Here is a 72,089-nt window from a genome sequence, read left to right as displayed (position 1 = left end):
CCAATTCTTATGGAACAAGCCACAAGGGCCCACTGACTTGAAATTCAAGCCTTCAAGGGATATGCCGTTCATTTGAAAGAATTTACAGGATACAATGAAAAATATAGAATGGGAAGATTGGATATTTGAAGAGAAAAAAAGATAAATGAACAAATTAATGACTACTGAAGAGGAAAAAGAGAAATAAGTAAAATAAATAAAGTAAATAGATAAAATAAATAAAAGTAGAAGGAATTGAGTAAAATACAATCTTTTGGAGGATTTTTTGAAATTGTTCAAGGAATTAGCGAGCATTTACTTTTTACTTTTGTTTTGCCATTCTCTCGCCTACCAGTTTCTCAAGGTCACGCCGTGACCTGGCCCGAAAAACATCCCGAGATCCTTTACGAGCTTCTCTTCGAAAACAGAAGGGTTTTCTCCCTATCTCAAATTAGAATCTAAGTGGTACACTAGTGCCGAATACCAATTGTATTTTATTATATCCTTAGGCATTCCTTAATGGCTGCTTTTGTTTTGTAATTTGTTTTTTAATATTTGTGAACTGTTCCGAGCGATTCTGTAAAACATGAACTTATTTTGTGTACAAGACCAACCTTGAAATTTTAGTTTATTGAGCGACCAGTTTCCAGTACTGGACCTGTTCAAGTGCATGTTTAATCCAATCCTGTGCTGCGTTGTGTATACAGTGGAAATGTCCTGGAACATACACATGCATACACACATATACATATAATATATGGACACATATATTTATATATATCATACAAAAATAGATGTGTGTTCAAAATACTTTCCACTGTGTACACAATACAGTACGGGATTAAACATATTTTCAAGCAGAGCCAGTATATATATATATATATATATATATATATATATATATATATATATAAATTATATATATATATATATATATATATATATATATATATATATATATTATCATGTATATATATATAATGTATATAATCTCACATAATTCTAGCTAACCCAGACCACAAGCAATCACCCTAACCCTGACTTCCCTCCTTACTTAATTATTTCAAGACAAAATAATTCTTGGAAAAAGATAAGCATTGGTGTCCCAAACTTCTTAAAGGCAAAACTTACTCACTTCAATCATTTGAAGTTATCAATGTTACACAATACGGACGATATAATACGATCAGTTAAAACTTCACCTCAAGGGGACATTTTTCTGTTGTTAGCGATATTCACGCCATACAAGTAACTCTGCTTCACCAGAGGAGAGTCAACTAAAACTGACAACTGTTTGTCATGGTGTTATTAACACCAAACCCACCTAACATGGAATCAGTAAATCTCAACTTAAGTGGACAATGAAACTGATGCATTGGTTTCAAATAAGTGCATCTGCAATGTCTTCGTTTAAATACCTGTTTTGGGGTCAGCTGTAGATCCACCAGATTTGAAAAAAAAACTTTCGTTATTTCTTGAAGTTTCTTGACAGTGGCTCGTCCAGAAAGCGCTACTGGAAGCTAAAAGAGTATGGACTCTATGGAGCTCCAACGTTAGGCTGCAAGTTCCAGATCTAAGCCTCTAACGGGGATTCCAGAAAGGTGATTGGTGCGGCCCCCCAAAATAATTCCAGAACTGAAATCGGCCTAAGACATATTTTCACCGATTTTCTGGAAATGTTTTCACGGTAAAACCTTAACTATTCTTTACCGAAACCACGAGCGGGTTTTTGTTTTCTCAGGGAGCCAAGGAGTCTTATCAAGAGCTGAAGAATGGTCATCGTCTACAGCAGAGCCATCTGTTGGCTCTTGAAGAATGGTCATCGTCTACAGCAGAGCCATCTGTTGGGGAATATGGAAAGCGTCACTAGTGTCATATTGGATATCTGACTGACACAGATTAAAGAAGCTATAATGTACAATATACATTTCTATTAATAGGGTTTTAAATTAAGTTTTCTGTTTACCACTGTGAGGAAAAATACAAAACGCTCCTCTCTCTCTCTCTCTCTCTCTCTCTCTCCTCTCTCCTTCTCTCTCTCTCGTCTCTCTCGCTCTCTCTCTCTCTCTATATATATATCGGATATATATCTATCGTATATATATATATATATATATATATATATATATATATGTTATATATATATATATATATCTATATATATATATATATCATGAATATATATATACTATATATATATATCATATATATATATATATATATATATTATATAATATATATATATATATAAATAGTATATATATATACACATACATACTTAATGGAACTAATCGACACACGAACACGCGTTTCATAGGAATACTTTTCTGACTCACATCGGGATCGAACCCAGGCCTCTCAAAAGACCTGTGTGGGTCAGTTGGTAGTTTCCTTTGATTTCATTTGAGATAAGAACTGGGCGCGATTCCGATGTGAGTCAGAAAGTATATATTTATACATATATAAATATATATGTATATATTATGCCTTCCTTCAACCTGTCACTGACCAACCACTATCACCTAACTATTATGTATTTTAATAACTTTCTTAAGTCACAACAAAAGCTCAATAGAATTTTCTGAAAAAGGATGGTGATAGCAATATATCAACAGAGAGAGAGAGAGAGAGAGAGAGAGAGAGAGAGAGAGAGTTTCAGACCACACGCGAAGCGGACCGTTTCATCCTCACCTGAGGTAACCTTTGGTAATGAGGGCAAAGTACTACGTTCCAGCTACGTGGTGAATATTAAGCAGCTTCTAAATGAAGGTCACGTGACGTTCTTACTTTCGAGTGCTGCGGATAGATTGGATTATAAAATTTAGGCCAAAGGCCAAGCGCTTGGACCTATCAGGTCATTCAAAGCTGAGAGGGATACTGAAAGTAAGAAGGTCTGAAAGGTGTAACAAGAGGGAAACCTTTCGTATTTTCACTGTGAAATAATTGTTAAGTGAAGGGGTAAAGAGAATATGAACGGAGGTGCAGTAAAACGAATGAAAGGGGTTGCAGCTAGGGCTCCAAGAATCTTTACGTAATGCCTACGGTACCTAATTTCCAAACAGGTTTATTCTTTCTATTTTTTTTTTTTTACTTATTTCGTCCAGGATGCAAGCAGAGACTCGTCCACTGGTAAAAGAGGTTCCGAGTCGACACCAAAATAGCTGATTGCGTCCTTGACGCACGCACGCAAGGCGTATAATGACGCAAAAGTAGACAGAGAATATAATTTACACACACACATATATAAATATATAAGGGTGGAAGTCAGTCCACCGAAATATATCCTTAGTTTTAAACCAGAGTGTTTTAAAGGGCCTTATATACTTGAGACGTAGCCTGTCTTAACAAAAGAATTCATATTCATACATACATACATACATACATACATACATACATACATCACCTATCGTCTTCCCAATATTTCTGATAATGCCACCTACTGAAAGCCTTGATTTCCCAAGAAGAAATCAATGCTTAAAAAAAAAAAAACCCTCTTTCTCAGATGGGTATCAAACCCAGACGATTTTGAAAAGAATGGGGGTTAGAGCTGAACCCATTGCAGGGCAGAGAGAGAGAGAGAGAGAGAGAGAGAGAGAGAGAGAGAGAGAGAGAGAGAGAGAGAGGTCCTCCTTTCCACTTACTCCCTAGGGCAGGAGAGGCGGTTAACATGGCCACTTCTGTGAGTCAGGGCCATACATTTCGTGCTATAGTTGGACGGACCACCTTTGCAGGAGTTTTAAGAGTGGTCCCAGAGGATGGAAATCTATTTAGATGAACAAGGTCAACCACGCAAGGACGGGACTGTAAAGATGATCCCTAAAAGATCTCTTCACATGCATTGCTTTTTTTCTTTTTTTTGTTCTCTCGTTGCTCAACATTTCAAAACACTGGAATGAATAAATGAAAATTGAATTCAAGAATGACTTCAGTAACTCACATGATTGGCTGTTTATGGAATATTGCATTCTCAAATAATTTTCATTTATCATGGTATGCGTACTCATTATGCATTTATTCATGAAGAGTATATTAGCTTTATAAAGCGAAAAATCTGAAAAATGAATATATCAAAATAAGTTACTAACCTCCACCTTAGACCTGATCTGCAACACACCTGTTAACATAACCTGAAGACTTAATGAGACTAGGTGCTCAACTCCCCAATAAATACTGATTCGTTCATTTGCATATTAATGAGATCTTTAAAATCTGCTTCAAGTTTAGCTATCTTTTTTTTCGCGTCCGCCTGTCTGTTTAGCAAATAAACGACCTGAATTGCGCTTTGCCAAAGTCAACATTAGATAGATAGTTGAGGATATTTCTTAGCTAGCGACCCTAAAGGGTTTTTAACCCGGTATGTATCCTCCTTTGCGGTTCATTTAGTACAAGGCCGTTGGGAATGACCGTGAATACATAAACAAAAGACTGCAATTATCATAAAGATAACGACACCCAAGAAATATTAGTCCTACATAACGAGCCTCGAAAACCCTTGGGATCACGATCAACGAAAGATCCGAAGTCTATTGATCACAACATATATAGTTATTAGTTATCAAAATTACAAGTTCTTGAATATGGTCCAACAAAAGTACATAAAAACGCGCGTATAAATCTTTAGAATAAAAATATCTAAACTAGAACACCTGAGACCATGTCATATGATATTTTTAGCATTCTAATTTTTACAAATAAAACCTGGCGTTGGGTTATATTAATTGAAAGATTTTAATGTCAGTACTAGACTAACTGAGGAGTTCCAAACTAGCCTCTTAGACCATATATGTTTACTTTTCATACCAATATTTTTACTCGCTTCTTCATGGACATCTATTTCTTTTAAATGCCGATCAACACTTACGGGCTGCTCTATGAGCAAGTGCTCGTGCTGGCATAACGCCAGCTCAATCAAAAACAATAACAGCAATGGCTACCTGAGCGCTTCTGATATTTTGAATGGCCTTATGATAGGTCTAAGGTGGATATGGTCCTACATATTAACTTTTTTTTTTTAAGACCAGGTTATACAATATGGTCCGAGGACGTTGATTAGTTGATAGGAAAATGTCGCAATTAGAATAAGGGCTTGGAGCGAAATTGCCAAAAAAAGCAAATTAATCATAGAAAATAACGAAAACAGTTTATTGGGTTTTGTTAGTGATAATTTGGAACGTAATAAAAATGGTAAGCAATTTTTTTATTTTTACTTTTTAGAGCGATATTTGGGACATTGGAACACTGCCAAGGCCAGGTTTTAGGTTGATATATTATTGTTATTATTATTATTATTATTATTATTATTATTATTATTATTATTATTATTATTATTATTTATTATTATTGGGAAAATACCAGTCCCTATAAAATCATAAAGGATAGCCTGTAAAACTCTACGGGATTTCGACATAATTTCATCTCCCTCTAAATATCATGAAACTATAACTGAGATAATCTTAATGGAAATATACGGGTGAATAATTTATGTAATGATGAAAGCACTTATACACACACACACACAGACATATATATATATATATATATATATATATATATATATATGTGTGTGTGTGTGTGTGTGTGTGTGTACTATATATACATATATACTATATATATAATATACATATATACACACACACACACATATATATATATATATATATATATATATATATATATATGTATATATATATATATATATATATATATATAGATATATATATGTGTGTGTGTGTGTGTGTGTGTGTGTGTGTGTGCAATATAAAAACACCGTATCGTGCTTCTAAGAAATCAATAGAAGGATCCACAGTAAAATCCTTGTTTATCAAGAAAAAATATATTTATGGAAATATATACAAAGCTTAAAGCTTTCGTCCATCCTCCTGTGAACTTGATCACTAAGTAAATGAGACATGGTATTGGTGAAGAATTCCAAATAAACATAAACAAACAGACAACAAAAATTTTAACAAGGTTAAAAATGCGAACAAGTCATTGGGTCGTAATCTTTTCCATAATTCGCTGTGATCTTCGAGGCGGGACAAAGCGCCGGTCTTCTTCCTGAATGACATCTTGAGGGTCGTTAGCCAAAAAGGTAGTTCGTAGATCAGACTCTGGAACAGGCGAAGGGTGGTTATCCACATTATCAGATTGAAGGAGGCTGTACACATTTCTGAAGTTCTAAATTCTGGCCCTTTTACAAATTTCTTCACTCAAAAGTAAATTGTTCTGTAATCCAGTATTCCCCTGAAAGGTGTCACTCAAAGTGATGAGAGCTCCTTCCACAATTCTCCTAGTGGTCCTATCCGCACTCTTATAAATAACTTTTCCTCCCTTGAAGTCGATGGCATAATCCGAATCCCAAGTATGCTTGGCAATGGCGATGTAAACGTTTATCTAAGACAAAATTTAATATAATTAAATTTCGTTTTACCTTTTCATTGTATGCATATGATATAAATTTAAAATCTTAAAACTTATCTATAGTTTTTGAAAATCATTATGGTTGAGTACTTGATTATTATATATAATATACATTATTTCTCTTGATGTCTCGGCTAATTAATTTAGAATTATATCTTTTAGTTATCTTGTTAAATTCTATAAAAATAAAACGTAGCTTAGAAAAATGGCCATTTTTTGCTCAGTTCCAATTGCCCGCCTGCAGTTAGTATTGTTTTTCTTATAGACAAAAAGGTAAATCCCTAAATTTGTTAATAGATAAGATGATAAGAGACCAGACAAAAAAGATACCCGTACGAGAGAGAGAGAGAGAGAGAGAGAGAGAGAGAGAGAGAGAGAGAGAGAGAGAGAGAGAGAGAGAGCAATTTATAACACCCAGACATTAAAAATCTATCAGAATGTTTCCTGCTATATTTTAATAAATCGAAATATCTCTTGTAAAATATTGAAAATCAAGGAAAAAGCGAGAGAGAGGAGAGTATATGAGCTGGGTATTCCAGTTTGAAGAAAATGTGGCCTTACCTGGCCTTGGCAGCAGCTGTTGCGGGACGTTGTTGTCTAGATTTTGTTCGAAATACAGAGAGAAGTCTAAACGCAAGGATAGCCATCTTGTTCATAGGCTGCCTATTCACTGGAATTGAACGAGAGAATTACGGCCTTGCGAAACACCATCTAGTACCAGAGAGAGCTGCAGGTGAACTTGGACAGGATAATTCTTCAGCTGCAACAGATGCGTGACCACTATGAAGAGATTCAGAAGGCGGCCGGAAGGAAGAACGCGCTTGTGTGATCCAGATAACTCAGGAGGTGTTGCAACAACAGGCCTGGCAAGAAAGGGCCCACTTGTTCGAAGCTGGGAAGTTGTTTCTGAGGAGAACGATCAAGTGAAGAAGGAGAAAGACTTGCAGATAAAGACCGAAGAAGCGGCGCGGATGGCGAGGCTCGTCCAGGAACGAAAAGACGCGACTGAAAAGCGCGAATCCAACAGGAAAGACGCCGAGGTCAGGTTCCAGCGCCTGCAGATGGAAGTGGAAGACCTCACGAAGGAATTGTGTGGACTCCATTGTGTGGACTCCATTCAGGTTGCAAAACTCAAGAGGAACGAGCTGAGGTGCCTTCTAGAGGAACGAAATCATCGCTTCAAGTCGCTGAATAGGAAGACCGTTGTCCAGGGCGAACGGAACGCCCAGTTGGAAGATGAGGTTCGACAGCTGCGAGAAGCGAAGGAGAAATTGGTTTGCCAGCTCAAGAACATCCAGGGGAATTACAGATGCCTGGAGAAGGACAACAGGAAAATGCAAGAGCAGCTGTCCATCTTCAAAGAATGGCGCAATCAAGTCTAAGCTGGACTCACGAAGAGGGATCAGATGTGAAAGATTTTGAGAATGTTGTTGTATGGAAAGTTTTTTTTTTTTTATTTAAATCAATAAAGTTTATTTACAAACTGCGATTTTCATTTACACAATCCTTTTTTGCAGTAAATTTTGTTATTTACATAATAATTCGAGTTTAACTCGAAATTTAAAGGACTTCTTCCATAAATCCATCTGTTACAGTTGATTTTAGTTTGAAATGGATTTTAGGAGTCGACAGGAATACTTTATCTTATCTTGGAGGAAACCAAAGGTTTCTATTTCATAAAGTTTTTAACTCTACTATATGGATGGTTTGATGTTTATAGGTAATAAGTTTGCTTTGTTAATAGTTGAAGGAAATTAAAGTTAGAAGGAAATAAGTATAAAATGTTTTCTAAGAGTTTTATTGATTCGTGAAAGGGAAAGGAAAATGGGAGGAATGTAGAAACGGTGAGGAAAATGAAAGGATTCGTGGAGTGCCAGTAGAAGAAGCAGAGGATACAGAGAAGATTCGTGGAGTGCCAAGAAAAGCAGTGGATTCAAAGAAGATTGATGAAGTGCCAGGAGAAGAATAGAATTCAGGAAAGATTCGTGAAGTACCAGGAGAAGCAGAAGATTCAGAGAGGATTCATGGAGTGCCAAGAGAGCCAAGAGAAGCAGAGGATTCAGAGAAGATTTGTGAAGTGCCAGGAAAAGAAGTAAGGGATTCAGAGAAGCTTCGGGCACGCCAGGAGAAGAAGCAGGGGATTCAGAGAAGTCCGAGAAGAATTGAAAGGATTCAGTGGCATATTCTGGTTCTAAGGCTAAGAAGAGGTGTTGCTCTCTGCAGGGACGGCGGGCGAGGCCCGCCACGGGTCCCGGGAACGGGCGGGCAAGACCCGCCGCGGGTCCCGGGTAACGGCGGCCAGGCCCGCGCGGGTCCCGGGACCCGGGCGGACGCCCGCTGCCCGGGTCCCGAGAACGGGCGGGCCAGGCCCGCCGCGGGAGGCCCGCGCGGGTCCCGACGGGCGGGACCCTCCCGGGACGGGAGGGCGCGGCCCGCCCAGGTGTCCCGAGGGCGGGCGGGTGCGGCCCGCCAGGTGTCCCGGGACGGGCGGGCGGGCGCGGCCCGCCAGGGTGTCCGGGACGGGCGGGCGCGGCCCGCCAGGTGTCCCGGGACGGGCGGGCGCGGCCCGCCAGGTGTCCCGGGACGGGCGGGCGCGGCCGCCAGGTGTCCCGGGACGGGACGGGCGGGCGCGGCCCCGCCAGGTGTCCCGGGACGGGCGGCGCGGCCCGCCAGGTGTCCCGGACGGCGGGCGAGGCCCGCCAGGTGTCCTGGGACGGGGTGCGGGCGAGGCCCGCCAGGTGTCCCTCTCCCTGTATACGGCCGGGCGAGGCCCGCCAGGTTGTCCCCCCGGGACGGCCGGCGCGAGGCCCGCCAGGTGTCCCGGGCAAGGGCGGGCGAGGCCCGCCCAGGTGTCCCGGGACGGGCGACGCGGCCCGCCAGGGGTGTCCCGGGACGGGCGGGCGGGCGAGGCCCGCCAAGGTGACCCGGAAGGCCTGGGACGGGCGGTTGGCGCGGCCTGCCAGGTGTCCGGGAACGGGCGGGCGCGGCCCCTAGGGTGTCCGGAACGGGCGGGCGAGGCCCGCCAAGGTGTCCGGGAACGGGCCGGGCCCGAGGCCCGCCAGGTGTCCCGGGACGGGCGGGCGGCGGCCGCCAGGTTAATCCCCGGGACGGTGGCGGGCGGAGGGGCCCGCCCAGGTTCCCGGGACGGGCGGGCGGGCCGCCAGTGTCCGGGGACGGGCGGGCGAGGCCGCCAGGTGTCCCGGGAGCGGCCGGGCGAGGCCCGCCAGTGACCCAGGACGGGCGGGCGGAGGCCCGCCAGGTGACCCGGGACGGGCGGGCGCGGCCCGGCCAGGTGTCCCGTTTCCGGGAGGGCGGGCAGCGGGCCCGCCAGGGTGTCCCGGGACGGGCGGGGCGAGGCCCGCCAGGTGCCGGGTACGGTGGCGTGGGCGAGGCCCGCCAGGTGTCCCGGACGGCGGGGGCGATCCGCCAGGTGTCCCGGGTACGGGCGGTGCGAGGCCCGCCAGGTGTCCCGGGACGGGCGGGTCGCGGCCCGCCAGGTGTCCCGGGACGGGCGGTCGCGGCCCCCCGCCGGTGTCCCGGGACGGCGGGCCGGGCCCGGCCCAGGGTGTCCCGACGGGCGGCGGCGGCCCGCCAGGTCCGTCCCGGGCAGCGGGCAAGGGCCCGCCGGTGTTGTCCCGGGACGGGCGGGCTAGGCCCGCCAGGGTGTTCCCGGGCGGAGGGCGGGCGGCGGCCCGCCAGGGGGGGTGTCCCCGGGACGGGCAGGCGCGGCCCGCCAGGGTTGTCCCGTGCCGGGCGGGCGAGGCCCCCAGGTGGCCGGGGAACGGGGGGCAGCGGGCCCGCCAGGTTGTCCCCGGGAACGGGCGGCCAGGCCCCCAGGTTGTCCCGGGACGGGCCGGGCGGGCCCGCCAGGGGTCCCGGGCCGGGCGGGCGCGGCCCCAGGTTGTCCCACCGGACGGGCCCGGTGCCGGGGCGGGCCGGCGCCCGAGGTTTGGTCCCCGGGAGGGGGGGCGGGAGGCCCGCCAGGGTCCCTGGACGGGCGAGCGCCCGCCAGGTGTCCGGACGGAGGGCGAGGCGCCCGCCAGGTGTCCGGGACGATTGCGGGAAAGGCCAGCCAGGTGTCCAGGGACGGGCGGGCTAGGCCCGCCAGGTGGTCCGGGACGGGCGGGCGCGGCCCGCCAGGTGTCCCGGGAACGGGCAGGCGCGGCCCGCCAGGTGTCACGTGGACGGGCCGGGCGAGGCCCGCCAGGTGTACCGGGACGGGGCGGGCGAGGCCCGCCAGGGTGTCCCGGGACCGGGCGGGCGCAGGCACGCCAGTGTCCAGGGACGGGCGGGCGAGGCCGCCAGGTCTGTCCCGGACAGTGGGGCGCGCTTAGTGCGCGGGGAGGCACGCCAGGTTGTCCCGGGACTGGGCGGGCGAGGCCCGCCAGGGGGTTCCCGGGACAGGCGGGCGAAGGCAAGCCAGGTGTCCCACGGGACGGGGGGGCGCGCCGGAGGACCCGCCAGTGTCCCGGGAGGGAGGAGGAGGACCCGGGAGGCCGGCCGCCAGGTGTCTCGGGACGGGCGGGGCGCAGCCCGCCAGGTGTCCCGGGAGGGCGGGCGGCGAGGCCCGCCAGGTGTCCCGGGACGGGCGGGCGAGGCCCGCAGGTGTCCCGGGACGGGCGGGCAGGCGCCCGGCCAGGTGTCCCGGGACGGGCGGGCGAGGCGCCAAGTGTCCCGGGCGGGCGGGGGAGAGGCCCGCCAAGGTGTCCCGGGACGGGCGGGCGAGGCCCGCCAGGTGTTCCCGGGACCGGGCGGGCCGAGGCCCGCCAGGTGTTCCCGGGACGGGCGGGCGAGGCCCGCCAGGTGTTCCCGGGACGGGCGGGCGAGGCCCGCCAGGTGTTCCCGGGACGGGCGGGCGAGGCCCGCCAGGTGTTCCCGGGACGGGCGGGCGACGGCCCCCAGGTGTTTCCCGGGACGCGGGCGGGGGGGCGAGTCCGCCAGGTGTCCCGGACGGGCGGGCGAGGTCCGCCACCCCCGGGCCAAGGTGTTCCCGGTGGGAAGGCGGGCGCCCGGGTTATCCCGGGTAGCCATTGGGTGTCCTGGGACAAGTGAGGGTGTCCCAGGACGAGTGGGCTTGTCCAGCTGGTTGTCCTGGTATGGGTGGGCGTGGCCCGCTGGGTGTCCAGGGACGGGCAGGGGTGTCCCGGAACGGGTGGGGGTTTCTCGCGGGGTATCCCTGAATGGTCTGGCGAGGCCCGCCGGGTGTCCCAGGACTGGTGGGCGTGGCCCGCTGGGTGTCCCGGGATGGGTGGGGTTGTTATAGGACTGGCTGGCGTGGCCCTCCGGGTGTCCATGGACAGGCAGGGGTGTCCCGGGACACCTGGTGGGCCACGCTCGCCTGTCCCGGGACATCTTGTGGGCCTTGCCTGCCAGTCCTGGGACACATGGTTGTCCCTGCCCGCTCATCCATGGACACCTGGCAGGCCTCCTCCGTCCGTCCCATGATACATTGAGGGCCTCGCCCGTCCGTCCCGTGGAACGTGCGAGCAAGGCCCGCCAGGTGTCTTGGGATTGGCCGGTGAGGCCCCTCAGGTGTCATGGCGGTGTCCTAGGATGGGTGGGTGAGGCCTGCAGTTGGTCGACTCGAAGCGACGTATTTGTTGTGAACGCGCCTTTGTTGTTTGTTATTACACTTATAAAAGTAACTACTTTTAGGTTACTCTCTCTCTCTCTATTTTCTTACTGTACGTCTAAAGTACCAGCATAAGATACATATAAATAGAAAATATACCACTAATGAGTTATACGTAGGGGTACCACTTCCAGTCAAGGATTCCACAGTTCCCCCCAATCCTCCCCATCCTCTTCAGCAATGTGACGCTCATTACCTCGATTACACGGTGGATTCGTCTGTCCACATCGCTGTAGGTTATTCCGAGACTTTCTGTCAATTAAGGCAACGAGGTAGGTTCTCAAGCAAACTACCTAAATTCTGTTATAAAACGATAATCATCGCTAGTGATGAACATCCGGTCTTGCGACGTACTCGCTGGAATAATAACTATGACAATATAGTGGTTATTATTTATTGACGATGGTGTAATACACCGCTCTGAAGCCTAGTGAGAAGAAGTGTTTTGGTACATGAAAGGGAAATTGCGGGTAAAAAAGAAGAAACAAAAATTAGATATAACATATGACGATTCGGTCGTAACGACCAATTAGGGCTGCGAAAAATATAGAATGTTGTGTGGTACGTATTGGAGTTCTTGCTGAAGCAAATATAGGTTTTGAAAATATTGCGAAATATTTAGTATCGCTATTTTGAGACAAAAAATAATAATTTGCGATGCAAGAACTGTTGGAAGAGTTGAGAAAAAGTATTAGAGTGTGATGGAAACTAGAGTGTGATAAACGTAATATACATTAAGAGTAGGTATGAAACTGAGGGTGTTTAGGGAAATGCAAGAAAACCTATGATAAATTTTGTAAAGTCTTTGTCCCTAAGAGTAACTGGATTTTCTCTTCTCATTTGGACGCGGAACTTTTGATGAAAACGGCGAAGGTATTTGTATTGTTTCTAATTTCATTTTTTTTTTACTTCAGTGCTAGGTAAATACACATTTAAGTTTTGGATGTTTACGCGCAAGTATTTTATAAAACCAAAGCTGAAAATTTGAATGCATGTACAGAACACGTGAATTAACCATAGTTGTGGTCTTTGTAAATACCTTTAAATATGCGCTGAGGAATTCCCTAAAATAATACAAGTAGAATTTAGGTTTACTTAGTGTATTCTATAAGATTAAATCTACAACATAAGTGCAATACTGAATTCAGAACTGAATTCTTGACGGGGAACTGTTTTCTAGATATTTTCTTTGCAAATATCTTTCTCGTTCAATGTTTCCTATTGTTTAATAAAATTGATTTAGACTTGCGCCGCTCAGTTATCGTGAAGATTCTCATTGGGAAGTTTTATTCATGTTAAATTTTACCTTGTAATTTCAAGTTACAGACCGTTTTAGCGGAAGTCATGCCAACCTGACATTTTGAAAAATATTTCATGTAATGTTTTCAGTGACTAGAGATGCCTTCTTACGGAGATCCTATTTAAATGAATTCAGTGTAAATCTCTGCTGTACAAGATGTCTTTTTACATACCTACCCACCTTCATATATATATATATATATATATATATATATATATATATATATATATATACACACACACACACACACATATATATAGTATATATATATATATATATATTATATATATATATATATATATATTCCGGAAAGTTTTTTTTTCAACTTGTTGAGGAAAAATATGTCACCAAAAGTAATTTCAACGAAAGGACGTCATATTGCCTTCAGCCGGTGACGCATAGTATTACGCTACTGATAAAATCCGTTATTATCAGCATCCAATCAGTATAGTTGGGACTCTACATCAGCATAACATAACACCTAGAATCAAGGGTAATTACGAGATTGTGCTAAGTTTTAGGAATGTAAATCCTTAACGTAAATCCTTAAATTATCTAAGTTATGAAAGGGCTTATTTAAACGTTGGTAATTGTATTATGCAGATATAAAAGGGTTTTGAAAAATTAGGGTAAAATTTCTGATATGATTTTGTCAAAAGAGCATGTCACCGATTTTTTGTCGAGTCATTGTGAAATATGTCCAAAGCATGGCTACGTTCGTCAAACGTTCGAATTGGCTAACATGGTAGAGGGGGTTTCTTATCGATTCTAATTACGAAAAAACCGAGTTTGACGGTGATTTGTAAGATCAGAATCGGTATAAACTTATAGCCTCACTGTTAGCCGAATCGGTAACGTCAATGTCGTCTTGATTTCGTGCCTGTCCGCTGGACGATGGTTCGATCCCATGAGGGGACGAGATTATTATCAACTAAAAATTCCCTTCCGGTACATATATGAAAATATATCAATTCCGAGGTAGAGCCAATTAGATATTAAAGGACATTTGTAATATTCTTTATTTTGGGAAGGTGAAAATTTGTATAAAAATGCTCATTAGGTATGTGTGAATATATGAGTGTATTATGTATATATGTAGTATGCATGCATTTACGTATCTAAAATCATTCCAGTTGGCACAAAAAATATTCTCACATGTACAATATTTTCAGTCCGCTCTTACACTCAAGAAAATCTCTTTGCCAATTGAGAAAACAGAAAAAAACACAACGTATTTACAAAATACAAATAGTAAAAATGAATAGAAGTAGGTCCCAAATATTAATTTCGCTAATTTCAGTCAGTTTGTATGATGTAATTAACTCGTTATGGAGATTTTATAATTTTTTTCTTATTATTTTTTGGGATCTTTCTGGTTTTTCAATATTCTCTACTTGTCAACTCATTACTAGACATTCTGATCGATAAAATACAAAACTGACAAATTGTTCCAACCTTTCTCATATCTTTTTGCCATAAGCTCGATATAAGAATTAAGAAATTCCTCTTCCATCGGCCCTCTCTCGTAAAAATAAAGATAATTAAAAAGCGCATAAAAATTATGAAGCACCTCGTATACAGATCCTACGGAATTGGAAACCATTTGATCCAATTTCTGGAGAAAAAATGGTGATTTTAACTTGACATTTTTCTAGCCACTCAACGCGTCATTTCTGAAGTTGTCCGAAAGCGTTCGCGAACATTCTCGCCGCACTTTATTCGTAGGAGATGTCGACGTTGAAGCCGTTGCCTTCGTCGAAGTATCGGACGACCTGGAGTCGTCCATCGGGTAGCAGGACTCTGTACTCACCCCGGACCTGAGTTAATTAATGAGGATTAGGGATAAAATTGAGGTTAAGGAAACCTTTTTAAATATGTCTAGTTTATGTCCATTTTTTTTTTTTTTTTGCTAAAAAGAAAACCTAGAGGTGTTTATGCTTTAAACTGTTAAAATGTATACCATCAAAACAACAGGAGGTCCTCGACGACTTGATTCCCACCCCGGTGAAAACCATTCAAAGCATATTAGCCACTCTCGCTCTCTCTTAAGACTCTCTCACCCAACTGGAATGAACTTATTATTAGCCACTCTCTCTCTCTCTCTCTCTCTCTCTCTCTCTCTCTCTCTCTCAACTGGGATGAACCCTTTCATTAGCCACTCTCTCCCTCTCTCCCAACTGGAATGATCTGATTCAATAACCACTCTCTCACCCAACTGGGATGAACCAACTCATTAGCCTCTCTCTCTCTCTCTCTCTCTCTCTCTCAAAAGACACTCACCACATTGCCATCTGAAGACTCCTTCTGGGAGAACTGATTTCCCGAGTCGGGATCGTCGACGCCCCACCCGAAATCGTAGGGCATTCCGCCCATCATTGCAGGGGGCGTGGTGGTGGTTCGCTTCGTTGTTGGGGACGGGGTGGGCGAGGGGCGGGGGTAAGGCGTAGGCGTGACTGGGGGAATCTTGAAAGAATAGAAAGAGAAAGAATTAAAAGGATTTAGCCTCGACCTCTTGAAATTGATTTGGTTTGTATTATTTTTAAACATTAAAGTTTCTGATTACATGGTTTATACTGTTTTTTGACACTGAGGACTATATATATATATATATATATATATATATATATATATATATATATTAATAATATAACTATTTTTAGTATTAGTATACATATAAAATATTTAGATAAGATATATACATATAAAATATTTATGTATGTATGTATGTAATGTATATATATATAGATATATATATATATATATATATATATATATATATATATGCACACATATTTAGATATTAGCCTATATACATATAAAATATGTATGTATAGTATGTATATATATATATATATATATAAAACATATATATAGGTATCATCCATATAGATTATAGCGTATAGATTATCGCAAGTCGAACATTAAAAATATGGAATGTTAGTCCATATATATAAAAGATTGCTTGCAGGAATGTGATCAGACTAGAGACGCTAAAGATGACGTATACAATAAGTATGTAGGCTAAGTTGACATGCCGTCACCTGTAGTCATTCAATTGTTTATAAACATTAGTCCAAGCTCCCTGCTTGAGACAACTACCGCCTACGTGATCTGTAGCGTGTCTCATTTGATTGTGTGTTCGTATGAAACTATGTCATTGTATGTATGTTCATATGTTCGAACTACTGTCTGTTCCTTCATAACTTGTAACAGAGATGGTAGACGAGCAGAACAGAGTTAGCTATCGTCATTAGAAGACTGTACCTCTTTACCTAAGCTTTTATCAGTAGGGAATAGGATTAGCCATCATCATTGGCAGAAGCGATCAAGCTATCGTTATTAGAAGACTTGTACAATCATATCTGATCTTCACCATGTAAAACTTCAGAAGAATATATAATTTTTTATACTTAGTGTTTTCTACAAGAACCTCACCGAACCATGAGTTTAAACACATTCGTCGTAAAGATAAGATACCGACTTCGTAAGTGATCTACAAAACCCCAGACACTCCATTGAAAATGGAAGTGCAATACCAACCGACTTAGCGTATAGATTATCGCAAGTCGAACATTACCTCATAGGGCGCCTTATCATACAAGGCACAAGCCCTAATATTGGTGGCCAGCGTACCAGAAGAAACTCTACAACGTCCTATGAAGAAAAAACCAGAATAATAAATCATGTATCATAAGAAGTCAACGACGACGGAAGCAGCAGATTCTTCAAGCAACATAGTATCATCGTTAGTGAGCGACTTCAGAAAACAATAAGAACTCTTCAACGACGACGAAAGCAACAGATTCTTCAAGCAACTTAGTATCATTGTTTAGTGAATAACTTCAAGAAACAAAACCGACGTGTCTTTTTCCTACGACAACGCAAGCTTCGTCTCTCATTAGAATCATTCAAGAAAACATCGTTAGTGAGCGTTTCCGGCACTGCAAGAAACAAACCGAAACGCGTCTGCAGCATCGGATCTTTCAAGGGCTCGAATCATCGAAACAACGCGCACGGGGGAAACTGAAGCCAAACCAGGTCGTCCGCTAAATAGAGAAGGAGGACCAAGGCCGTGTGTCGTTATCGGAACACCGCGACTTCCCACAAAAGCAAGCTAAGTACAATTTTTTGTTATTCATTTGGAGTAACTTTGAGTGTTTCCTTTGCAGGTCGAATTTCGTTATTCCTGTGGCTGAAGTTACGAGACATTCTTAATCTTACTTTTTTACAGAAATTATCTACATCATTGAGATTTCGCTACTGCGAGTTTTTTTTATCTTTGACGTGTCTGTTTCCAGAAGTTCTACTGAAATATCATAATCATATACTATGTTAATTTTATCATTTTGGGTGATTATTAATCCCTTACGTGACAAATCATATTAAACAGTGAATATGCGTTTACGCAGTGGACGTCTGTATTTATACAGATGCATGGATAGGGTCGTTTAGCACCGTAGTGATTAGAAAACACACAAAAACAAGTGGAACACCCGTACAAATCTAGATAAATTAGAGGTAACACTATTTCGGGTCATGACAATAAATGCTCCTTTGCAAGTCCCGATCGCAGTTTTAGCCTTGAGTTTTTTGAGTTATATAAAAATATCGAACCTCAATGACTCAACTTAACTTTAAAAATATGGCTGGATTGCAAGGAATAACATGTCTGTAAAAAAACTTTCATCAGGCTAATGCGCTGACCAGGATCCCTCACATTTCAAATTTTAGCAAAAGAATGAAGTACAAACAGTTAATATTGAATACAGTAGAGATAACTTGTCTTATTAGTAATCGCTCAGTTCCTAATAGTTCATATTCATTCTTGCTTTATACGTAACCAGCAACATAATGCTAAAAACACACAATACGTTGCCGATGGTAATAAAGAGAAGGATCCTAATTATTACAAAAAGAAATAGAAACAGTAGCCCGTTCAGAATCAAACAAGCAAACTCGGTGACTGTGTCACCTAGTCAAGCGGTCAAGGTTAGTTAAATCTGCCGAGTTTTCAAAGCGAAGCAAATTCCACACAATAAGCGACTCTAGGCAGAGTGGGGAAAAGCGATGTTGTTCATACATACCGATATCTTTTTTGAACTAAAAAGGATTTTTCCTATGCATCACACGACAGTATCAAGTAATCAGAGCAGGTTCTAGTAATTTTAATACATTAAGTTATAATAAATACTGGTGGATTAAGCCCGACTGTACGCGCCGTAAAAATTAGAATATCTTATTTATTCCTTTAGTACAATTAATTACCAGTATTTTACGGACTCACCGTCTGTTGTTCGAACTTCCCTAATGAGAAGTCCGGATAAGCGAGCGTTTACAGATACCTCTATAGTTATAAAAACGTTGATCTGTATGTAGTGTAATTGTAAGATCCATCTAGGGGTATACAAAATATTATCTTACATCCTGCAAAATAAGGCGTGTTTATCAAAGGAAATCTATAAACCTTCAAACATATTAAAATCCGTTTGAACAAAAATGAGACAGTTAATCAAATAATAACTTATATAAAGGAACTATACATTTGTCTCATAAATCGTAACATTGTTCAAATGACCCAACAGAATTCTCCCACAACCACAGTCGCACTTTGCACGCAAAATCTCGAGAAGCATGCACCCTCGAATGTCTTAGTGCGTGTAAAAAGACTTTGCTGGGAAATGAAATTTTAATCCTTCCGACACTCTGAAATATAACGATTTCCGCGAACAAAGCCCTAAAAGTATACATATCGTGGATACGGAAGTTATAAATATCGCATTTTTTATTGTTGCTAATTTTTAATCACGCCCAACCAGTCGTGGATGAATCTCTCTGATAATCTATCTAAAGTAATATCCGTAAAGTCATTCAAGCAGAGGTGATTCAGCAGAATTTTTTTTTATCTTCTACCTGAATACCAGGAAGTTTCTCCACTAGCGAGTGATCTCTGGGAGAAAAACGGATGTCATTGAAAACAAAACACGGTCTAAGGACAAACATAAAGCTATTTACGTACCTTCGTATAGACTCTCACTGCAATTTCAAAATAGAGATAAATGACGAAGTTGAAAAATGTTAGTAATGGGAGCCATTAGGAACTAACAAATAAGACCCATATAATTTTTCCCTCAAACGTCATGCCATAAAAGATCGGACTTGGGCGTATCTGCGCAGATTACGGTCGCTTAAACAAGGAAACGACTTCCGATAGTTCCAGTGCGATGTACCGACGACATCTTATCTCTGTTAGGTTAGAATAAATTTTTTTTTTCACCAACTTGGACTTACTTAAATGCTTTTACCAGATACCATTACCTAAGTGATTGTACCTCATACACCGTTTTCAGCACACCCAGGGGACATTATCAATTTTTTACGTATGCCTCCGGCTTACGTTGCGCCCCAAATTACAATATAGTGTTTGGAGAATTTAGGGGATAACCTACATGCCTATATGGATGATCTTGTAATCTTTTCTAATACCTAGAAGTACATTCACATAAAGTAGAGCTAGTGCTACAGAGACAAAGACAATAATCTCAGAGTAAAATATCTAAATGTGAGTTTTTTTAAAAACCGAACATGTTTATCTAGGTTTTATGTGTCTGGTCAAGGTCTTAAAAGTAGTCCATGGTAAGGTGTCGGCTATTCATAACTTTACGGTACTTATTAACGTAAAATAAAAGGGGGATACAGCACTTTTGCGCTGTAGTGGGTATTACAATCGTATGTAAATATGTAACTCTTCAATCATGACAGCTCCTTTAACAGATCTTACGAAGAAGAGCGTAGATTTATTATGGTCTAAAAAGCATCAACAGGCGTTCGATATCTTAAAAGCGGAATAATGCAGCTCACCTAACTTAAAAAATCCTTGATTTAAATAAGGAATTTTTTTTTTATTGCAACAGACGCCTCAGACCAAGGGGTAAGAGGGGTATTACTTCAGTCATATGATAAACAGTCTTCCCTATAGCTTTTTATTCACGTAAACTAAAGCCCTCTGAAAGTAAATATGCATGTAATAGGCAAGGAAGGGCTAGGTATCTTTAACACTAGTACATTTTAAGTTCAAATCTTATGGCTATCCTGATAAAGCCTTACTGAACATGAGTCCTTTACCGAGTTTTTCAAAGGCTTTAATCACAGTCCAAAAGGAACTCGGTGACAAATGATCATTCAGGTTATTGGAGCCAAGATAAGATATCTACCTGGGAAAGCAAAATATCATAGCTGACGCATTATCCCGCAATCCCGCACCATACAGCAAAGAACCATTAATTGGACTAAAAGATATAGAACATCCGTGCCTATTGTTAAAACCGTATCTAAACAAGAAAATTCCTTAACCCAAGAGATCGCGAGCATTGAATATCTGGGTCGGAGCGCAGAACTGTTACAAACTGAACAAAGCAAGAGTCAACAGTGATAAGCAAAACAATAAACACCAAACAATAAAACTACTTCGAAACGGAAACACAGGGTCAGTGGCTAGGCAAAAAAAAAAAAACAATAAAACACTTCGAGCAGAAACCCTAAAGCAAAAAGATATTTAAAAGTATGTGTATCAGAATAATGTAATCAAATGTAATATTATATGTAGGTCTTGTGACGAGGAAAACCCGAAGAACACAGCGGATGACTAACGACCAGGTATTAGTAATAATCTCTTTCATACCAATCGTCATAAACTGGTTGCTTCGTCATCCAGGGTTCCCTACTATGTACAGAAAGCAAAAATCCATGTTTTATTGGCCTCCTACCAAATGCTTACAGATATAAAAAGCACATAAACTGATTGTAACACGTGTCATGAAAACAAGGGACACACTAAGACACCTGTCAGTTAAGGGCCTATCCTGTGCCAAATCAATCCTTGAAACGAAAAATATAGTAGAATTATTAACAGAATTACGAGTCTGACAGAGGGAATAAAACACTTCTTAGTGTTAATAGTTCCTTGACACGTTATATAGAATAATAGCACTAAAAACAACACCGCAATTGAGTGCGTTACGAATATTTCTGAGTGCTAAATCAGTAAATATGGAATTCAACACATAATAATCTGTGACTCGGGTGGTGTAAATCAATAATAATCTCCTTAACACGTTGTGTGAATTCCTTTCCATTAAGAAAACCAATAATATATTTTATCACCCAGAGTCAATCGGTTTGGTAGAATAACTGATAATTAAATAGGAAGTGTCAATGTCTTACGAGTTACAACTCGTGATGTTGGATCCGAACTGGATTATAGCGGTTCTCGCGGTTTTAAATACGTTTATCATTTATATCTTGATCTATAGAATTGATGCCGCAAGTAGCCTTATACGGTACGCCGCTAGAACACTTTTCCACATTCAAGCCAACCATTAATTTATCAAATAAATATATAAAAAAAAATATATAAATAAATAAATAAAAAAAAAATAAAATAAATATGGATACAAGTGGAGTCAATATAATACACTCCGTAAGAAGTCGGAAGGGTTACAAATTATAATAAAAAGGAATCACGATAAAATCAATAAGCAAAAACGTAACCATAGATAATTAAATATCCAAATATATATGCGTAAAGATTTGAACTCTAACTTAACGCTTTAGTATGACAAATAAGCTAAAAGTTCACAACACATATCCAAAATCTACTGACATATTGTCTGTCCCGGTGATTTATATTCGTAGTCAATGAAAAAAAAAAATATTAAATAAATAAATAAATAAATAAATAATAATAATAAATAATAAATAAAATAAAAAAAATAAAGAGAGATTTTAAAGTCAGGAAGTCAGAAGTGAAAATTTTATCTATGAAATAATCCTATATGAATCTTATACAGGCTAATAATATATAGAATTTGTATGGAAAACCTTTTTCATATAGTTTGAATAAGGAATATTTAATTTAACATAATTACAATTATGCAGATTTCCAGCATGAACTCATATATGTTCAAATTTGGTGGTACTGTTTTTTTCAGACATTCTTCTCATGTGGGTCGAGTATTAAAAAACAAAAATTTATCCTAAAGTCGTATCTCTTTACAGCAAGTAACGTAAACTCTTAGCTGGCTGAGAGCAATCTCCTGCCAAGTGACGACGTCATCATTGCCGTATCAGCATTGTTCCTTTTAACCTCAATAATCTGCTTACAGGTTTCATCTGTGTGTCGCCTCTCTGCTTGCAAAAGCAGATTGACCTGGAGAAAGGAATATGCTTAGCCCGAACTTCTCATGGGCAAGGCAGACGTTAGGTACAAGTGTCTATCGGTGTGTGCAATGCAACTTTAGCTAAGGAGTTGCAATCATTTTAAAATTAATAACAAAATAAGCAAATAGAATTTCTTTAACAACAAAATGAATTAATTTTTTCTGAACCTCATAGACATTTAGAAGTATCAAGATATGTATTATATGAAATATTTACTTGCAACATTAGCCTATTACAATTTCAAGTAAAACATTCATGGAAAATGTACATTTTGTTCTTGGAAAACCCAAAGTTTATTTAGAAATTAGTTATATAGTGGGTTTTTTTTCGTTGCATCTCCTACCTATTAATAAAGTTTTTAAAAAAATTAACCTCAGAGGATGCGCACGAGAAAATTGAATATGAAACTTTTGTTAGGGCACATAGAATCATGATTAATATTCTCTTTGACTCTTATGCTGCCTGGCAATCTTACAATTAGCTCCATTTTTCAACTTCTTTGTCTAGTTAATTTACTACCAGGTAATATCGAATTTTCTTTGAGATTCGTAATGATATCTATTTATTTTTTATAATTAGGATATTTTTACAAGTCATCATAGACCTGGATAGGTTCACTCATTGTTAATGCCATGGATAAAAAAGTTTGTACAGCGGACTCTTTTGAATTCCGAAATATCAGCGAATTCATGTAGTCTGGTCTAAATGGCTCTCTTCCCTCCCTCCTGTATTTGGATGTCGTCTGAATTTACTTTGCCTTTGTGACAAGTATAATTTCACTTGCAGGCTGATTAATGGAACCGTTTACAGTAATCCTGCAGTACTAGAGTATTCACATCGCAACTCCAAAAAATCGTTGGGCGTCGCAGCGGACGACTCAGTCGAGTAACAACCGCCTACAATGTGAAAGGAATTTCATGGACTTCTTCGACCGACACCGTATCTCGTCGTTAATCTCGTTTTAATGCGGAACGCTCCGGCGGCTGTCGGAATCGACTACAAAAAGGGACATACTTCCGACAATTACGACCCGAAGGATATTCAACTCTAACTTGCTGGCGAAGGACTCGTGCTGGGGATGTTTTTTTTATTCATCGCGAACGTAATCGTGTAGCTTAGGATGCAGAAAATAAGTATGAGCGCAAAATGGAACGTTGGACCCGCCCAGGCAAATTTTCCCCTTCCAATTGGCTATAGGTGGTTGTCTGGAACTTGTGTAATGGACGAAAAAGTTGTTCGAAAGCTAGTTAAATGTGAAGTAGTATAACCTCGGTCATGTATCCTATATATAAATGGTCATATAACAGAATCGAAATATATCTTTGCGTGTACGCAGTAGGAATCTATTTAAAGTGCACATATATTAATCATAATTATATGAATCCATATATCATATGTATTAACAAATCAGGTAGCCTATAATCAATCTGTTACCTTTTATCTTAACAATATCTGCAGTTATTTATGAGTTAGTATATGAATTAAATGAATCAGATATATAACATTTAGCATAAAAATCAACGAATCAATCAGCATAAACCACTAATAATTTATCAATTCATATATGAAATTTTTTATCAGTTAAAATATGATTTTTATCATGGTTAATCTTCATTCTATGCAATTATCAGGAGTACATTAGTATTTTCTGTAGCATATGTATCTTTAATGAAACTGGCAGTTGAAAAAACTGTTATCCATTATATATATCATGTGATCACTATTATTTACCAATATCATTTGTTTTATATTTATTTTTTACTTGAATCAATCATGTACACAATGAATTTTTATTTACTTATATATATTATTCACATAGTGTCTGTATCCACACTCCTATAAGTCAAATGCAAGTCAAGTTGAGTAATATTCAGTTGGTTTGGGTTTTGGTAGCTGACCGAGCTAATGTAAGTGTTTACATAATAAAAATAAAAATGGAATGTTAGTCCATATATATAAAAGATTGCTTGCAGGAATGTGATCAGACTAGAGACGCTAAAGATGACGTATACAATAAGTATGTAGGCTAAGTTGACAATGCCGTCACCTGTAGTCATTCATTGTTTATAAACATTAGTCCAAGCTCCCTGCTTGAGACAACTACCGCCTACGTGATCTGTAGGTGTCTCATTTGATTGTGTGTTCGTATGAAACTATGTCATTGTATGTATGTTCATATGTCGAACTACTGTCTGTTCCTTCATAACTTGTAACAGAGATGGTAGACGAGCAGAACAGAGTTAGCTATCGTCATTAGAAGACCTGTACCTCTTTACCTAAGCTTTATCATGTAGAGGAATAGGATTAGCCATCATCATTGGCAGAAGCGATCAAGCTATCGTTATTAGAAGACTTGTACAATCATATCTGATCTTCACCATGTAAAAAACTTCAGAAGAATATATAATACTTAGTGTTTCTACAAAAACCTCACCGAACCATGAGTTTAACACATCGTCGTAAAGATAATACCGACTTCGTAAGTGATCTACAAAACCCCAGACTCCATTGAAGATGGAAGTGCAATACCAACCGACTTAGCGTATAGATTATCGCAAGTCGAACATTACCTCATAGGGCGCCTTATCATACAAGGCACAAGCCCTAATATATATGTATCTATATATATACATATATTGAGTGTATGGATATATACTATAAACATATATAGGTATCTATATATATATATATATATATATATATATATATATATATATATATATATATAATATATATATATATATATAGTCATATCACATTTCCGTGATTCATATACATATATCAAGCTACAATGTCCTTTAATATCTAATTCGCTCTACCTCGGAATTAATAATATTTTTCATATATGCTTAACCGAAGGGGAATTTTTTCTCGATAATAGATTTGCCTGGACCAGGGCGCGAACCTATGGATCCTTTCAAACCAGGAACGTCAGTGAAGCTTTTCCTACTACACCACCGCGAGAGGTGTAGTAGGAAAAGCTTCACTGACGTTCCTGGGTTTGAAAAGGATCCATGGTTCGCGCCCTGGTCCAGGCAAATCTATTATTCGAGATTCCCCTTCGGTTAAGCATATATGAAAATATATTAATTCCGAGGTAGAGCGAATTAGATATTAAAGGACATTGTAGCTCGATATATATATATATATATATATATATATATATATATATATATAATATATATGCATATATGTACTCGTATCTATCTAGCTATCCATGTATATGTATATATACGTATATATATATATATATATATATATATATATATATATATATATATATAGACAGATAGATAGATAGACTGATAGACAGATATGTAGACAAACAGATAGAAAAATAAGTCGACAAATAACAGAAAAAACTTACCACTGTCACAGGTGCTGGATTCGACGGTCTGGGCACATTGTAAAGGCCTGAAGGTGGGGGGGGGAGGGGGGGGGAGGGGGTCTCGTAGTCGAGGGAGGGTGGTCGTAATAGTTGGGGGGAGGGGTGTGACGTATAACCCTGAAGGCTTCTCAGGAATCTGGAAAAGTAAGATGATGAAATTTAGTTAAATTTCATTGCAGTGGGTAGAGTGATGCATGATATGCCAACGCACAGTTAATAAGCGTCTTTCTTCGAGTCGTATTCGTGTAAAGACTTAGACAATAATTATGTATGTATATATATATATTATATATATATATATATATATATATATATATGTGTGTATATATATAGTACATACATGTATTACTATTTTTTCACAGTAAAATGTTTTGCTTTAGAGGGCTGTTATTGACCACAGTCGAATAACTGCAGGTACGTGATTAATGTAATATTACGACTAGAAATATATATATATATATATATATATATATATATATATATATATATATATATATATATATATATATATATATATACAGGTTGATCATAAAGTCCCAGTACCATTACAATTATTTATTGCTCAGAATGGTACTGGGACTTTATGGACACCCTGCATAGGAGAGAGAGAGAGAGAGAGAGAGCGAGAGACACACACACACACACACACACACACACTTCCCTCCACCTCAATGACTGGAGTCGGTTTGCCATGGGCGTCGACCCACACCAGATCATTATGAAAAGCGGAGAATGATGAACTAGGGCGTGGGTTTGACCTGACAGCAGATGAGTCAGTAGGCGTGGTGTGGGCGGCCGGTCTCAGGGTCAAGGTCGGCGGCGAACTTCCTTGAGTCTCCAACTCCTCCACATTTGAGTTGCAACTTGGCAAGTGAGAGTCTGCAGTTATGTAGTTTATACTGGACTTTGTCATCAATTTTTACTTACGTACTTCTAAATTTACTTATAATTTTTTACTAAGTCTTTTTTATATAACTGTTTTGTTTGACAAACGTTACTCATTAACGTACCGAATTACTTACAATTTCCTTTCACTCAATGTTTTTATTCATATCATCAATGATCACAAATGTATTATCATCATTCATGTCGATTTTCTTCCAATTTTAAAATTTGGAATATTTTTACATCCTCCGTATTCCCAGTGTCTCGATCTTCTCAGGGTTGAATTAACGCGTTAATGACCGTCTAACAAATGCGATAGTTTACATACACGTATTTCCGCTTTTCTTTTTTTATTTATTTACCCATGTATTCTTATGCCTCATTTATTTCATTATACTTTCCTTGTTTATTGATTGATCTTTCTCTTTGTTTATTTTGTGCCGTGTTGGTTGTTTTTTCTGTTTATTGCTTGATTATTCTGCTTGTTTAGTTTTTGCCTTGCAGGTGGGGTTTCTCTGTTTATTACTTGATCTTTCTGCTTGTTTAGGTTTTGATTTCCTGCTTGCTTTTTTTTCCTGTTTATTGCTAGATATTTCTCTACTTGTTTAGTTTTGGCATTTCTGCTTGCTTTTTCCCTGCTTATTGTTTTATCTTTCTGCTTGTTTAGTTTCGGCATTACTGCTTGTTTTTTTTCCTGTTCATTTCTTGATATTTTTCCTTGTTTATTCTGTGCCTTCGTTTATTCATAGCAGTTGACTCAAAAGAAAGTAAAATTGGCAGATGTTGAAATTGGTGACGTCACTCGAGGACGTCCATTTAATGTTTCAGGATGCTGACATCCACGACGTTCTTCCTTCTACGACTTTCTTCCTCCCGAAAATTTCTTCTCGCGACTTTCTTCCTCACGAAACTTTCTTCCTCTCATGACTGTGATCCTCCCAAGAATTTCTTCCTCCAACGACTTTCTTCCTACCACGACATTCTCCCTCTTATGACTTTCTTTCTCTCACGACATTCTTCCTCCTACGACTTTCTTCCTCTCAAAACTTTCTTCCCCTCACGACATTCTCCCTCCCAAGACTTTCATTCTCTAGCGACATTCTCCTTCCCAAGACTTTCTTCCTCTCACGACATTCTACATCTCACGACTTTCTCCCTCTCACGACTTTGTTACTCCCACGATTTTCTTACTACCACGACTTTCTTCCTCTCACGACTTTTTTCCTCCCATGACTCTCTTCTTCGAACAGCTTTCTTCCTCACACAACTTTCTTCCTGCTACCACTTTCTTCTTCAGGCGACTTTCTTCCTACCACAACTTTCTTCCTACGTGGAAGGATGCCTAGGTGCCACAGGGATTCGCCCTGATTCCTGAGACACGTCACATAAGCTGGCTAAAGATTTTTTCTTTATATAATTTTCGTCTACAAGCACTTGCTTGTATGTATGGAGTGCCTAAGTGCAAGAGGTCGTGCTGGCATAAGACCAGCTTAGCCTAGAAGAAGAAGAAGAAGAAATAGAAGAAGACATAATTCTCCTCTTCTGACACTTACCTCAATAAAAAAAATAAATTATTATTATTATTATTATTATTTATTATTATTAATTAATTATTATTATTAGAAGAAGAAGAAGAAGAAGAAGAAGAAGAAGAAGAAGAAGAAGGAGAAGGGGCCAGAGAAGAAATAGAAGAAAAAGACATAATTTTCCTCTTCTGATATTTAACTCAATAAAGAAATATAAATAGAATTATTATTATTATTATTATTATTATTATTATTATTATTATTATTATTTATTTTTTTCGAGAAGAAGAAGAAGAAGAAGAAGAAGAGGCCAGAGAAGAAATAGAAGAAAAAGACGTAATTTTCCTCTTCTGACACTTACCTTAATAAAAAGTTAATAAAATTATTATTATTATTATTATTATTATTATTATTATTATTATAATTATTATTATTATTATTATTATTATTATTATTATTATTATTATTATTATTATTATTATTATGGAATAGGCCTACAGGGGCCATTGACTTGAAATTCAGGCTTCCAACGAATACAGAATTCAGTGCAAAGAAGTTACAGAAAATACAGACAGGAGAGATCAGTTATTAGAAAGAAATATATATATATATGAATGAATAAATTAATACATAAATATGAAACATTAGCTATAAAATCTCTTCGTTGCTGCGTCACAATTTTGAAAGTGATTTAATAAAAGTCTCAAATGAGATATATGAATAAAGTCATGTTTTGAAATGTTTTGAACACTTATGGAGAGTGACTCGCCTCGTATAAATTTGACGGAATTTTCGGTGGGTCGTAGTTATAGCCCACTGGTGCTGCGGGAGGCGTCCTGTAGGTGTAGCCTTGAGCTGAGGCGGCTGTCGTGAGCCTCTCCAGTTTGGCTGGTACGCCCGTGACGACGCTGAGGCAGCTCACGCCCACGCTTACCAACACCGCCCACGCCTGCAAAGTGCAAAGGGAGTTGAGAGAACAGCTTTTTAAAAGGAAAAAGACTTTTTTTTATTTAATTGTTGCCAGTTTAATATTAAGGGTCTTCTAAAACGTAGTATGTTTCAATTGTGTGTGTGTGTGTGTGTGTGTGTGTGTGTGTTTTAAGTTTCATTAGTGCCAGTTCAATATTAATGGTATTCTAATTCGTAGAATGTTCATGTGTGTTTGTGTGTGTGTGTGTAAGATTGATGTTTACAAGCGTTTTAGGTGATGTTAGAGGCATGTAAATGAAAGAATTTGAATGTTAACTTGTATACATGTATATATACATATGCATAAATAAATATATATATATATATATATATATATATATATATGTGTGTGTGTGTGTGTGTGTGTGTGTGTGTGTGTGTATTAACTGCACTGGAAACCATAGTCATTAAAATTAAGGTGCAACTGACTTTATTGCGAACAGAATAGAATGTTCAACAGAACAGTCGCGAGTGTTACGGAAAAGCTTCAAGATATTAGCGAATATTTTGTGTATGAGTCTGATTTATTGTTTCCAAGAATTAATGCACAGAGTCTTCGCCATGACTTTATGCAATCACAAAACCTTAGTCAGACATAAATGAATATACTCTGCGTATGCGCCTGTAATGTCCATGAATCTTTTTTTTTTTTTTTAGTTTTCTGTAGAAGAAAACTACTGAGATTGCTTTGTCTGTCCGTCCGCATTTTTTCTGTCCACCTTCAGATCTTACAAACTACTGAGGCTAGAGGGCTGCAAATTGGTATGTTGATCATCAACCTTCCAATCATCAAACATACCAACGTGCCTCTGGCACCGCAACAACACAGGCCACCTTGGCTACCTGAGAGTTTCATGGACCGCGGCTCATATATACCGAGACACCGAAAAATAGGTCTATTTTTGGTAGCCTTGATTGTAGGCTTTACAGAAATTTCTTCGGTGAATTTTAAACTTGTTTTGTAATGGAATTAGAACCGCAGAGGTGTGACTTAAGATTCCTGGAATAGGTTGGGATTGTGGAGGAGAGGGGGCGGGGGGGTGGGGGGGGGGGAGGGGGGGGGAGAGGGGCGGGCGAACGTAGATCTATTTTCGGTAACATTGATTGTAAGCCTTACAGAAATTTCTTCGGTGCATTTTTCACTTGCTTTGTAATATAATGAGAACCGCCGAAGCGTGACTTAAGATCCTAGGAATAGGTTGGGATTATGGAGGAGGTCGGGCGGGGAGACGTAGAAAGTTCCTTCGCTTTCCTTTCTCCTCCTTGCTTACGGCATTTCTATGGCAATCGTAAAATATGTAAGACGCACCGCATCTGTCGCACCAGAGTCACGATTTTGTGTAGGGCCCGTGATGGTGGCTGCTGACGTCACTCGTATGTGGTCCTACCGTCAATGGCTTAGTTTTATGACATTAGTGTTAAAAGACAACCTTCCCCCCTCAACTTTTTACAATCTGTTTCTCTGTTATTTGGTTTAAATTTCTTTCATTTCATAGTGAGTGATTCACTTCACAGTGGAAATTCAACTAGCGGGTTTTTAAAGGATAAATATTGCAGGGAAAAGCTATTAAATAACCATTTCTCGCATAATTTCATAAGATAGGCACGGGTGACAAACATTTGAAAACGTATTGATCTTCGTGAATTTATTGAGAGTGTGAACGTCAGCTAACACCAAATATAAACGTGTATTAAATACATATGACCGAAAATGTACTAGATTCCTAACCGTATAAATTACAGATGGACACACTGATCCGTAATTAGTTATTTAAAACAAAATAACGGGTAATGCTGAGATCACTGTACAAGTACGAAGCAATAAACAGATATAGACAAGAGAAAAATACAGAGAGAGAGATGCAAGGAAACCATGCCGCAATTAACACAGACGGTCTGGAGTGATTCAAGGGAAAGTGCTGTCATATTCGGCAATCATGTATAAGGGCTGAATGACAGTTGCGCACGCTAGTTTACCTAAGGGAGATGGAAACTATATATGGAACCTTAATTAATGAGCGAGAGGTATCTCTCTTGCGACACACGGGGATATTGAGGTATATATTCGGATTGGGAAAGTCTCGTCTTAATATTTCGAAATTGAACCAAAAGCTGCAGTTTCTTAAAATTTCATATTTCCACATAAGGATGAGAATGGATGTGAACACACACAAATATATATATACACACACATATATATTGTATCTATTACCATTTTATTGATTTTCATACTGAACAATTACAGTAATCAGAAATAAAGAGAGATGAGAATATTCTAAAATCGCAAAGGCATGAAATTACCATCAAACAAGTAACATAAATATATGAAGGATTTAGATATACCAGGATTCCGCCCACCACAACCTCCCAAAAATAGGATAACAGTTAAGGACCCAAAAGATCCTTAAAACCTCTGAGGTCATCCTAGTCCTTGGTTCGTACAGTATTGAGACCTTTTATATATATATATATATATATATATATATATATATATATACATATATATATATATATATATATATATATATATATATATATATGTGTGTGTGTGTGTGTCTTGGAATTTTCCCTCCACTTCCGTTTTCCCCTCGTTTCAGGAGTGGATGATCTGTCTTTCCTCTCCATTCATATTCCTGTTTCCATCAGGCCTGGGCTAGAAGGGGATATCATATTGCTAGACATAGTATATCTGCATGACAATATGGAGGCATTTCTGCGTAATAATTATAATTGCTTTCTTAAGCCATCTGAAGCTGAGGTGAGGCCACCAGGAATGTTATTTGCGTGTGTATGTATGTATGTATGTATGTATACACGTGATCTCATAATAGGTTTATGTCAACGTATATTCTTTTTAAAAGCCTATATCATTCAAAGTCCCATATCGTCGTACCCAATCAGACTGATCAACAAACTGCAGAGTTAATTTGTCAGTGACGCTTACGAACCGACAAACTCAACACAGCTCCGTCGCGCATCGAACAAAGACGCGACAAGAACAAACAAAAAACAACAAAAACAAACAACAAACCAATGGCCAACAAAAGGAGGAAGACTATCCGACGTGGCGGGAATTCTGGCGTTATCCGCAAAAATGCGTAATTGATGGGAAGGGTCAACAAGAAACAAGAAGGGAAGGTGACGTAATGATGGGAACACGTCGATGGGAAATGGACACAGGAAGAGAATGTATGGAGAGAGAGAGAGAGCGAAAAAGTGAAAATAAATGAGACTGAAGGCCCTCCTCAAAGCAGAGCAAGGCATGCCAGCCTCCACATAACACGTGGCATGTGGGATGGGATGGATTGGCGGGTGTAACGAAGTACCCGGATTAATGGACGGAATAATACCATAGGAAAGAGAGCACCGATATGTCACGGAGATGAGAGAGTCTTGTGGGAAAGGTAATAGGCGCTACAAGGGAGTCTTAAAAATGAATTGTATTACGTACAAAAAATGCCATTTATAATGCTCGTAGACCTATGGTATTTCTAAGAGAACATGGTATCACGTCATCGAAAGAAGAAGAAGAAGAAGAAGAAGAAGAATTTCCCAGAAGCAGAAATTTAGTCTGAACTAATTGATCTCTCTAAGACAAGTTGGAAGCGGTTTAGAAACCAAAACATTAAGAACGCGTAACTTTCGATCTTACGAAAGATCTGAGCACACAGCGTCTAATTTTCCTTCAGGGACGGAATCTACGTTTATGCATGTATGTATATAAGTATGAATATATACAGATTCTACAGGTCACTGTTTACTTGATGCGTACGAAAATGTAATGACTAAAATGCCCTTTCAACATCACAAATTTTGTACACTTTTTGCATACGCTTGTGACTACAAAACCTCTGATCCAAATGCAAGAATATGAAGCAATTCTGATGTCCTTATCAGGATTCGAACCAAAATCTCTAGTATCAGAACGGGGTCACTTTGCCAACCTGACTACCAAAAGGATCCTTCTAGTGGTCAGTTCGGTAACTTGACCTCGTTCTGATATTCTGGATGCGGATTCGAAACCTTGCTGAGGACCTCAGAATTGCTCCATGTTCTTGCATTTGGATCTAAGGTTTCGTAGTGACAAGCGCATGTAATAGTGTGAAGAATTCGAGAAGTCATGGGCGCGTTGTGGTTATTACAATTAAATACGAGTATGTATGCATGTATGTACGTATCTATAATGAGCGTATAACGGGTAATGACGAGTGAATAAAGGGCTTAAGACTCCATCGTCTGTATTGGAAATTAAGAAGAAATGAATTGAATCGAATATAAAATTTAGGCCGCAGGCCAAACACTGGGACGTATGAGGTCATTCAGCGCTGAAAATAATGTTGAAACAATTGTACAGAGAGGGTGGAAAGTATGCTGGAAGAAAGAGAACATGAACGGAGGTATAGTAAAAGCAATGAAAGGGGTTGCTGCTGGGGGCCGAGGGGACGCTGCAAAGAACCTTAGGTAATGAATACTGTGCACCTCATAAGGAGGACTGGCGGCACAACCCCCTATTGGGGGGGGGGGGAATTGAAATGGAGTAGGAAGCGGGAATTCTTGTAAACAAGTTTATGAAATCATGTACAGTACCCTTTGTACAGTGGGAAACGTCAGCCTTACAAAATTAATGAGAGACAGAAGTTGACTGACTTATTGTCAGCGCCCTGTTTACAATCAGGTGTTTTTGACAAATTGTTTATTTCGCAGTTACTTTAATTCCTCATTACCAGTGAAATGAATTTCCTTATAGTTTTATAATCATTTCGCATTTATATAAAATGGAATCATTTTCCAACTTTCCGACTTCACACACCAGGAAAGAAATGACGAAGTTATTCACCATAACTATAATAGGAGCTCAGTGAGTCAGAAAGATTGTGGGAAGTGATGTCATGAACTGAATTTCCCCTTCAACTTTTTGTTTACCAAAGATAACTCAAAATTGTGATATCCTATACCTTTCTAAAATGAATGGGACCTTATAGTATGTGTGTGTAAATACGAATGTGCGGTTTCACTGGATCTTGAATGTGCGGTTCAGCTGTCAACAGCTAATGACGTTTGAGGCTGGCATTTGTTAACTCGGAATTTGTGGAGATTTAGATTATTTTACTGCACTGTAACCATGAAGATTACACTGGTCTCTTTTGAGATTTATTTACATTAATATAAACAAATTCTAGAGTGTATACACGTAAACAGATTAAAGACAATAAAGAGAATCTTTGGCCAATTACAAAAACAGATTATTTATACACACACACACACACACACACACACACACACATATATATATATATATATATATATATATATATATATATATATGTGTGTGTGTGTGTGTGTGTGTGTGTGGTGTGTATAAATAATCTGTTTATATATATATATATATATATATGTGTGTGTGTGTGTGTGTGTGTGTGTGTGTAGTAATGTTATCTGTATATATATATATATATATATATTGTAAGTGTTTACATAATAAAAATATGGAATGTTAGTCCATATATATAAAAGTCTAAAACTAAGAGGTCAACCAGATTGCTTGCAGGAATGTGATCAGACTAGAGACGCATAAAAGAGGGACGTATACAATAAGTATGTAGGCTAAGTTGACATGTCGTCATCTGTGGCGTCATTCATTTGTTTTGAAACAGTCCAAGCTCCCTGCTTGAGACAACTACCCCGACCTATAATTCAAACGGCCTACGTGATCTGTAGCGTGTCTCATTTTGATTGTGTGTTCGTATGTAACTATGTCATCTGAAAGTATGTTCATATGTTCGAACTACTGTCTGTTCCCTCATAACTTGTAACAGAGATGGTAGACAGGCAGAACAGAGTTAGCTATCGTCATTAGAAGACCTGTACCTCTTTACCTAAGCTTTATCATGTAGAGGAATAGGATTAGCCATCATCATTGGCAGAAGCGATCAAGCTATCGTTATTAGAAGACTTGTACAATCATATCTGATCTTCAGCATGTAAAACTTCAGAAGAATACATATATTTTTATATTTCGTGTTTTCTACAAGAACCTCCTCACCATGAGTTTAACACATCGTCGTAATAACCAACAAGATAATACCGACTTCGTAAATGATCTACAAACCCCCAGACACTCCATTGAAGATGGAAGTGCAATACCAACCGACTTAGCGTAAGATTATCGCTAGTCTAACATTACCTCATAGGGCGCCTTATCATACAAGGCACAAGCCCTAATATTGGTGGCCAGCATACCAGAAGAACTCTACAACGTCCTACGAAGAAAAAACCAGAATAATAAATCATGTATCATAAGAAGTCAACGACGACGGCAAGCAGCAGATTCTTCAAGCAACCTAGTATCATCGTTAGTGAGCGATTTCAGAAAACAATAAGAACTCTTCAACGACGCCGAAAGCAACAGATTCTTCAACCAACTTAGTATCATCGTTTAGTGAATAACTTCAAGAAACAAAACTGACGTGTCTTTTTCCTACGGGCAACGCAAGTTCGTCTCTCATTAGAATCATTCAAGAAAACATCGTTAGTGAGCGTTTCCGGCGGCACTCCAAGAAACAAACCGAACGCGTCTGCAGCATCGGATCTTTCAAGGGCTCGAATCATCGAAACAACGCGCACGGGGGAAACTGAAGCCAAACCAGGTCATCCGCTAAATAGAGAAGGAGGACCAAGGCCGTGTGTCGTTATCGGAACACCGTGACTTCCCACAAAAGCAAGCTAAGTACAATTTTTTATTCATTTGGAGTAACTTTGAGTGTTCCTTTGCAGGTCGAATTTCGTTATTCCTGTGGCTGAAGTTACGAGACATTCTTAATCTTACTTTTTTTTTACAGAAATTATCTACATCATTGAGATTTCGCTACTGCGAGTTTTTTATCTTTGAGTGTCTGTTTCCAGAAGTTCTACTGAAATATCATAATCATATACTATGTTAATTTTATCATTTTGGGTGATTATTAATCCCTTACGTAACAAATCATATTAAACAGTGAATATGCGTTTACGCAGTGGACGCTCTGTATTTTATACAGATGCATGGATAGGGTCGTTAAGCACCGTAGTGATTAGAAAACACACAAAAAAAAGTGGAACACCCGTACAAATCTATATAAATTAGAGGTAACACTATTTCGGGTCATGACAATAAATGCTCCTTTGCAAAGTCCCGATCGCAGTTTTAGCCTTGAGTTTTTTGAGTTATATAAAATATCGAACCTCAATGACTCAACTTAACTTTTAAAATATGGCTGGATTGCAAGGAATAACATGTCTGTAAAAAACTTTCATCAGGCTAAATGCGCTGACCAGGATCCCTCACTATTTCAAATTTTCAAATTTTAGCAAAGAATGAAGTACAAACAGTTAATATTGAATGCAGTAGTGATAACTTGTCTTATTAGTAATCGCTCAGTTCCTAATAGTTTGTCATTCATTGCTTTATACGTAACCAGCAACATAATGCTAAAAACACACAATACGTTGCCGATGGTAATAAAGAGAAGGATCCTAATTATTACAAAAAGAAATAGAAACAGTAGCCCGTTCAGAATCAAACAAGCAAACTCGGTGACTGTGTCACCTAGTCAAGCGGTCAAGGTTAGTTAAATCTGCCGAGTGTTCAAAGCATAGCAAATTCCACACAATAAGCGACTCTAGCAGAGTGGGGAAAAGCGATGTTGGTTCATACATGCCAATATCTTTTTGGACTAAAAAGGATTTTTCCTATGAAACACACGACCGTATAAAGTAATCAGAGCAGGTTTTCGTTTTTTTTTTTAATACGTAAGTTATTATAAGTAGTGGTGGATAAAGCCCGACTGTACGCGCCGTAAAAATTAGAATATCTTGTTTATTCCTTTAGTACACGTAATATCCTGTATTTACGGACTCACCGTCTGTTGTTCGAACTTCCTTAATGAGAAGTCCGGATAAGCGAGCGTTTACAGATACCTCTATAGTTATAAAAAAACATTGATCTGTATCTAGTGTAATTGTAAGATTCATCTAGGGGTATACAAAATATAACTTAACATCCTCCTGCAAAATTAAGGCTGGTTTATCAAAGGGAAATCCTATAAACCTTCAAACATATTAAAATCCGTTTGAAACAAAAATGAGACAGTTAATCAAATAATAACTTATATAAAGGAACTATACATTTGTCTCATAAATTCGTAACATTGTTCAAATGACCCAACAGAATTCTCCCACAACCGCAGTCGCACTTTGCACGCAAAATCTCGAGAAGCATGCACCCTCGAATGTCTTAGTGCGTGTAAAAAGACTTTGCTGGGAAATGAAATTTTAATCCTTCCCGACACTCTGAAATATAACGATTTCCGCGAACAAAGCCCTAGACACGGTTGACACAGCAACAAGTTAAATCTAGTGATCCACAAACGTATACAGTATCGTGGAACGGAAGTTATAAATATCGCTTTTTACAAATTGTTGCTTTTTAAATTTTAATCCCGAACCAAACCAGTCGTAGATGAATCTCTCTGATAATCTATCTAAAGTAATATCCGTAAAGTCATTCAAGCAGAGGTGATTCAGCAGAACTTTTTTTTTTTTATCTTCTACCTGAATACCAGGAAGTTTCTCCACTAGCGAGTGATCTCTGGGAGAAAAACGGATGTCATTGAAAACAAAATACGGTCTAAGGACAAACATAAAGCTATATACGTACCTTCGTATAGACTCCCAAAGCAATTTCAAAATAGAGATAAATGACGAAGTTGAAAAATGTTAGTAATAGGAGCCATTAGGAAATCAAATAGCCCATATAATTTTCCCTCAAAAACGTCATGCCATAAAAGATCGGACTTGGCGTATCTGCGTAGATTTCTGTCACTTAAACAAGGAAACGACTCCCGATAGTTTCCAGTGCCATGTAGCGACGACATCTTATCTCTGTTAGGTTAGAATAAATTTTTTTTTCACCAACTTGGACTTACTTAAATGCTTTTACCAGATACCATTACCTAAGTGATTGTACCTCATACACCGTTTTCAGCACACTCAGGGGACATTATCAATTTTTACGTATGCCTCCGGCTTACGTTGCGCCCCAAATTACAATATAGTGTTTGGAGACTTTAGGGGATAACCTACATGCCTATATGATGATCTTGTAATCTTTTCTAATACCTTAGAAGTACATTCACATAAAGTAGAGCTAGTGCTACAGAGACAAAGACAAATAATCTCAGAGTAAAATATCTAAATGCGAGTTTTTTAAAACCGAACATGTTTATCTAGGTTTTATGTGTCTAGTCAAGGTCTTAAAGTAGTCCATGGTAAGGTGTCGGCTATTCATAACTTTCCGGTACTTATTAACGTAAAAGGGGATACAGCACCTTTGCGCTGTAGTGGGTATTACAATCGTATGCAAATATGTAACTCTTCAATCATGACAGCTCCTTTAACAGATCTTACGAAGAAGAGCGTAGATTTATTATGGTCTAAAAAGCATCAACAGGCGTTCGATATCTTAAAAGCGGAATAATGCAGCTCACCTAACTTAAAAAATCCCTGATTTAAATAAGGAATTTTTTTTATTGCAACAGACGCCTCAGACCAAGGGGTAAGAGGGTATTACTTCAGTAATATGATAAACAGTTCTTCCCTATAGCTTTTTATTCACGTAAACTAAGGCCCTCTGAAAGTAAATATGCAGTAATAGGCAAGGAAGGGCTAGGTATCTTTAACTCACTAGTACATTTCAAGTTCATAATCTACGGCTATCCTGTTAAAGTCCTCACTGAGCATTAGTCACTTACCGAGTTTTTCAAAGGCTTTAATCACAGTCCAAAAGGAACTCGGTGACAAATGATCATTCAGGTCTTTGGAGCCAAGATAAGATATCTACCTGGGAAAGCAAATATCATAGCTGACGCATTATCCCGCAATCCCGCACCATACAGCAAAGAACCATTAATTAGACTAAAAGATATAGAAACATCCGTGCCTATTGTTAAAACCGTATCTAAACAAGAAAATTCCTTAACCCAAGAGATCGCGACCATTGAATATCTGGGTTGGAGCGCAGAACTGTTACAAACTGAACAAAGCAAGTGTCAACAGTGATTAGCAAAACAATAAACACCAAACAATAAACACTTCGAACGGAAACAAGGTCAGCAGCTAAGCAAAACCAATAAACACTTCGAACGGAAACAGGGTCAGCGGCTAAGCAAACCAATAAACACTTCGAGCAGAAACCCTAAAGCAAAAATATATTTAAAGTATGTGTATCAGAATAATGTAATCAAATGTAATATTATATGTAGGACCGTGACGAGGAAAACCCGAAGAACACAGCAGATGACTAACGACCAGGTAGTAATAATAATCTCTTTCATACCAATCGTCATAAACTGGTTGCATTCCGTCATCCAGGGTTCCCTACTATGTCACAGAAAGCCAAATCACTGTTTTAACTGGCCTACAATGCTTACAGATATAAAAAAGCACATAACTAATTGTAACCCGTGTCATGAAAACAAGGGATACACTAAGACACCTGTCAGTTTAGGGGCCTATCCTGTGGCAAATCAATCCTTGAAAGAATATACTTAGAATTATTAACAGAGTTACGAGTCTGACAGAGGGAATAAACACTTCTTAGTGTTAATAGTTCCTTGACACGTTATATAGAAGTAATAGCACTAAAAACAACACCGCAATTGAGTGCATTAGGAATATTTATGAGTGCTAAATCAGTAAACATGGAATTCGACACATGATAATCTGACTCGGGTGGTGTAAATCAATAATAATCTCCTTAACACGTTGTGTGAATTCCTTTCCATTAAGAAAACCAATAATATATTTTATCACCCAGAGTCAATCGGTTTGGTAGAATAACTGATGATTAAATAGGAAGTGTCAATGTCTTACGAGTTACAACTCGTGATATTGGATCCGAACTGGATTATAGCGGTTCTCGCGGTTTTAAATACCTTTATCATTCATATCTTGATACCGCAAGTAGCCTTATACGGTACGTCGCTAGAACACTTTTCCACATATCAAGCCAACCATTAATTTATCAAATATATATAAAAAAATATATAATAAATAAATAAAAAAAAATATAAATATGGATACAAGTGGAGTCATATAATACACTCCGAAGAAGTCGGAAGGGTTACAAATTATAATGAAAAAGGAATCATGATAAAATCAATAACGCTTTAGTAATGACAAATAAGCTAAAAGTTCAAACACATATCAAAACCTACTGACATATTGTCTGTCCCGGTGATTTATATTCGTAGTCAATGAAAAAAAAAAATAATAATAATAAATAAACTAAATAAATAAATAAATAAAATAGAATAAAGAGATTTTAAAGCCAGGAAGTCTAGAAGTGAAAATGTTATCTATGAAATAATCCTATATGAATCTTATACAGGGCTAATAACTATATATAGAATTTGTATGGAAACCTTTTTCATATAGTTTGAATAAGGAATATTTAATTTAACATAATTACAATTATGCAGATTTCCAACATGAAACTAATATGTTATTCAATTTTGGTACTGTTTTTTTTCAGACATTCTTTTCGTGTGGGTCGAGTATTAAAAGATAATAAATTTATCCTAAAGTCGTATTTATTACAGCAAGTAACGTAACTCTTAGCTGGCTGAGAGCAATTTCTGCCAAGTGACGACGTCATCATTGCCGTATCAGCATTTGTTCCTTTTAACCTCAATAATCTGCTTGCACAGGCTTCATCTGTGTGTCGTCTCTGCTTGCGAAGCAGATTGACTGGAGAAAGGAATGCTTAGCTCATGAACTTCACATGTGGTTCATAGGTCACATGACAGGCCACATAACATATTCTTATCCGTGTGTGTAATGCAATTAGTTAAGGACTTGCAATCATTTTAAAATTAATGAACAAAATAAGCAAATAGAATTTCTATAACAACAAAATGAATTAATTTTTTTTTTCTGAACCTCATAGACATTTAGAAGTATCAAGATATGTATATATGAAATATTTACTTGCAACATTAGCCTATTACAATTCAAGTAAAACATTCATGGGAAAATGTCACATTTTCTTGAAAAACCCAAAGTTTATTTAGAAATTAGTTACATAGTGGGTTTTTTTCGTTGCATCTCCTACCTATTAATAATGTTTTAAAAGTTAACCTCAGAGGATGTGCGCGAGAAAATTGAATATGAAACTTTTGTTAGGGCACATAGGATCAGATTTTATCACAACTTACTTTCAGTTAGCATAGGGAAATACAGAATCATGATTAATCTTCTCTTTGACTCTTATGTTGCCTGGCAATCTTACAAATAGCTCCGTTTCACACTTCTTTGTCTAGTAACTTACTACCAGTAATATCGAATTTTCTTTGGGATTCGTATTGATATCTGTTTATTTGTTATAATTATGGATATTTTTACAGTCATCATAGACCTGGATAGGTTCACTCATTGTTAATGCCATGGATAAAAAAGTTTGTACAGCGGACTCTTTTGAATTCCAAAATATCAGCGAATTCATGTGGGTTAAGTCTGGTCTAAATGGCTCTCTTCCCTCCCCTGTATTTGGATGTTGTCTGAATTTACTTTGCCCTTGTGACAAGTATAATTTCACTTGCAGGCTGATTAATGGAACCTGGTTACAGTATCCTGCAGTACGAGAATTTCACATCGCAACTTCAAAAAAATCGTTCGTCGCTGCGGACGACGGCAGTCGAGTAACAACCGCCTACAATGTGAAAGGAATAAGCACCATCATGGACTTCTTCGACCGACACCGTATCTCGTCGTTAATCTCGTTTTAATGCGGAAATGCTCCGGCGGCTGTCGGAACGACTACGAATGGGACATACTCCGACAATTACGAACCCGAAGGATATTCAACTCTACTTTGCTGGCGAAGGACTCGTGCTGGGATGATCTATTCATCGCGAACGTAATCGTGTAGCTTAGGATGCAGAGAATAAGTATGAGCGCAATATAGAATGTTGGACCCGCCCAGGCAAATTTTCCCCTTGTTTTAACCCTGTGAAATAGGCCGTTTCATTGGGCTATAGGTGGTTGTCTGGAACTGTGTAATGGACGAAAAGTTGTTCGAACGCTAGTTAAAAGTGAAGTAGTATAACCTCGGTCATGTATCCTATATATATTATAAAGTAATCATGTATCCTATATATATAAAATGATCATAAAATAAACAGAATCGAAATATATTTTTTGCGTGTACGCACTAGGAATATATATATGATCATAAATAACAGAATCAAAATATATTTTTTGCGTGTACGCACTGGAATCTATATATAAATGATCATAAATAACGGAATCGAAAATATATCTTTGCGTGTACGCAATAGGAATCTATTTAAAGAAATGCACATATATTAATCATAATTATATGAATCCATATACATATGTATAAACAAATCAGGTAGCTATAATCAATCTGTCCTTTTATCTTACCAATATCTGCAGTTATATATGAGTTAGTATATTGATTAATGAATCAGATATGTAACAGTTAGCATAAAAATCAACGAATCAATCAGCATAAGCATTAATAATGTTATCAATTCATATATGAAATTTTTTATCAGTTAAAATATGATTTTTATCATGTTAATCTTCATTCTATGCAATTATCAGAGTACATTAGTATTTTCTGTAGCATAAGTATCTTAAAGAGATGAAGTGAAAAACTGTATCATTATATATCACGTGATCACTATTATTTACCAATATCATTGTTTTATATCTTATTACTTGAATCATTTCATGTACACCATGAATTTTTATTTACTTATATATATATATATATTCACATAGTGTCTGTATCACACTCCTATAAGTCAAATGCAAGTCAAGTTTGAGTAATATTCAGTAGTTGGTTTTGGTAGCTGACCGAGCTGATGTAAGTGTTTACATAATAAAAATATGGAATGTTAGTCCATATATATAAAAGTCTAAAACTAAAGAGGTCAACCAGATTGCTTGCAGGAATGTGATCAGACTAGAGACGCTAAAGATGACGTATACAATAAGTATGTAGGCTAAGTTGACATGTCGTCATCTGTGGTCATTCATTTGTTTTGAAACAGTCCAAGCTCCCTGCTTGAGACAACTACCCCGACCTATAATTCAAACGGCCTACGTGATCTGTAGCGTGTCTCATTTTGATTGGTGTTCGTATGTAACTATGTCATCTGAAAGTATGTTCATATGTTCGAACTACTGTCTGTTCCCTCATAACTTGTAACAGAGATGGTAGACAGGCAGAACAGAGTTAGCTATCGTCATTAGAAGACCTGTACCTCTTTACCTAAGCTTTATCATGTAGAGGAATAGGATTAGCCATCATCATTGGCAGAAGCGATCAAGCTGTCGTTATTAGAAGACTTGTACAATCATATCTGATCTTCAGCATGTAAAACTTCAGAAGAATACATATATTTTTATATTTCGTGTTTTCTACAAGAACCTCCTCACCATGAGTTTAACACATCGTCGTAATAACCAACAAGATAATACCGACTTCGTAAATGATCTACAAAACCCCCAGACACTCCATTGAAGATGGAAGTGCAATACCAACCGACTTAGCGTAAGATTATCGCTAGTCTAACATTACCTCATAGGGCGCCTTATCATACAAGGCACAAGCCCTAATATATATATATATAAATTTATATATATATATATATATATATATATATATATATATATATACTTACATACATATACATATATACACAAACATTATGTATATAATATGTATGTATGTATATATATATATATATATATATATATATATATATACATATATATATATATATATATATATATATATATATATATATATATATATATATATATATATATATATATGATGTAATCGTAAGTTGCATAATTGACGAATTTCGAAATTCTTAATTCTGGGAGCTAAAATGAATTGCTCCGAGGAAATTCGATCACTTAAGAATGAAGCTTGCCTCTCATAAAAATTTAGCATTGCAGTACCAACTACCAACAGCAAAACAGATTACGGAACATCAAGAAACGCGAAAATTGACGAATCCACAGTTATCGGTCCTCGTTAGAACGACGAGCCAGTCAACGATTGCGGCAGTCAGTCCGAACAAAAACATTTCACAGTCCCAGTCATAGATTTTGTACACCGTACCTTCGACATGTCGACTTCACAGCGGAGAAATCACCCCAGAACTGAACCGTGACTGAGAGATGCTTTACTTATATATGCCTCGCGGGCTCCGTGACGTCACGTGCTGCTCTTCTTGCAAACATCGCTAGAGAATCTCGGGAAGGGGAGTTGGCGAGGAATCGCTCGTGGCTATAAGGATGGAATGAGCACCTGGCTTAATGGAAGTATGTGCTTTAAGGGCATCTCTAATTAGGGGGATCGTTGCGTTAGGATATACCTCAGGTTTTGACGCCTACCTGTCTTTTCTGGCCTGCGGTTAAACCCTTGAAGAGGCGTTTCGTGCTGGTTCTGACGGGAAATAATATACGGGGCTATTAGCATCCTAATGATGATGTGATCTTCTTCCTGTAATGCTTCGTCATGCTACTGTCATATGGTACTGAAATGAATTATCGTTTCTCGTGGTACTGAAATTAATCACGTGACTTCATTGGATGTCATATTATCAACATTGATATTATGATTGTTTTTGTTTTTATGTCTCAAAATGGGATTATGCTGCACACGGTTTCGGCATAGTTGTTTCACCTTTATTCAATAGAAATTAAATAAGGAAGCGATTATTATCATTATTACTACCACTGAAAAATTCACAATGGTGTGATTAATTCATTGTATACTCAAATCCACAATCATTTCAACAAATTATATCATTTGTAATACAAATAATATAATTTGTTGAAATAATTGTGACTCTTTAATACATTATTATTATTATTATTATTATTATTATTATTATTATTATTATTATTATTATTATTATTATTATTATTATTATTATTATTATTATTATTATTATACAGCTGAGTAGAAAATTAAGCAACCAAAATCTTGAGAAATAGACAATATGTCAGAGAAAAATGTTGCAGTGAGAAACGTCAACATTGAAGTAATCTCTCTTAAAAAAAAGTAGGAAAAGACACCAAAAGGGAAATCACAGATGAAGTAATGACGAAGGGAAGACGTAGATGGCTTGTTCATGTCCTTCCCCCAACCCTAAGGTGAATAAGAGGGGAAGGGAGCCTACTGTGGGCGCCAGAAGAGTTGCGAGACCCAAAGCTACTTGGATGAGGACTGTGGGAACGGAGGCTAGAGACAAGTGGAGATCTGTGAAATGTAAAGAACAAGACATAATGATGAGCATTGGGCCATGTTCTTTAATGGCTACGTAGTGGACTTTTCCGGTTCTTCGTGATGAAAATGGAATTTCATACGAAAAAAGAAGGCCTTTATAAAAGAAAGAGAGAGAGAGAGAGAGAGAGAGAGAGAGAGAGAGAGAGAGTCCCTACTTCTCACTCTTGAATGGGACTGATTTGTAACTGAACCGTTCTATGAATGGAAATGGAAACCGTAGTATGTGTAACTAGTTGTATCCGGATCAGACTGTTATGTAGTATTCAGCATTCTGTGATCGTACTTTGGAAAGAAGCCCTCTTACTCAGTGCGAATTCTTGGCTGCGTAATTCGTTTACTAATGTCAAGCAACTATATTAGTCTACTTATCCAATTCCCAATAGAGAGAATAGAAGAGGGTTTATGAAAATGAAATGGAGGAACTTTATCTTGCTGGAAGAGACAGACATTCTTTCTACAGATGGCGGATATTGGATTCTATGAAAACAGAAAATGGAAATTAATCAATGATATTCAAAGTCTAACATTTACCATAAAAGGTAAAAAAAAAAAAAAATCATACATTTTAGCAAAAAAAAAAAGAAAAAAAAAAGACTTGGCAATCTCCAGTCTACTACTTTGCACATTATATAAAACGAGTGAAAAATGCAAAGTTTCTTCGGCGCAATCGAGTTTTTTGTACAGTGCATAATGCTGTATGAGCTGCGGCCCTTGAAGCTTTTGCCCACGGCCCGTTGGTGGCCTGTACCATAACGTTGCCAGACTTAAAATTATGGCTTACTTTAACCTTAAATAACATAAAAACTAATGAGGTTAGAGAGCTGCAATATGGTATGTTAGATGATTGGAGGGTGGATGATCAACATATAAATTTGCAGCCCTCTAGCCTCAGTAGTTTTAAAGATCGGACGAAAAAAAGCGCGGACGGACAGACAAACCCTTCACAATAATTTTCTTCACTTCGTGAAAGCTTATAGTGAATGGCAGAAGCTTACTATCATCTACCTATCGTGTGGAATGCTTTGACAACCTCAGCAAAATTCACCTTCACAAAATCTTGGTCAACGAACTTTATTTATATTTGCAACTTTCACCCTATCCCCCAACCCCATTGCACACTCTCTCGCTCCCCATTGAGGTTCTTCGTAGCTGCAACCCCTTCCGTTTCTTTTACTGTACTTCCTTTCATATTCTCTGTCTTCCATCTTACCTTCTCTTAACAGTTGTTTCAAAGCGCAACTGCTTTAAGCTTTTCCTCCTGTTAAACCTTTAACACCTTTCAGCGCAGAATGACGTCATCATACTATGCCCCACAACTTGGCGTTTGGCCGAAATTCTATATTTCATTCCATTCAGTGGAAATCATAGCAATATAGAATGAGCTTTAGTCGTTAAAGGGCAAAAATGAAAACCTTTCTGTGACTTAAGCTTAAGCTTTGGAAGTACGACAGCTAAACCCTCGGGAACTTCCGCGTTGGCTTAGTGATGTCCTTTATTCATGAATAGAATTACTCTTATTTTCTAAGAGTAATTAACAAAATGGCAGTGCATTACTGTGGCTTCAAACATAGCTTCCCAAAATAAGTATCATTGCTCAAAAGAACGCAACCGCGACTTCCTTAATTAACGAGAATGTAAACAAACCACTTCTTAACCACAAATTAATCCTTGGGGATGCAAATCTAAATTTGTAATCGACGTGAATTAAAGGTAGTCTAAAATTATTAAAGATTATGAGCTCGGTGAAGTGTGCATAATGAGGGGTTACTGATCTATTTTGAATACGATTTCGAAGGAAATCGGGCGACAGTGAATAATCATAGGTTGTCAACTGGTAGACTTCACGTTCAGCTTCACAGGCAAAATTGATACTATTGGTGATTAATCACCTCTCTCTCTCTCTCTTCCTCCGTCTTAGTGTGTGTGTGTTTGTATGTATGCGTGTAAGTCAAACGTACATATGGACATTAGAAGAGGTATGGATTCATACACTTACCACATTTTATACTATAATTCTTATTAATCTTCTGTAAAAGAAAGCTTTTGAGCAGGCTTTGTTGCCAGTCCTCACTTTTTTTCTGTCCGCCCTTAGATCTTACAAAATACTGAGGCTAGAGGGCAGTAAATTGGTATGTTTATCATCCACCCCGCCCTCATCAAAGATACCAAATTGCAGCCCTCTAGCCTCAGTAGTTATTTTATCTAAAGTTAAAGTTAGCCATGAACGTGTTTCTGGCAACGATATAGGCTAGGCCACCAGCGGGTCTTGGTTAAAGTTTCATGGGCCGTGGCTCATACAGCATTATACCGAGACCACCTAGAGTTAGATCTATGATACGCTGTAGCAGCCGTACAGAAAACTCGATTGCCCCGAAGAAACTTCAGCGCATCTTTTACTTGTTCTTTAATATCACGACCTTTCGTATAATGGTGAACCGAATTTATCCACCATTTTTATTTTCTTTCACACAAGACTCGACCACAAAATTCCCACTTGCCCTTGTCAAAGATACCCCCCCCCCAACCCCCCGACCTTACACAATGGCCAGAAACGAATATGCTCCCTCGACCCCGTTGTTGGAGGAGCGTTAAAATCCCATTAGCTAGGAAAGATGCTCCTATCTTTGGTAGTCTGTCACGTACGGCTTTGTGATGGAAATTCAAAATTTAAATATATATATATATATATATATATATATATATATATATATATATATATATATATATATATATATAGATAGAGAGAGAGAGAGAGAGAGAGAGAGAGAGAGAGATTCATTTAATATACGCAAAATTAATTATACTTCATTTTCCAGCTGAGAGAGAGAAGGAGAGAGACGAGAGAGAGAGAGAGAGAGAGAGAGAGAGAGAGAGAGAGAATTCGACGTTTTACTGCTTGCAGAAGGCATATGGCGTTCATCATTATTCATGTTTGATTTATTTATTGTTTGAGACGTTTCTCGACTTACCTTGAGTGCAGATATATAAAAATTGAATTACTAATGCTATAAAATCGTGCAAGAGATGGAAATAATAGATTCTGCTCAAGAAGTTCCTAAATAAATTTACAAATGCAAATGCGCGTTTGCATGATACATACAATAATGTATGTATGTCTGTATATATATAATGTTTTATACATGATAACAATACTGTATATATATATATATATATATATATATATATATATATATATATATATATGTGTGTGTGTGTGTGTGTGTGTGTGTGTGGTATATATATATAATATATATATATATATATATATATATATATATATGATATACATACAACTGAATCACGAAAGTTAGGAACGTGATAAATCCATAAATAAAGACATATGCCACGAAGGAAAAATAAACGAAGGAGGCATATGTCTTTATTTATGGATTTATCACGTTCCTAACGCAGATCCTCCTTAGTTTATTTTTCCTTCGTGGCATATGTCTTATATATATATATATATATATATATATATATATATATATATATTATATATATATATATATATATATATATATATATATATATATATATATATATATATATATATATATATGTGTGTGTGTGTGTGTGTGTGTGTGTGTGTGTGTGTGTGTGTCTGTGCGTGAGTAATATGCAGAAATGCGTATTAATGAAAATGCGGATATTAATAGGATTATATTCCTTCGAAACACGTAAATACCACTGACCTAACCCAGAATGGCTTCTCGTCAATGAAGCCAGCTCGCGCGCAAATCACTTCACATAGTTTTTAGAAATACCGCATATACATTACTGCTTATTACATCGCCACAAAATACTAACATTTTCACACACCACATCTAACCTTAGCAAGGCCAGACGTATTCAAATCCAGAAGGCAAGGTCATCCGCCAAGATAAATGGTTAGTTCAAAGTCTCTCCTCGACTTTTTTTAAAGACAAATGTTGCCCTGCCTCTTTGCTGCTAATGAACGTGCACTCTATAAGCTTAACACTGCCCTGCCTTCATAATCCTAATGAACGTGATCCCCAAAGCTCTAAATAGGTCGCAGCAATACCCTAGTGGTCGTCAGGAAATTAGCATATTTGCTTGACAGTTCTTCATATGCCTTGGGCCCAATTATTCTGCTTATAAAAATGAGCGAGAGAGAGAGAGAGAAAGAGAGAGGGTGGAGGTACGGAAATGGAATATTACATTGTGCATCTTGTGACCACACACCCTTTGGTTACAGAGTGGGTAAAATCACAGGAAACCAAGAGAATGGTGCGCTTGAATATTTTTTTTTTTTTTGTAATTTGAAAAGGAAGCAAGGAAATACTGGCATTCAGCTTCGTGTTTACTCCATGTAGTTTTTCGTCGTAATTTAAAGCTCGATATTTGTTTCTAACGTAATGGCAGAAGTAAAGTATGCACAATAATGAATTAGGTTCGATTGGATTTAAGTAATACTTACCATTGAAATATTAATTGTTTTAGTTAGTAAAAAACTTGGCCAACTCTCATTTCCTATCTTTCAAATGTCTCCGAATCTCCCTCTCTCTATTTATCTATCTTTGCTTTTATTCTCTTAATTCTGAGTAATTAAATAATCCAATATCAACTAATAAGTTGCTTTTCCGGAGGCCTTAACAATTACCTACCTCGTTTTCAATAAACACTTGATGAAACTTAAGGCGTTTCATTGGCAAAAGAAATGAATAAAAGGCATTATTTTCCCTCTTTTGAAATACTGCAATCATTGCTTTCATTCCAACTTCTTTTCGCAAAAAAATCGAACTATCTAATCAACATCCAGGAAGGATTAGTCACTGAAAAGACCTTGACTCGCTGATGCTTTCTATATATCCCATTTTTTGTGTTTAAGAATCTTCTGGAGATGCTGTCTCAATGAACCTTCTGCAGACTGGTCATAGGGAATAATTTTGAACAAAAGTCTCGGATCACATCTGGACGAAATCCTTGTTGAAACAAAAAGGATGCTGTTTGCAAAGATATGCCATCATTCGTCGGTACTTAAAAGACATTTCTGGGGCGTTGAAGTTGCCTGAATATTGAAGGGAGTTGCCCCAAAGAACACAAGAATGTATACATAAGTCTAGTGCGCTCGCATAGGCGTATAAGGAGCGTCGCTAATGATTCTCTGAGTGAAATATTGGCAAGTTCTTGTTCGTTTTACAGGTACGACAGGCGAGGTGCAGGAAGCCTTGGCGTCCTGGGTTTGCCCAGAATGAGGTATGGTCGCAGAGTTTGTAATTGTTTTGAAGAAGCGTGTTTTTCATAATGGACGAGGTTGTACGTGTTAGATCAGCAGAATCTTTTTCTCTCTCTCTCTTTCCATCCGAGCTTTTAGCTTTTTTGTTGCCCTGTCTTTATTTAATTGGGAATAAAATGCTTGTTGCAGTTCTTAGTTATGAGCTGAATTTAAAAATTATACACAAGTAATGGATCGATTACTCAAAACGATTACTAAATATGCAAAAACAGGGTATCTTTTCAAAGATCAATCATTTGACTCGAATCTTGTGGGATTTTCACAGAGCAAACTAGGAAGCTTGTTTTCCCTTTAGTTTATTCAATAAAAATCAAGAAATTCACCAACGCCACAATAGAAAATAAAACACTTTCCATGAGCCTTTGAAAAAAAGTGACCTCAATAAAAAAACTTTCCTGTCAAGTATTTTTCAGCCTTTAGCGTAGGCCTACGGTAATCATATAATTTCGCTTTATAAAGTGATTAGGTCAACCATTTTCTATGAACGAATTACAAAAAATAGATAAATAAACAAAATAAAACTGCGACCCGACCTCGGAAGGAAATCTGACCTCCAGGAACAATAGATCATTGCATCGGGCATGATTCCAAGATGGGTTACAAAATGAGGGTTACAGACTACAGGCTGTAGCGACTTCAAGCTTTGAACAATTGAAATCGAGAATAAGAGGGTTTGTAAACAATGGGACTGTCAGTCATTCAAATATTTTTGAGGGAAAATTACGATATATTCTTGGGAATCTATAGGCAAATATTGGTAAGAATTTTCATCATTTTTCTGAAGGCTTTGTTGTAATTATGCACCTTTTTTCTACTTGGAGAGAGAGAGAGAGAGAGAGAGAGAGAGAGAGATGCATTTACTATAATAATTATTAATCATACTTCATTTTCTTGCCTGGAGAGAGAGAGAGAGAGAGAGAGAGAGAGAGAGAGAGAGAGAGAGAGAGAGAGAGAAAAGGATGCATTTAATATACGAAAAAAATGTTTTGCACCTAGACCTCGTAATAACTGGATGAATTCTAATGTTTGTTAATAAGAATTTTTTAAATGACAGCAAGTACTTTTCTTCACTATTTAATGGGAACGGAGGAAGGGAGTTTCAATCATATCATGACCCCAGAAAAAATTCCAAAAGAAATTAAAAAACTATTTAGGTTCCGCATAATCTCAGTCACATTGAAAAGCTGTAAACCAAGATATTTTCACCCTTTTTTAATTTGACTGGGGTCTTCCGCGTTGACATAACTCCCTTCCTTGTGTGGGTTCTCTACAGATTAGGAACAAGGTAAACAAGGCTTTGCTGTCCCTTAGGTGCATTCAGCATACTAAAAAACTATAGTATATTTATATTTTCCTGTTGGCTAGGTACCTTCCGCAAATTAAAAAAATAAATAAATAAATAAAAACTTACCGTCGTTTAGGTACCTTCTGCAAGTAAAGGGAAAAAAAAGATCTTACAGTTGCTTAAGTGTCTTCAGCAAACTTGCAAAATAATGACCTTACAGTTGCTTGGGTATTATCTGTAAACTGAAAAAAAATTGTGCAGTCGCCGATGTACCTTCTGCAATCTGAAAAAAAGACGTTGCCATCGTTTAAATTCTTCCTTTGAATTAAAAAGAAAGAAAAAAATACATGATCTTATAGTCAGTTATACCGTTGAATTTCCCAAAAATAAACATCAATGCTTCTTAGATAGTGATCTTCAAATTCCATCATGTTTCTCAAAAATAATCATCAATGCTCCTTAGATAGTGATCTTCGAATTCCATAATATTTTCAAGAGAAGAATTATCAATGCAACTTAGATAATGATCTTCGAATTCTACCATATTCCGTATATATAAATATATATATATATATATATATATATATATATATATATCTATATATATATATATTATATATATATGTGTGTGTGTGTGTATATATATATATATATACATATACATATATATCTATATATATATATATATATATATATATATATATATATATATATATATATATATACTTATGAGCTAGGCGTGTGAGTGTATTTGAGTAAAAATGCCATAAAAGGTGAGTCCCAATGAACAAAAAGCAACAGTAATTGTATCATCATATCTGAAAGCAATTAGACCAGAATTCTTCTTAAAGCAAAATTCACGAAAGCACACGGCGTATACTAATTGCGTGGTATACCTTATTTATGCTTAGATGGTTTGAGACTGGTCGAGATTTGCTCTTTCTGTTCACAATTTCTCTCTTTCTCACGGTTTTACTCCGAACAGTTATTTCATCTAAGTCTCCTTCTGGCCCTCTTTCTCTCTCTCTCTCTCTGACTGTCTGTCTTATTGCAAAGTATATTTCACTATCATTCATATATATATATATATATATATATATATATATATATATCTATATATATATATATATATAGTGCCTGACGTGATGATAGTAAAATATACTTGGCAATAAGAGAGAGAGAGAGAGAGACTTAGATAAAATAACTGAACGGAGTAAAAGTGTGTGTGAGTGTGTGTCTGTGTGTGTGTGGAGAGAGAGAGAGAGAGACAGTTTTTTTAAATCCTTTGTATTCCCCTATTCCAAACTTTAACGTATCCCCGACTTCGCAAATATTTTGGATTACACTTTCAACTATTTCTCACCTGAAACTCACTTCACTCCCGCCCCCACCCCCCACCTCAAAGCCCCGAACTCCCCACCTCCAAACGCCCTCGTGAGTGATACGTGCGGCCACTGATACCAGACTAAAAAGTACTGATCGTGATCCAAGAAATTGACCCTTCTCTCCGCTGCCAACTGGAGACCTACTCACTCTCATTGAGATAAATGTATGTGAGATAACTTTTTTTGATCCCTTAGTAGTCGAAGTGGCGTGATTTATAGAACCGAATTGAATATAGAATTTAGGCCAAAGGCCAACCACTGGGGCCTATGAGGTCATCCAGCGCTGAAACGGAAATTGACAGTATAAAGTTTGAAAGGTGCAACAGGAGGCGAACCTCGCAGTTGCACTATGAATCAGCTGTTAGGAGAGGCTTGAGGAAAGTAAGATGGGAGAAAGAGAATAGGAATGAGGTACAGTAAAAGAAAAGAAATGGGTTGCAGCTAGGAGCCGAAGGCATACTGTAAAGAACCTTAGTAATGCCTACGTATAGTGCACCGCATGAGGTACCTCGACCGTACTACCCGGCCTACTGGGTTAGAGGACGGGGGCCGTGATTCATAGATGTTCCTGTTATTACTGGCGTTGTTTTGCTTCAACAAGCTCCCTTTAACCCGAAGGAAATCGAGCGTAAATATAAAGGACAGACTTAAATCAGGAACTGTTCGAAGTAACTAATTGTTAACCACAAGGTCTCAGCTGATGCGAAATCAACCAATCGTTAAACACGATTATAGGATGGTTATCAGGGCCTGATCAGTCGGCGAATCCTCTCGTAAAGGAGGTCGAATTAGAAATGGATTTATATCAGTATCAGTTAAGGGAAAGAGGAATGACCCCCCAAAAACCTGCCTGGATTTGCTGGGTTCAATGGACCATAAAATGGAATGTAATGGAATATAGAATTTAGCCCAATGGACTAGCGCTGGGACTTATGAGGTCTTTCAGCGCTGAAAGGGAAATTGTGAGTAGAAAGGTTTTGAAAGTTGTAACAGGAGGAAAACCTTGCAGTCGCAACATGAATCTATTGTTAGAGGAAGTGGATAGCAAGATGGAAGAAAGAGAATAGGAAATGAGGTACGGTAAAAGGAATGAAAGGGGTCGCAACTACGAGGCGAAGGGACGTTACAAAGAATCTCAAATAATGCCTACAGTGCACTGCGTGAGGTGCACTGACGGCACTATTCCCCTACGAGGATTGGACGATAGCATACGATTGTGATAGCAAGCATGTAAAATTAAAAACAGAATTGTAGGTGAGGATTACATGTCAGCTGGTAAATTTTCATTACTGACTGATTAAATGAGTTTGCATTTATGATAGGTTTTATGCATGGAGTAAAATACATAGAAGAGAGAGAGAGAGAGAGAGAGGAGAGAGGAGAGGGGAGAAGAGAGAGAGAGAGAGAGAGAGAGAGAGAGGCCAAAGCAAGGTCAGTTATACCGTCCAAAAGAGGACGTAAAGGGTCCTTTATTTAGGTAAGGGCAAGCCAACTCCCCTGGTGCAATGCCTTTCAGATGGACAAGCCCTCACACTTACGCCCCTAATGTCTCATTTTCGTTACTTCCTTCTCCTCCCTCGTCAGTAGTTACCTCTACCTCCTACTCTTCTTTTCGCTTTATATATATATATATATATATATATATATATATATATATATATATATATATATATATATATATATATACTTGGCTGTCTTCTTGTTTAACCTGGAGAATTTTATGAAGTTCTACATTGCAATTTTTCAAGCTTTATAAGAAATTCATGCTTTATTACCCTCCATAGTCTCTATTTACAGAATTAATTCATGACAAACTTTGGCAAAGAACCTTAAGAACTGCCTACAGTGTACTGCGTGGGATTTACTGACGGCACTATCCCCCTACGGTTTTGTACAATTAGTACCTAATCGGATGTTGCTTAAATGATTTTCTTTTTTTTTACATTTTAATCATTTTATATGAAAAGTAAACACTGATTGCGTGAGGTATGCATAAGGCATTATATATATATATATATATATATATATATATATATATATATATATATATATATATAGTATATATATATACATATATATATATATATATATATATACATACTATATATACTATATATATATATATATATACTATATATATACATATATATATATATATATATATATATATATATATATATATATATATATATATATATATATATATATTTTCATTATTATTATTGTTGTTGTTGTTATTATTATTATTATTACTGAGTAAAAGGAAGGAACCTTTACAAGGCTGATATCCGGAGAACCAAGACGAACCCCGATGGCATCTCTCGAATAGTCACACTCGAAAAAGGAAGATCAGTAACGCCCCACCTTTTTTAGACAGCGGGTATCGCAGCGGTGCTGCAATTTTACAGTTCACGGACGCCAAGCGCCGTTTCTCTTCGACTTTCTCTCTCTCAACGATCACGAGAATAAATAAACATTACGCAACGATTTTGTTGTGAGAAAAGAGACGGGAATGACGGAATGGCCGGGATCGCCATCTGCTCGTGGAGAGGCAGGCGTTCGACCCCCAGTCAAGTATCGTACCATCGGGAGAAAAAGTGTCGTGTATCGACTAGTATCTCTCTCTTTCTTTCTCTACCGCAACCCGAGTTTATCGAATTGCATCATCGCCTTGTATATCATCGTGGCTCTGGCAGATGCGTGTGGGGCTCGACGTGGTAATGACGGAAATTATATGTGAAAAGATTCCGGTTCTAATTAATGATTTTGTGACTCGAAGTTTTCCTCGTATAGGGATTGACGGAGGTAGGAAAACCAATGATTTGTTACCTAAACTTTAAATAGTGGGGCATCAATGGATTTTTTCTCCGTAGGAAGGTTGTGCCATCAGTGCACCCAACATGCTGCACTGTAGGCATTACTTAAGGTTCTTTGCAGCGTCCCTTTGGCCTCTAACTGTAACCCCTTACATTTCTTTTACTGTATCTCCGTTCATATTGCCTTTCTTCAATCTTACTTTCCAATTGTTTTGCAGTGCAATTTCGAGGTTTTTCTCCTTTTACGCCTTCCAAATCTTATCAATATCAATTTCCCTCTCAGCGCTGAATGACCTCAGAGTTCCTCCCATAGTTCCCGATTGCAAAGGTCAGCTGATCGATAATCATCAATTTCGTATAATAATTTCAGAAATGAAAAAGATAAAGTGGAATACCTGACAGACTGGTCACAGAAAAATGTTTGTGAAAAGCAATAAATAAAAAAGTATTACCAATTTGTCTTTCCAAGCACGACACGAGACAATCTAACGAGTGAAAAATAAGCGTATACTATTCGTCTCTCGCGCGATTCAGGAATTCAATGTGCACCATCTTTACACAATGAATAATAAAGCCTTGAATAATATCTATAAACTGCGGTGGTTTCAGACCGGAAAGCCAACCGAGACCTCGGTCTGAACTTACGCTTTCGTGGTGCTTAAGGAATTGTTAGAAATAAATAAAGTCTTCATTTTAGTGACACAATAATAAATAAATAAATAAATAAACAGTCATGTGTAGTGCTTTCTTCGGCAGAAGACAAAAACACCAGAAACAAACTCTTCTGATTAAAATCCCAAGAATAAAAAACAAATCTTTTGATTTACAAAATTTCTCTAAATGGAATCTAAGATAAGTTTGGCTTAACTGCTAAATGGATGATAATATATCATATAAGGTTCCTTTAAAAATATTTCAACCTTTAGGAAAGGAGGCTTGAGACAATTAGATATTAATTACGATTTACTGATGTAGAATTTACGATGAACAGTCAACAATCTTCCCTTGGCAATTGTTAACACCCGAAGGACTGAAGTAAACGAGTCATAAATTAATTTACGAGAAGGTAGTAAGATATGACTTCTGTTTGGAAGAACTGCCTAAGAATGTGGTAAAATTAATGCCCAACAATAAATTGTTGATAGAAGTCCAATGACTGATATCGGAATGGACGATACATATTCACATGTATGTATGTATGTATGTATATAAATATGCATAATACAAATATGTAAAAATCATACGCATAAAATATACACACAAACACGCACACACACACACACACACACACACATATATATATATATATATATATATATATATATATATATATATATAAATATATATATATATAGACTATGTTCTGTTCTCTAATTAATTCATGAAAATAATATTTGGCCAAAGTACTGAAAGAAAATCAAGGTTTCCAAGATAATCCAGGCACGTTCATCGCCGACCTTTATTCGCAGTGAAGCCCCTGAAAAAACTCTGTTTGAATCCACAAAGGCAGAATGAGATAATCGCTTTTCTGTTCTATTGATAATTATTCTCCCGACATGTCATGCCGTAGGTAAAAGACATTAATTGTCAGCAATCACTGAATTCTTAAATAGGAGAGGAAGGCTTTGTCGGGCATATAAAATTCAAGTGAAATGTAATAGGCAGTTAACTACCTTAGGAATGCCAAGGATCGGTACTAAGTAACTTTGCGACGATCGACCATGGGGGCATATATGCTAATTTTTCCTCCTAGATGTGCTACTTTTTTCACCTAGATGTGCTACTTTTTCCTCCTATACGTACTACTTTTTTCCACTTAGATGTGCTATTTTTTTTCCTATGTGTACTACTTTTCCCTCCTGTACGTAATAATTTTTCCTCCTATATGTACTACTTTTTCCTCCTATATATACTACTTTTCCTCCTAGGTGTGCTACTTTTTCCTCCTATATGTACTACTTTTTCCTCCTTGTGCTACTTTTACTTCCTAGATGTACTACTTTTCATCCTATATGTGCTACCTTTTTTCTCCTTGTGTTACTTTTTCCTCCTAAATGTAGAACTTTTCCCTCCTAGATGTGCTACTTTTTCCCGTCGATTCGTCTGCGTCTTGCTCAGCAGAGAAATGATTTAGTTTCTAACATTAAATGGAGTCACAATACTTGAGGTCACTGAATGGAATATAAGCAATTTAGGACACGGGCCAAACGCTGAGACCTATTAAGTCATTCAACGCTGAAAGAAATTTGAGAGTAAAAAGGTTCTAAAACCTCAAAGCAGTTGCACTACGAAACAATTGTTTGGAGAGGGTGAAGGAAAGTAAGATGGAAGAAAGAGAATAGGAATGGAGGTGCAGTAAAAGGAATGAAAGGGGTTGCAGCTCGATGCCATAGGGACGCTGCAAAGAACCTTGCTAATGCCTACAGTGCACCGCGTGAAGTGCACTGATGACGCTACACCTCTACTAGAGACATTTAATCCTCTGGAGTTCTACAATTTGAACCAGGAAATGTTGATTGACACTACCTGCCCCCACACCCCAACCGCAATGCTCTTGGTGTTATGTCTCTGCATCAGAGAGAGAGAGAGAGAGAGGAGAGAGAGAGAGAGAGCAGAACCAGCCATCTGCAGCTAATCAACCACAAGGACGTATTACTCGATTACCCTCTCTCTGGCGACACTTAGTCACACCTTCACGTGACGCTGACGCCTCTCACCTGCCTTCCTCTCATTACACTTCCTTCTGGGAATTCGCCCCCCCGGCCCCCTCCCTCCCTTCCTGCCCAACAAGAGCAGGTATCAACCATAGAACGACGTGATGGAGACCATAAAGCCGCATGGATTGGAATTCATTCAGGTTTATTAGTTCGTCTAAATGAATAATATATTTAAGTAGATTATCTTCTTGGATATAAAATCTAAGCCAAAGGCTAAGCACTGGGACCTATGACGTCATTCCGCGTTGAAACGGAAATTGACAGTAAAAGAGGTGTAATAAGAAGAAAACCTCAAAGCAGTTGCGCTATGAATCAATTGTTAGAAGGTGGAGAGTCAGGCGGAAGAAAGGGAATATGAAGTGATGTCCAATAAAAGGAACGAAAGGGTTTGCAGCTCGAGGCCGAAGGGGCGCTGCAAAGAACCTCAAGTAATGCCTACAGTGTACCGCACAAGGTACATTGACGGCACTAACCCCCTATGGGAGGCTGGAGGTGTAGTGTTTCTCAAAAAAGCTGTGGGTTTAAGTTAAATTTTTAGAGGAACTATCTATCTTTATTTTCAGATTTTTTAAATTTTGTATTACAGCTTACTGTTCATCTGTTTTTTTTTTATCGAGATGCAAAGATGTGTTAAGGTATTATAATTATTGGTCTTTGGACTTAGGAACTTATAAAATAAATGAATTTTTATATATACAATATATATATATATATATATAATATATATATATCTATATATATATATATATATGTATATTTAAATATATATAAATCATAATATAAAACACTTGAGTGTTTTTTGTACCTCAGCTTAATTAGCAGTGATCTTTAGCCTTATAACATTGTTCCCTCTCCGACCATAACCGCACTCTCGTAATTGTCGCGTTAATTACATTCGACGAAAACTTGGCCACCCATCAATCCATCCGCGATCCGGCTCGTTACGTCGTTAATAGCGTTACATAACGCCCCCTTCGGGCCTTCGATCTAACAATAATGACGCCGTGACGTAGCGCAAGAGAACGCGTCATTTGTCTGGTAATGAAGTAACTCCTCACCTGAGAAGTCTACTACTACTGCTGCTTCGAATGTTTGCTCTTCCTGGTCTGCTTATGTCTCTCTCTCTCTCTCTCTCTCTCTCTCGCTCTCTCTCTCAGAACGAATGACCAGTTAGGCAAAACAGTGCACATTATCTTAGTAACAGGGGCAAATTCCACTCGCAGTAAAATACCTCATTTTCCTACGTGAACGTCGTGACTAAACATTGCTGTTTATGTGATGATGATGATATATTATAATTATTATTATAGTAGTAGTGGTAAAATGCTTAAATTCGTATGTAAATATCGTGAGAAAAGAATTATCATTATTATCACAAGAAAACATACGAAATAGATCGTGGGTTTCTTAAGGTTTCATTAAGTAATATATTAAAAAACACAGAAATATACACAAGCCAGTAGATAAATTGTTGGTCTATTACTCTATAAAACACCTACCGAACCTTCGCTAAAAAAACTCAGACCATTTCAATTGCAAAGATTCTCGAAAGAGGGAAAAATAAATCCAGTCTAACATCAACTGAAATAGTTTTCAAATAGTTTTCAAGCTTAACGTAGCCTCAGAACACATACGAAAAAAACAAACAAACAAACGTGCAGACCAATTCAGTTCCAAAAATTCTCGAAAAAAAGCTGTCCAATCGAACATCACTTGAATTAGCTTCCAAATAATCTACCCTCAGAGCACATTGAAAAAAAAAAAAAAAAAAAAAAAAAAACAGACTCAACACCAACTAAAGCTTTAAGAAAAACACCCAGACCAAATCAGTTCCGAAGATTCTCGAAAACAAGGAAAAAATGTGTCCAATCCAACATCACCTGAAGTAGCTTTCAAACTTAACCTAGCCTCAGAACACCTGAGGAAAAGAAAAAAAAAAACACCAAACCAAAGCATTACGAAAAAAACACCCAGACCAATTCAATTAAAAATTTTCTAGAAATGAAACAAAAGGGGGGAGGGGGGTGCCTTCGGGGGGCCAATCCAATCTAGCATCTGAAATAGATTCCAAACCAACTTAAACTCAGAAGACATACGAAAAAACAAAACACCAACCAATGCATTACGAAAATACAGCCAAACCAATTCAGTTTCAAATGTTCTCGAAAATGAGAAGAAAGTGTCCAATTTAAGATCACCAGAAGTATCTTCCAAACCATCCTAGCCTAAGAACACATACGAAAAAACAACAACACAAACCAAAGCTTTAACAAAAAGATCCACACCAATTCAGTCCCAAATTTCTCCCAAACGAGAAAAAAGTATCCAATTTAATATCACCAGAAAGACCTTTCAAGCTTAACTTAGCCCTAGAACACCTTAAAAAAAAAAAAAAAAAAAAAAAAAAAAACTACATACCCCCACCTGCCAATCTGAAAGTACCTATGCCGTTGCTGGCTTTCACAACACAATGAAGTATATACGAAGATCTTGTGGTCTGCGGTATCCGTCTACTTCTTACTCTAACCACGCAAAAAAAAAATCAAGAGGAAAAAAGATAGAGAGGTACTTCGTATGGGACCCTTCCCTGTCTAATGAGAGAGAGAGAGAGAGAGAGAGAGAGAGATTTTGCGTTGGTAAAAGCATACATTGGCTTTATGGTTTGTAACTAAGCTTTACAAGTATGATTACTTAATATATATATATATATATATATATATATATATATATATATATATATATCTAGATATAATATATATATATATATATAGTATATATATATATATATATATATATATATATATATCTACATATATATAAGTCATATCACATTTCCGTGATTCATATACATATATCGAGCTACAATGTCCTTTAATACCTAATTCACTCTACCTCGGAATTGATATTTTTTTTATATATATATGCTTAACTGAAGGTGAATTTTTTCTCGATAACAGACTTGCCCAGCGCGGGCAAGTCTATTATCGAGAAAAAATTCCCCTTCGGTTAAGCATATATGAAAATATATTAATTCCGAGGTTAGAGCGAATTAGATATTAAAGGACATTGTAGCTCGATTTATATATATATATATATATATATATATATATATATATATATATATATATATATATATATATATATATCCGTGAGATGATGAACCGAAAGTGGTGACGATAATGACAGTGACAAGTTAATAATAATGACAATGACATATCCAAATAACAATGATGGAGTAATAGTAAACGTCATTATAATATTAATTCACGAATCTGGTGACAATAATGACAACAATAACGAAAGTGCCATTATGATAATGAACCTGACAATGATAAGGATAATGCTGATGATGATGGTGATTAAAGCAATACTGATGATGCCATAATCATTATAACAATGAGATGATAATGACATAGAACAACGAAAAGGGTAATGATACAATGATGAAACTGTTATGATAATGATAAAGAAAGGGCTGTAACTAATGACACTACGCAGTAATTGTTACGATGATGATAACGATCATGATGGTGATGAGCATGTTAGTGAGAATGAAGATGACGGGAATAATAGTGAAAACTTTATAAATACGATGCATAAGAAAGCATTATATTTTCTTAAGTTGCTGCTTGAGGCAATAATTCTGAAGTCAAGTCTACCTTCAGGATTATTGCCATTAGCAACATGTAAAAATAAAATAATTATTTCAAAGCATTGTACAATGCTCAGTATATTTTAGATAACAAAACAATATTCTGTCTATTGGAAACACGAAGCCATAATGCTTAATTATCTAAACTGTTAAAAAGTAGTAATAATAAAATAAAATATAAAATAATTACACGAGTACTCTTCGGTACCTCAAGATGCGCGAGAAGAATCCAGTGTGTTCCCAACTGACATAATTTATCATTCAAATCAATATAATAACAGAATCTACCTGACTAGTGTTATTGTGTCTATATTGTTTAACATTCCGTAAACTAATAAATCCTTTAAACACTGTTGTAAATAATAGTTATGAATCCTTTCATAGTTATAATAGTTCCGAGCCTCAGCAAGGGTTAGGCCTATAACATGTAGGCTAACCTTTTCAATACTAATCTTACGGAAAGCTAGCGATTGCCTTACACGCATATCATAAAGTCTAAATGATAAATATAATTACAAAACTGACTATATTAAGTAATAAACTAATGATATAAATAAAGGTGTTACTGAAACAGCGGTACTGTCCACAGAAAAATATTGTCCACTTGAAAATTCACGTCAGCAGTAATGGCTGACGGTTGTTACAAAATCAACTGAATATTTTCGACTCTGAAGCCGATAAACACTTTATGGCTATACCTCTCCTTATTGTCGTAGCTGGGAAATGGTAGCAGGTGGGGGAATGGTTCCAACCTATCACAAACTGATGAAGAATAGTTATGAGAACTGTATACTTCACTTCGGCCATTTAACACTAATTGGCGCATGCGCCGTTGACCCACCGCGCCAAATCAGGACAGCAGTCATCAAGCGGAATTGGTTCGAGTGTGTTAATTTGTGTGGAACTAGTTATTCCGGTCTTCTCTTGCATGATTTATGTACATTCCTGTCGAATTTGTGTTCTCGTTGAGTGCACCATGACGCCTGGAACTGGGATTGATGATAAGATAGTTGTTACAGAACTGAATTATCCAGGTAGACATAGCAGACGATAGCAAGACGTCTCCTTACGAACCATTAGGAAGTGACAACAGGACTCGGTGTTATGTTAATTTTTAATCTAGTGACAACCTCCGAATATTAAAGCTAAAAAACTGATTTTAAGTAAGCTTAATCTTGAAGCCTTAGACCAGCATAAATAACCGGTTTTAAATCTTAAACTGCAGCTATTCTTAAACAAGATGCAACAAGATGCCTGCTTACGAGCCCTCCAGGGTATTTCTACAGAAGCAGTCCGCACGGACGGCAAGGAACGTAACCGCGGATACGACATCCACTAGGGATTGGGGCGTCCAATGTATTTCGCCGTGTTTAGTACTGGCCCTAGGGGGTTAATTACAGTCGTCCGAATAAATATTACTTAAAATTCTTGTTCAATAGGTAAAACTGCATAGAAAAACCGCAACTGTCATAGTCTAGGCCGCCGCGGATAAGTACCCTAGATCTACCAGGTAGAGTTATGTAAAGCCTAATCACGAAGCCTTAGACCAGCACAAATGGCCGATTAAATCTAAAACTGGCCGTTCTTAACGAATCTCGAGAGATCCTTGAATGAGCACTCGAGAAAAATCAAGTGTTGCAGCAAAGTGTAGCCTGCAAATAATTTTGAACTAACTGATCTGCAAATAATTTTAAACTAGCTGATCTGTAGGCCAACAAAAATGTCGGTTAAAACCGTGCCATGACGGAGACGAGGCGTCCTAAAAGTTGAAGCCAGATAATGAAATGTAACCTGCACACTGGAGCACCGTAGTGTCTTAAATGCCGTGAGAAGGTTATACGAGAATAACTGTTATGGACTTGTTATTGCATTCCCATTGTTCACAAGTCGATCGTAATCCAGGGGGAATGCGAAACCGAAGACCAAGTCGTCAAAAGCAAAGTGTAGACATTACAGAGACATCGGTGAGTACCCGACTTAAAAACGGTTTTATCTCTAATATCAGAACAGTCTCTTTTACAAACATCAGATTGTCCCGCTATATTTATATCTAAGAACAATAACAGTTATTTAGTTTAGTATTGTATAGTTGCCAGGGACAAGCACAGGTGTATAATTGATGTATGAAAACCGAATTATCTAAGTAATTTTGTTGGGATAGGATGGATAATTTTTTTTAGCGCTCTAGGCCTATAGCACGAATTACATTTACAGCTGAACAGAATTTGCGCGTGAATCAAATTTTTTATGCTATTTATAAGAAAGATAGAGTACTACAGGTAGCGTAGTTTCGTAAATACATAAATTACTTTGCCTTGAAGGGGTGGTCTTTTGTGGATATAGAAAATGGATTAGTCTATGCAACACTAAACTTTTCTCGTGCCATTGAGGGTGAACTACTACTATGAAATTCAGGGCCTCTGTAACTCGGTTTTTTGGATTTTGCTCCTTATCAAAGCATCGGATGTAGCTGAAAGTTGACATATGTATATTTTACAACTACACACAAATTTTGTCAGCATTATCAATAACCTAAACCCGATGGTTTTAATTTTTATAGAGTAAAAGTGACCTAGCCGACGCCATGGCCAATGATTGCGAGCCAAGAGTCGAAAACATTCATTACGTAAGCAAGGTAAACATCATTTTACGAAATGTTGCCCCGCCCATCCACCAGACAGAAACCCATACACCTTATTAAATCGGCTCTGAAACCCATAGTAGTCAAGAATGGCTAACAGAATTTGGAACTGTCCCCGTGGTTGCAAAACTGCATTTGTCTTACGACTTGCAACTTTATACAGTCAAGAGAAAGCCCGTGGCCATACTTACTATAGCCTGAATAGGTAATTATTCAGTTTCTAGTTTAAATCCAATGTTTATGGTCTGATTTGTATTTAGCGTAACGTGATTATAATACTTGTAATGTCATTCAGGATTTTGAACATTCCCATTAACTATTCACTATGCCACCAAGAGAGAGAGAGAAAGAGAGAGATTGTATGTAAACAGTCTTTATATAACTATTTTTGTTAAAATAAGATTTTTATCCAAGGTAAATACAAGTTTATATGTGCTAAAATCTCCAGCAGACCAACCAATCATCCGATATAATTTTTTTTCTTCCTCTTTAGTCTGTACGACCATGTTGGATATAAAGACTTTATGAATTGCGGAACGATACATAGATGTAGGTGGGGTATCTGTGCTAGCGTAGTAATACTGCTGTAGCAGTAGTGCCGCAAAATTAGTAATAGCAGCAATATACATGAATTAAACGTTTAGGCCAACTGCTGGGATCCCTGAGGATCATTTAGCACTTCTTACAACTACTCGAGAAATGAGTTTTTAATACAACAATGTCCATGATAGCCTTCATTGTTATCCTGAATTATAACGAGGCCAAAGTGGGTGGAGCCTCATGAAGTCATCATTCTGACGATAATTATTGGTGAAGGTTTAAAGCCAAAAGACGGTACCGTTTATTTTTTATATATATATTTTTTTTTTTTTAGTAAATAGGTAAATAGCCGATAAATAAAAATTGCTTGACATAGGATACAGCAGTTATCAAGTCAAGCTTGTCTACTATGTCTTTGAAAATTACCAACTATTCCCTACATCTTGTCAATCTGATTGTGACCTATAAAGTAGATTATAATTTCTTAGGACACTTATTTTGGGAGTTAGACTAATAATCGAAGTGTTTTTGAATTTATTAACATATTTTGTTGGTTTGTTCATTATGACGATTATCAGTGGAGGGGATTCAGAGTTCATAAAGGTGTACTGCTTTGCTTGTATTTAAATTTTTGTCATTGTTGCCTGAGGAATAACGTTCGTTAAGTATAGCCAATCATCCATCGAGAAAGAGGGAAGAAATGCTGTCATAAGTTACGTAACGAGTGCGCTCGAAACCTTATCTCTGAGTAAGTTGGACCGTCTTCAAAAAAAGTCACTTTTACATTATACGTACCAAATTTATTCAACCTACGTAATGCAGAATACAGTCAAAATTTATGTGTAGATATAATGTGTATTCTGAATAAGCGTTACATCTATGAAATGCATAGATAAAAAGTTATTGCCAAAAAACCGTGTTACAGAAACCCTGAATCTCATAGTAGGCATATATATATATAGATAAATGATGATGTATATATATATATATATATATATATATATATATATATATATATATATATAATATATATATAAATTATTTATTTATTTAATCACGTTGCTTTAAAAATATCTACATCCTCTCTGAGTCACCGTGGTTTTGAACGAACAATTTCGTCATCATGTTATAATAGTTTAGGTCTCGATCTTGGATTTTGCAAATTAGGACTAGCACTCCATAGCCTTTGAGGTTTAGTCATGTCCGGAACAAGTTGCTTTTAATAGTGGGGGGAAGGTGTGGCGCAAGATTTCACGAGTCTTACATAATATGATTTCCTTTTTTGGAACCGCTGAGATCTGATAAGTGTGTGGTGTCGCCATACTGTCTTTCGTACAAGTGCTTGTGACCTCTTGCCGACAAATATAGATACACGCGCTGATACGTATGTATATATATATATGGCAATGAGCATATGGGAACGTGGCGAATGACGTAAGAATGAAACTAGAAACGAGGGGTGATTGCACATTTGAAAACGTTCGTACAAGTGATCATTAAGGACATACGAATACTATTCAAGGTATTCAAGCGAGAGGTTTGGAAATGGTGGTGAAATCGTGATGAAGGGGTTGGATAGCTCCAACATTTCTTCAGAATTTGGTGGCACCTTGACCTTGGTGATAAAATTAACACTAGAAGCCCAGGGGCAGCCCCGAAAATCTACCGTGTCCAGCTACAAGGGTCCCTCTTCAAAACTGCTTGATATTAGGCTGGGGAGGTGGGGTGGGTTAGTATCGTCAGTGCACCTCATGCGGTGCACTGTAAGTATTACTTAAGGATCTTTGCTGAGTCCCTTCGGCCCCTAGCTGTACCCACTTTCATTCCTTTTATAGGGTGGTCAGTAGAGGGTCGAACCCGAAACTAATCAATATAAAGCTGGAATCAATTCTAAAGTGTTCTTTCATATGTTACATATTTCCCGAAAAAAAACCCACCGGCAAACTCCTTGGGCGTTTTACAAAATTAGATCCTGAAGTTTACATTTTTATACGTAAAAAGCTGCTCGAAATGCAAAGATTTTGATTGAATGGTAACTTGAGCATTGCTTATTTTTTAGATGAAACTAAGTTCATTTTCAATTAAAAGGACTTTTTTTAGACCAATAGATTAAAAATTCCATTATATTTTGCAATTTGTGGGTCAATTTTTCTTGTAGGGGGCCCAAAAATATAACATAAATATTTTTTTTGTTTAAGGATTAGATGGTCTTTTTTGCGTTATGCGATAGTATAGAGTTAATCTTATATTACCTCTATATAATGATATGCAATTGAAACTGCAAGGGCCTTGGGTAATCATATATTAAACCAGGGAATGACAATGTCGAATTTTAAAATGTCTCTTAAGAGGACAGCAATTTCCATCTTTAAGCTTTGGGTGTTATTCAGCATATATATATATATATATATATATATAATATATATATCTATATATATATATATATATATATATATATATATATATTTTTATATATATATATATATATATATAGATATATATATATATATATATATATATATATATATATATATATATATGACTTCTTACAAATTATGCACGATATCATACCTAGAAAAAAAGGTATCTATAACATTTTTGGATGGAAAATGTAAAAAAAAAAAAAAATCTGTATGATGCTCTAAACAAAAGTTGGTTTATACGAATTATATCGGTCAGTCATATTTTAGGCAAACAACTCCATCTTGGAATCCCGGGAAATATATATATATATATATATATATATATATATATATATATATATATATATATATATATATACATATACTATATATATAATATACATATACACACACACACACACACACACACACACAAGATATATATATATATATATATATATATATATATATATATATATATATATATATATATATATATATATATATATATATATATATATATATATATATATTTACCCGGGATTCCAAGATGAAGTTGTTTGCCTAAAATATGACTGACCGATATAAATTCCGTAAACCAACTTTTGTTTAGAGCATCATACAGATTTTTTTTCCGACATTTTCCATGCAAATGTTATAGATACCTTTTTTTCCAGGTATGATATCGTGCATAATTTGTAAGAAGTCATTTGTTCCTATTGTTCAAGTAAAAGAAAAAGGACTACTTAGTCTTATTGAATATAGCCCAAAAAATGAAGGGCTTCATGTTTTGGTTCACGAACACTGTAGGAAATGGTTCAACAATAAACGTAGAATTTCAACAGAATCAAAAAGACTCAAAGAAAGACAAGATCAACAACAAGTTTGTTTGACAGGAAAATTATTTGTTTTTTTATGTAATTCAACCTGCAAGATAGAACAAAATTTTTAATCAATCGAGACGGGATTGGCATCTTGCTTCGATAATTCAACTTCACGAGAAAATCTTGGAAGCTATCAAATTTAGACTTGAAACTGACGAGCAGGATGAATGGGCTTTAGAAGTGCAGGCCACAGCACTTGATTGCATTGGTTTTATTGCTGCAGAAGCTCGATATCATAAAAATTGTCGGCTTCGATTTGAAACAATTCAAAATCTCTTTCCCGATAAGCAAAAATGTTTAAGAGGTCGGCGAAGTAATGAAGGAATGAAGAACAGTTTTAACAAAGCTTGTGAATGGATAGAAGCTGAAACTTCCATCCACTCAATACCAGAGTTCAGAGAAAAGGTTATAGAATTTTCAGATAATGATGAAGCATATAATTCTAGGTATCTAAAAAAACTATTGAAAGACCTTTATGGTGGCCACATATCCTTTTCTGAACAACCTGGAAGAGAAACACTAATATATTTCCTTGATATGGCCAGCTTCATAATAAATAAGAAATTCCGAGAGAGAAAAGATGACATACAAGAGGAAAGTAGAAGGATCATTGAAGGTGCTGCAAACTTAATCAGAGCAGAAATTCTGGAAAAACAGTACGACTCATCATCATATCCAACTACAGAAGAAATAACTAGTCCATGGATTACTGATAGCCTTAGAATTTTTATGGCTAGCTTTAACAAGTCCTCACTTAATCAAGAATGTATAGGACAATGAATTGTCAAGTTAGCTTCTCCTATGATAATACCACCTATCTTATTTGCCCTGGGTGTTGAGGTAGATCACATTTATGGATCAAAGTTAGGATTTTCTGTTTCCTATTGTGAAGTCACTCGTTTCAAGCACGCTTCTCTTACCTCACAATCGTTGAATGATATCGTCAAGCAAACATCAACAGAAAACAGCTTCACACAATTCATCGCAGACAACGTTGACCACAATATTGCTACTTTAGATGGCCGAGGAAGCTTCCATGGCATGGGCATCATTTCTTCAACAGTCGGGTGTAGTCAGAGTGTAACCAAGGAGATACGAATTAAAAGGCCTGATAAGTTACTGAGGGTAAAGGAATTAATGCTCAAGGCAACAGATGTCCATATTACTGCCTATGATTTCCCACAGAGCAGAAGATTTGACAGCAGTTTATTCAAACCATCGATGGAACTTTTATACCCTTATGTTTTACCTGAAACACTGAATGCGGAAATTTTATGGCATGATACAAGTTTAAATTCAACAAGAGATAACCCTAGACCTAACTGGTCTGGTTATATGCAAAGGCTGATTCAAGAAGGGAATCAAGAAAAGGCAACAATAACATTGCTGCCCATTATCAACTTGAATCCAACAAACTACACATGCATCTACTCTACTCTGCTTTTTGTGATTGATCAGTGTAAAACACTCAATGTTACAACACCATTTATAACATTTGATCAGCCATTGTGGCTTAAGGCAACTGAAATTGCAATAGAGAAGTCCATGAATGTTGTGATACATTTAGGAGGTTTCCACACATTGATATCTTTTGTTGGCAGCATTGGCCCCTTGATGGATAACTCTGGCATTGAAACTGTGCTGCAAACAGTCTATGGGGAAGATACCATCAGACAAATTCTTCAAGGCAAATCCATATCAAGAGCAGTGCGTGCACACATTTTAGTTGAAAGTGCTCTCACAATAAAGTTACAGCAAATGTTAATGCCAGATGGTGATGATAATTATGTGCACGAAGATGGAATCAACAAGTTAAGCAAAGAAGATGTGGAAGAAATTAAATAAAACACCATGCAATCAACTGACAGACTTATGAGAAGCAACTTTTGACAACACTGTCTTGGATAAGCTAGAAACCTATAAGGAAAGATTGATCACTCATCTGTCACAAAAATCACGAACAGCAAGATTATGGTTGCAATACTTGCAGTATGTCAAAGTAATGAGGCAACATATTCTGGCAGCCCGTACAGGTGACTGGAACTTGTGCTTGGTATCTTTACAAAAGATGCTCAATTTATTTGCTGCCACTGGACATCTGAATTATGCAAAGTCAGCTCGCTTGTACCTCCAACAGATAGATGCTCGACTTGCCAATTACACATCCATGGCTGCATCAGAAACTTGCTGCCGAGGGTTGTCATGTTATCCGCAGGACTGACAAACAAACATTGGGCTGGTTTGTGGCCAGACTTGGTCATAGAGCAAGTTCTAATGCGATCTTTAAAAAGCATTGGTGGTCTAACCAGAGGCAGGGGAATGCCTACTTCAGAACTAGCATAAGTGAAAATCATGTTTGATAAATTCTTAACAACAAAATAAGTGTTCCAAAGTAATGAAGTACTAAAAGATATTTCTCCCGTTTATTAACCCCGAGATGGAAAACTATTGACAATAATTTTATGTAATGCTTTTCCTTAGTTTTGTTGGTGTAACAAAGGCATACCGACTTATTAATGAATTCCACAGGTGACATTCACACTGTATCTCATATGAATTCAGTTTAATGGGGGGGTGACTTTAGGAGCACATTGTGAAAAATGCTCAAGGACTTAGCTGGTGGGGTTTTTTTCTGATAAAATATAAGTAGTAAAGGATACTTTAAAAATATTTCCAGCATATAGTATTTATTTTCGGGTTGACCCCTTTTAAAACCTGAATTGACCTGCCTATTACTGTACCTCCGTTCATGTTCTCTTTCTTCCTTCTTACTTTCCACCCTCTTCTAACATTTGTTTCATAGTGCAACTGCTTTGAGGTTTTCCT

At 37.8% G+C, this 72,089-nt stretch overlaps 1 long non-coding RNA gene across 1 annotated transcript; it reads right to left on the bottom strand.

Moving 5' to 3' along the window:
• Window positions 1-25,974: 25,974 nt before the first annotated feature.
• LOC135196409 (uncharacterized) lies at window positions 25,975-44,550 on the bottom strand. Its single transcript, XR_010310403.1, has 3 exons — window positions 44,512-44,550; window positions 29,116-29,295; window positions 25,975-26,071 (listed from the first exon to the last, which is right to left on the bottom strand). It is a non-coding gene; the product is annotated as an uncharacterized LOC135196409 (long non-coding RNA).
• Between the last annotated feature and the right edge of the window lie 27,539 nt (window positions 44,551-72,089).

The sequence above is a fragment of the Macrobrachium nipponense genome, chromosome 17, assembly GCF_015104395.2.
Source record: "Macrobrachium nipponense isolate FS-2020 chromosome 17, ASM1510439v2, whole genome shotgun sequence".
NCBI lineage: Eukaryota > Metazoa > Arthropoda > Malacostraca > Decapoda > Palaemonidae > Macrobrachium > Macrobrachium nipponense.
This window is presented reverse-complemented; position numbering and strand designations above follow the sequence as displayed.